Raw genomic sequence first — 67,105 nt, forward strand, 5'->3', positions numbered from 1 at the left:
CCATTTTACATATAAGGAAGCTGAGGCTTTGTGAGGAGAAATAGCTTAGCCCAGGTCATCCAGTGGGAAGCGTCTGGTGCAGAGGAATAGTGATCATGGTGGGACATTGCCTAGCCTAAGGTTCAGCATACAATAATATTCAGTCAGTATTCGAGGGCTGGGCTGTTTCTGGTAATCAAAGGGCTGCCTTGTTCTCCTGCCCCACAGCACAGGAAATTCCAAGGTGGTTTTCTTTACAGGCTCCTCCGCTTCTGTCGCCAGAGGGGACAGCGGAGGAGCCCAGGTACCTAAGCCGACTCAAGAGAAGATGGAATTGAATATCTCAACCACCTTGTCTAGGCCTCTGTGATTGTTGAGGAGGGGGCTGTCACTGGGAAAGTTGTGAGCTGCTTTGGACCTTATCTGGGAATTTCCTTGGGCTTACAGCCTTTACCCTATCCTTGAAATGGTTCTGGTTGTGTAGCAACTTCTAGGTGGTGTGGGCGAAGTTTGGGACTGGTTTAGGGCGGGGACAAGAACAAGAACACAAGTTTCCTTGTGCTACAGGAGAGAGGGAGGGGAGGAAATTGGAGACCCCAGCACCCCCTTGCTCACTCTCTTGCTCACAGTCCACGATGGCCTGGTCCCTGGTGTTCCTTGGTGTCATCATCTTGCTGTCTGCCTTCTCCGGACCTGGTGTCAGGGGTGGCCCCATGCCCAAGCTGGCTGACCGGAAGCTGTGTGCGGACCAGGAGTGCAGCCGTAAGAGTGGAGAGGGGAGAACTGGGGGCTTGGGCGTTAGCCTGTGTGGAGGGTGCTGCATTCCCTTCTATTCCTTCCCTAGACCCTATCTCCATGGCTGTGGCCCTTCAGGACTACGTGGCCCCCGACTGCCGATTCCTGACCATTCACCGGGGCCAAGTGGTGTATGTCTTCTCCAAGCTGAAGGGCCGTGGGCGACTCTTCTGGGGAGGCAGCGTGAGTCTTGGGAGAGTGAAAGAGGGAAGGGTACAGGGCTGGGGTAGACTCATTATCCCCATGAAGGGAAGATTTGAGGGGGGTGAACTGAAGTAGACATTGTGGGGGGATATTGTTACTTACTTTATTTTATTTGCTTATTATTTTTTAATTTTTTCCGAGACAGAGTCTTGCTCTGTCACCCAGGCTGGAGTGCAATGGCGCGATCTTGGCTCACTGTAACCTCCACCTCTTGGGTTCAAGCGATTCTCCTGCCTCAGCCTCCCAAGTAGCTGGGATTACAGGCATGCGCCACCACACCCGGCTAATTTTTGTATTTTTAGTAGAGACAGGGTTTCACCATATTGGCCAGGCTGGTCTTGAACTCCTGACCTCATGATCTGCCTGCCTTGGCCTCCCAGAGTGCTGGGATTACAGGTGTGAGCCACCGTCTCTCCGGCCTATTTTCACTTTATTTACCAATTTTAGGGCACCTGCTATGGTCCCACGTTCTGTTCTAGACACCAAGATACAACAACAAACGATCCTTTTTATTCTAATGGAGGGAAATGAACAAAAAGTAAGGCATAAACAATAGCAGCAGCCAGGCACGGTAGCTCACACTTGTAATCCCAAGTAAGGCCAAGTTGGGAGGATAGCTTGAGCCCAGGAGTTCGAGACCAGCCTGGGCCACATAGCAAGACCCCTATCTCTACAAAAAAAATTTAAAAATTAACTGGGCATCATGGCATGTGTCTGTGGTCCCGGCTACTCGGGAGGCTGAGGTGGGAGGATTGCTTGATCCCAGAAGTTGAGGCTGCAGTGAGCCGTGATCATGCTACTGCACCCCAACCTGGGCGACACAGTGAGACCCAGTCTCCAAAATAATAATAATAATAAGAGCAAATATGTGCTGCTGTGAGAATTAACAGAGACTGATTTGGGTGGTCAGGAAGGGCCTCTGAACAGGTGACATTTAAGCTGAGATTCGTATGGCAAGGATGGAGCCAGTTATGTGGAGATCAGGGAGAAGGGAAAATGCAAAGGCCTTCAGCAGGCACAAGCTTGCCATCTTCCCAGACCCTAGCTTTCAACTTCTCTTCCCCAGGTTCAGGGAGATTACTATGGAGATCTGGCCGCTCGCCTGGGCTATTTCCCCAGTAGCATTGTCCGAGAGGACCAAACCCTGAAACCTGGCAAAGTCGATGTGAAGACAGACGTGAGTGTCATGGGGGCTGGCAAGAAATCTGGGGGGAGGACCCTGAGGTTGTGGGGATGGGCAAAAATGCTCCCACACTTGGCTCCCTGGCAGCCTAGGTGTGTGCGCTGGGAGAAATTCTTTCCCTGCCTCAATTTTCTCACCAGTAAAATGGGTCCAGTTGGGAGGTGCAAAGATTAACGGGCTCTAGGCTAATTTGCATAGCACTTGTGTGGCCAGACCTGGGCCCTGCAGCTGCAGCCTTTGCTAAAACCACTAGATCCTTTGTGGTGTGACCGCTGGTTTTCTCTCCACTGTTTCTACTTTCTCTTTTTCAGAAATGGGATTTCTACTGCCAGTGAGCTCAGCCTACCGCTGGCCCTGCCGTTTCCTCTCCTTGGCTTTATGCAAATACAATCAGCCCAGTGCAAACGGCTTGTCTCTGTGGTCTTTGGGGTGGGGTGGGGTAGGGTGGGGACTGTACAAATAAAATGTTTCTTTAGGTTGCTGAATCTAACCAATTAACCCCCTGCATATGGTAACGTCAGTGGTTGCTAGGCAGAGTTTCACTGATGAAAGCCCTGTGCAGTAGGAGCGCTCCTAAGCTTAGGTTTCGGACACAAGCAAAGGAAAACCTAAGCAGCCCAACTAGGGGATTGTAGTGTCCTCTGTAGACCAGTGGGAGGGAGCCAATCGGACTACGCGGAGGATATAAATCGCACAGCAAAGGTTTTCTTGGAAGATTATCTGCAAAGGGAGGTGGGAAGTAACCTGCGCCTATCTTCCCAGTTTTCCTCCTTTTCGCCTTTGAGAACAGTAATCGCTCCCGCCAGCTCAAGATCAGTTCGTCTTCCAGCCTCTTTCTGTCAATCCTGCCCGTGCCCCCTTCTTTGCATTTGTATCCCTTCCCCCAAGTCCGCTCCGATCCAATCCGGACACTCGACTCTGCTCCGCGGACTCTAGACTAAATCCGTTCCTCGGCTCAGCGAAGCGGCTCTGCACGTCCCTTCCCACTTGCTCAGCCAATTGCTGGCCTCGGCCCCGCCCCTTTGGGCTTGGCCCTTCTCACGCCACCAATCCGCGCCTCTTGTCCCGCCCCCTGCCCGCGAGTCCGCCAATCCCACCCTTCGGAAAGCGTGGCCTGGTATCCAGCTGCCGGAGCGGGTCGCGCCGGAGGGGGGCGGAGGCGGAAGTGGCGGTGCCGGGCCCGGGGAGTAGGAAGGAGCCGGGGCTGTAGCCGGAGTGGAGCGGCTGCCAGCCGAGGAGCAGGCGCGGCCGCGGCGCCATATTGCGGCCCTCAGCGGCCGCGACCGAGTCATGGCTGAGACCTACGGTGAGGGTGGTGGGCGAAGCTGGGGTCCTGGGTCTGGGCCCAGGGAGGATGCGGCCTGTGGGAATGGGCGGGGCTTTGTAGATCAGGGGGCGGGGTCTGGTGTGATGGAGGCCGGGCCTAAGTGGATGCTGGGAGGGGTTTAGTGTGTCTGAGGCTGAGCTTAATCGATTTAGGTGGAGCCTGAGGGTCTGGTGCGTGGGTTAAATAGATCTGGGGCGGGATTTGAGGGAGCTGATCCTGAGGGGTTCAGGGAGGCCCTGAGGGAAGAGGTGGGCCTTAATGGATCTGGGCGGAGCCTGAGTGAAGGGGCGGGGCTGACTGCATGAATGGCAGGAGTTGGGCTTATGGGCTAGAGGGAACACTGAATGGAAGCTCGGGACCCTGGGGCTGATCTGGCTGGAGAGAGCTCTGGAATGGGTTTGGGGATAGGCTGTCCTTGAGTTAGGGGCAGGACTTAGTGGCAAAGGGTGGGACTTATGCATGAGAATGGAGCCGGGGTCTGGGCAGAGGGAGGGAAGGAGAGGTCGGGAAGTGGAAAATCAGTAGGGATGCACCATAGGAGGTGGTGATTGGAGGCGGGGGAAGTGCAGGTTTAGGAGTCAGAGGGAGCCGCATTCATTCAACAAATATAGAAGAGAAGGGAGAAGAGTGCAAAGACCCTGAGGTGAGAACCAGCTTGTCATTTTCAGGGAATAGACTGAAGGTCAGGAGCTATAGTGAAGTGAATGAGTCAGAGGGTGGTAGGAGGTGAAGAGGAACAAGGGCTAGATCGTAGTCCTTGTTTAAATAGCTTTCAAGAGACTTTAGCAACGAAATAGCTAAGATCTGGGACTCTGGAGCCCTTGGCCTAGGTTTGAATCTCACTTCTGCCCAGCTGTGTCACTTTGGGGAAGTCAGTTAACCTTTCTAGCCTGTTTCCTCATCTAGAAAATGGGAATAATTTTTAGTTTACCTCCCTCATAGAGTTTTCCTGAGGATGATGTGAGCTGTTGATGTGAGTAAAGACCTTTAGAACTGTTCCTGGCCCACAACAACACACAATTGACCCATGTAACCTGCACATATGGGCTGGGCGCGGTGGCTCATGCCTGTAATCCCAGCACTTTGGGAGGCCGAGGCGGGTAGATCACCTGAGGTCGGGAGTTTGAGACCAGCCTGACCAACATGGAGAAACCCTGTCTCTACTAAAAATACAAAATTAGCTGAGCGTGGTGACGCATGCCTGTAATCCCAGCTACTCGGGAGGCTGAGGCAGGAGAATTGCTTGAACCTGGGAGGTGGAGGTTGCGGTGAGCCGAGATCGCGCCATTGCACTCCAGCCTGGGCAACGAAGAGTGAAACTCTGTCTCAAAAAAACAAAAACAAGGACAAAAAAAAAAAAACTCTGCACATGTACCCCCTGAACCTAAAATAAAAGTTGAAAAAAAATATATAGAATGTGCCTGGCACATGGCAAGTACTACATAAGAGTTATCTGTTACTGCTACCTATTGGTTTGTTTCTGCCTATGTCTGTTTCTCTCCCTCTAACTGTGATGGTTACAGAGAGAGAGATTGGATTGGAATCCATCTTTTTTCCCTGTATCTTTCTCTCCCTGTGGGTATCCCTGATTTTGGCTCCATCTGGTCAGACTTCCTCTTCAAATTCCTGGTGATTGGCAGTGCAGGAACTGGCAAATCATGTCTACTTCATCAGTTCATTGAGAATAAGTGTGAGTTTCCCGCAGTGGTCCTGGGAACCCTGAGCTGTGGTTATGCCCATGGTGTGGGCTGGTGGGCAGCCGGTGGGGAGGGCAGGGCTGGCCACAGGTAGAGGTCCAGTGCTGGCTTTTTGGTCCTTGCTTTGTCGTATGTCCTTTACTAGGTTCTCCTTGACCTCAGTCACTCCAGCAATGAGAATGGGTTTGTAGAGACTGAGAGGGCCTTGGAGGATGGGGGATCCTCTGAGCTGTCTCCTCTCTCCCTGCACTGCCCCTTCTGTTCCTCCTACTCCCAGTCAAACAGGACTCCAACCACACAATCGGCGTGGAGTTTGGATCCCGGGTGGTCAACGTGGGTGGGAAGACTGTGAAGCTACAGATTTGGGACACGGCTGGCCAGGAGCGGTTTCGGTAGGTGGGCTGGGCTCCCAAGGGTGATGGGGAAAGAGAGTGAGAAGGAAAGAGAGGGAGATGTGTGTGTAGAGTCACTTGGAGACACTGAGAGGGCAGACAAGGCAGACAGAGAGAGACGAGACACCGTAGTTAGCAGGTATATATATCCAAGGAGAGAGGGAGTACTGGGGAGAGAAAGAGATGGCGGAAGAAAAAGAGGTAGGGGCCAGGCGCAGTGGCTCATGTCGGTAATCCCCGTGCTTTGGGAGGCCAAGGTGGGAAGATTGCCTGAGCCCGGGAGTTTGAGACCATCCTGGGCAACATAGTGAGACCCCATCTCAAAGAAAGAAAAAGAGATGGAGAAAAGTGGCTTGGGGGTGGGGCAAGGGATGGAGACTGAGAGACACTGAAACAGAAAGAGAAGGGGAAACTTGAGAGACGCACACTCAGAAAGGAAATGAGCAAGAGAGACAGAGACTAAGAGAGTTGAAGAGAATGATAAGGGAGGTAAGGAGGCCTGGCATGGTGGCTTACGCCTATAATCCCAGCACTGTGGGAGGCTGAGGCGGGTGGATCACTTGAGGTCAGGAGTTCAAGACCAGCCTGCCAACATGGTGAAACCGTGTCTCTACTAAAAATATAAAAAAAAACCAAAAAAAATTTAGCCAGGCTGTGGTGATGGATGCCAGCTACTCGGGAGGCTGAGGCAGGAGAATTGCTTGAACCTGGGAGGCAGAGGTTGTAGTGAGTCAAGATCGCACCACTGCACCCCAGCCGGGGTGACAGAGCGAGACTCTGTCTCTAAATAAATAAATAAATAAATAAATAAAAAAGGGAGGTGAGGAGACACAGAGAAACAGAGGTCAGAGGCAGAGAGAGAGACAGGGCAAGTCGGACAGGTGTAGTTGGACGTTGAATGAATGAATGCACGAATTTATGGGAAGGCAAGGGTGAGCATGAGAGCCACAGAGATGGAACAGAAAGAGAGACAGTGAGAAATAGGGGACTGAAGACACACAGGCCAAGGCAGGAGAACCACTTGAGTCCAGGAGTTTGAGACCAGCCCGGGCAACATTGTGAAATCCCATCTTTCCAAAAGAGAGATGGAGAAATGGACGTGTTGTGGGAGAGAGAGAGAGAAATGCGTAGGGCTCAGCACACGGTAGGTCTTCAGGAAATGTCTGCAGAAAAGTTGATAGACACATAGAAACCTTAGGAGAGGCCGGGCGTGGTGGCTCACACCTGTAATCCCAGCACTTTGGGAGGCCGAGGCGGGCGGATCATGAGGTCAGGAGATCGAGACCATCCTGGCTAACACGGTGAAACCCCATCTCTACTAAAAATACAAAAAATTAGCTGGGCGTGGTGGCAGATGCCGGTAGTCCCAGCTACTTGGGAGGCTGAGGCAGGAGAATGGCGTGAACCTGGGAGGTGGAGCTTGCAGTGAGCTGGGATCACGCTGCTGCACTCCAGCCTGGGCGACAGAGCAAGGCTCCGTTTCAAAAAAAAAAAAAAAAAAAAAAAACCTTAGGAGAGTCTGAGAAACAGAGACAGAGAGCAGGGAGAGAAATAGAGGGAATTCAGTCCATGGAAATGTGTGATCTATGGCAGCACTTAGTAGCTGCTGAGTTAACACTTGTGTATGGATTAACTGCCTGAGGTGCACAGAGCCCAGAGGCAGAGAGAGGGGCTGAAGGATAGACAGGTGTGTAGCATGGGCTAGGTTTACGGTGAGTGCTTAGTAAATGCTGTGGAATGATTGCATGAGTTCCAGAAGGACCCAGACTGGTGAGATAGAGAATGCAGAGTTGGCTACACTGGGAAGGAGCCTCCACCCGACACAGCAGGAGAAGGATAAGCAGATGTTGCATAGTGCTTGGGCAGGGCCAGGCAAAGGGGAGATTTGCTCAGAAAATGTTGAATGAATGAATGCACAAATGCATGGGAAGGCAAAGGTAAGCATGAGAGAGCCACAGAGATGAAACAAACAAAAAAAAGACAGTGAGAAATAGGGAATTAAATAGGGCCAGGCACGGTGGCCCACGCCTGTAATCCCAGCACTTTGGGAGGCCTAGGCAGGTGGATCACTTGAGGTCAGGAGTTCAATACCACACTGGCCAACATGGCGAAACCCCATCTCTACTAAAAATACAAAAACTAGCCTGGCGTGGCGGTGCCTGCCTGTAATCCCAGCTACTTGGGAGGCTGAGGCAGGAGAATCACTTGAATCCCGGGGGCAGAGGTTGCAGTGAGCCGAGATCACGCCACTGCACTTCAGCCTGGGCGACAGAGCAAAACTCCATCTCAATCAATCAATCAATCAATCAATCAATAAAAGACACGTAGGGCCAGGCACAGTGGCTCATGCCTGTAATCCCAACATTTTGGGAGGCCGAGGTGGGCAGATCACTTGAGGTCAGGGGTTCGAGATAAAACTGGCCAACATGGCAAAACCCCATCTCTACTAAAAATACAAAAATTAGCCGGATGTGGTGGTGTGCATCTGTAATCCTGGTTACTCGAGAGGCTGAGGTGGGAGAATCACTTGAACCTGGGAGGTGGAGGTTGCAGTGGTTGCAGTGAGCCGAGATCATGCCACTGCACCCCAGCCTGGGAGACAGAGTGAGACTCCTACTCAAAAAAAAAAAAAAAAAAAAAAAAGAAAAAGGAAAAAGACACATAGGTTAAGGCAGGAGAATCACTTGAGCCCAGGAGCTGGAGACCAGCCTCGGCAACCTAGCAAAGCCCCATCTTTACAAAAAATATTAAGAAATGAGCCAGGTGTGGTGGTGCACACTTGTAGTCCCAGATACTCCATAGGCTGAGGTGGGAGGATCTCTCCCTTGGGAGACTGAGCCCAGGAGGTCGAGGATGCAGTGAGCCAAGATCGTACCACTGCACTCCAGCCTGGGCTACAGAGCAAGACCGTCAAAAAAATAGAAATAAAAATAAGATACACATGAAAGAGACACAGAGAGAAAAACAGACCAATGGAAAGAGGGACACAGGGGGAGACAAAAACAGGGAGATTCATAAATAGAGACAGCCGGCCAGCTAAGTGAGATAGAAGCTGAGAGAGATGGCGAAGAGAGAGGGACTGCAAGGATGCAAGAAGAGAGAGGAATTGCATGGTGACCTGACCAAGGCCAGGTTTTGGGGGATGGGCCAGCAGTGAAGCGGGGCCTCCGAACCACCAGTCTCTCTCTGTAGAGGGGGGCATTCTCGGGGCAGACCCCAGCCTTGGGGGTGACTGGGTCCCCCTGGCCCCACAGGTCAGTGACGCGGAGTTATTACCGAGGGGCGGCTGGAGCCCTGCTGGTGTACGACATCACCAGGTGGGTGCCCGGGGTGGGTGGGGTAGGGCATGGGTGGTTCCTCTCCCGCACTGCCTCCCTCCCCTCTCCCTTCTCCACAGCCGGGAGACGTACAACTCACTGGCTGCCTGGCTGACGGATGCCCGCACCCTGGCCAGCCCCAACATCGTGGTCATCCTCTGTGGCAACAAGAAGGACCTGGACCCTGAGCGGGAGGTCACTTTCCTGGAGGCCTCCCGCTTTGCCCAGGAGAATGGTGAGGGCTATGTCGTGGACCAGGTGGTGGTGGGGGTGGACAGTCCACAGGGACCATGGGTTTACTGGCTCTGAGTGGCTGTACCCAGCAGGGGAACGTGGAGGTGCAGAGGTCTGGGTTCAAATTTGAGTGTTGGCTGGGTATAGTGGCTCACACCTGTAATCCCAGCAGTTTGGAAGGCCAAGGTGGGAGGACTGCTTGAGCCCAGGAGTTTGAGACCAGCCTGGACAACATAGTGAGATCCTATCTCTACAAAAAACTTAAAAAATTAGGTGGGTGTGGTGGCTCATGCCTGTAGTCCCAGCTACAGTGGAGGCTGAGGCAGGAGGATCACCTGAGCCTGAGAGTTTAAGACTGCAGTGAGCTGTGATCACACCATTGTACTCCAGTCTGGGAGACAGAGCAAGACCCTGTCTCCAAAAACAACAACAACAACAACAACAAAAAAACTAAGTGTTGCCACCAATGAGCTGTGTGATTACACTGGTTCTCAGTTTCTTCATCTGGAAAGTGGGATCACAGTGTTTCTGCCCCACAGTGTGCTGTGATGATTAAGGGAGATTGTCTGTGGAAAGTCCTTAGCCCCGCCACAGAGTGGGTGCTAGATTAATGTTGGCTGCTAAGGTTTCGCCTACCGTCAGGAGACAGCACAGGGTACTGGTTTTTTAAGTTAATTATTTTATTTATTTTTTCCTCCTACTGCACTTTCCTGGGTATTGGTTTAATGTAGAGATTGCAACCCCAGATGGCCCTAGGTGAAAGGCACTTTTTTTTTTTCTTTTTTGAGACGGAGTCTTGTTCTGTTGCCCAGGCTGGAGTACAGTGGCACAATCTCGGCTCACTGCAACTTCTGCCTCCTGGGTTCAAGTGATTTTTCTGCCTCAGCCTCCCGAGTAGCTGGGACTACAGGCGTGCGCCACCACGCCTGGCTAATTTTTGTATTTTTAGTAGAGACGGGGTTTCACCATATTGGCCAGGCTGATCTCGAACTCCTGACCTTGTGATCCGACCGCCTCGGCCTCCCAAAGTACTGGGATTACAGGCGTGAGCCACTGCGCCCGGCAAAAGGCAAATTTTTGAATACAGGAGATGGGATGGGGTAGATCCTTGAGTAACAGGCACTGGTGTTAAGGGGAGTGCAGCATACTGACAACCCACACCAGAAGGTTTGCAAGGGCCAACCACAATGGCTCACACCTGTAATCCCAGCAGTTTGGGAGGCCAAGGTAGGAGGATCACTTGAGGTCAGGAGTTTGAGACCAGCCTGTGTAACAGTGAGACCCTGCCTCTCCAAAAAAAAAAAAAAAAAAAAAAGGTTGGGTGTGGTGGTATGTGTGCCTGTGGTCCGGGCTACTCAGGAGGTTGAGGCAGGAGGATCACTTGAGCCCAGAAGTTCGAGGCTGCAGTGATCTGTGATCATACCACTGCACTCCAGCCTAGGGGACAGAGAGAGACTTTGTCTCAAAGAAAAAAACAAAGAAAAAAGGTTTTCAGGTATAAACTCATTTGAAAACATTGTGTTGGCCAAACAACCCACATCTGGTGGCTTGAGATCTGCCTGTGTTCCCCTGTTTTGTAACCTCCAGGTTTAAAGGAGGTTTTGCCATCAGAGAGGTGTAGGTGTGAATTCGGCTCTGATTTTCTGACTGTGGGGCCTTGTCATGCTGCTGATGGGTAGACTCTGGTTGGCCTGTTCCTGTCCTAGATGGTGCTAGGGACACAGTGTTGGAGACAGCCCTAGGCCCAACCTTCATGGAGCTCACAGTTCAGTGGGTGAGGGTGGAAGGACAGACCCACTTCCAGACAGTGACAGCTCAGAAAGGTCAGGGCTTGATGGCGAAGCACCGGGAGACAGGGGTCAGAGCCAGCAGGGCAGAGCCCCAGAGGGGTCAGGGCCAGGATTGGGGGAGCAGGCAGAGGGATCGGGGTGGGATAGAGAACACAGGCAGAGGGGTCAGGGCTGGGATAGGGCAGGCCCAGGCTGAAGCATCTGGGGTGGAACGGGGCAGGCCAAGGCAGAAGCATCTAGGGTGGAACGGGGCAGGTCCAGGCAGAAGGGTCAGGGGTGGAATGGGGACCCAGGCAGAGGGTTGGGGCCAGGATGAGGAGGCACAAGCAGAGGGGTCAGGGCCAGGATAGGGGGCCACAAGAAGCTGTGGGAGCCCTAAGTAGGCACCTGACCCAGCCTAGGAAGTCAGGGAGGACTTCTTGGAGGAGGAGCTGTGTGAGCTGAGCTCTGAAGGAAGAGCCGGGTGGGCATATCGGAAAGCGGATGTTAGTGGCAGGGAAATGGCATGTGAAGAGGCCTGAGGTGAGGGTAAGGGAGGATGGAACGTTGGAGGAACAGGATGAGAGTCAGCAGGTGAGAGCTCAGTGGAGGGTGGGGACTAACTGGGGCCCTGACTTCAGAGTGTGTGCCCCTGCAGAGCTGATGTTCCTGGAGACCAGCGCTCTCACAGGCGAGAACGTGGAGGAGGCGTTCCTCAAGTGTGCCCGCACTATCCTCAACAAGATTGACTCAGGTGAGGCCCCGACCGGCCCGAGTGGGAGCGAAGGGCAGGCCCGGGGGTCTCCAGGCAACCAATGCTGACCTCTCCCCTTCCCCACAGGCGAGCTAGACCCGGAGAGGATGGGCTCCGGCATTCAGTACGGGGATGCGTCCCTCCGCCAGCTTCGGCAGCCTCGGAGCGCCCAGGCCGTGGCCCCTCAGCCTTGTGGCTGCTGAGCCCTGTGGAGCCAGGTGGGACACTGGGGGCTCAGGGAGGCAGGGCGGTCTCTTGGGAATAGGAGAGATGGTGTGGAGATAGACACTGAACATGTGATGACAAGAGAAACAGAGTGAGAAAGAAAGATGCAAAAACACACAAGCTAAAGGAGGCATCTGGCTGGGTGCAGTGGCTCACGCCTGTAATCTCAGCACTTTGGGAGTCCGAGGCGGGCGGAGGCCGTTCGTTGGGTGGGGGTGGAGAGACAGACCCACTTCCAGACAGTGACAGCTCAGAAAGGTCAGGGCCAGGCCGGGCGCGGTGGCTCATGCCTGTAATCCCTGCACTTTGTAAGGCCGAGGTGGGCGGATCACCTGAGGTCAGGAGTTCGAGACCAGCCTGGCCAACATGGTGAAGCCCCCTCTCTACTAAAAATACAAAAATTAGCCGGGTGTGGTGGCAGGTGCCTGTAATCCCAGCTATCAGGAAGTTAAGGCAGGAGAATTGCTCGAACCTGGGAGGTAGAGGTTGCAGTGAGCCGAGATCACGCCATTGCACTCCAGCCTGGGTGACAAGAGCAAGACTTTGTCTCAAAAAAAAAAAAAAAAAAGAAAGAAAGGTCAGGACCAGATGGGGAAGCACTGGGGGAGAGGGGTCAGAGCCAGCAGGGGAGAGGCCCAGGGGGTTCAGGGCCAGGGTCCGGGCACAGGCAGAGGGATCGGGGTGGGATAGGGCAGGCAAAGGCAGAGGGGTCAGGGTGGGACGAGGGGACACAGGCAGAGGGGTTGCATGTGATGGGGGCTATACATAAGGTCAGTAGTTCTAGACCAGCCTGGCCAACATGGTGAAACCCCTTCTCTACTAAAAATACAAAAATTAGCCAGGCATGGTGGTACATGCCTATAGTCCCAGCTACTTGGGAGACTGAGGCAGGAGAATCACTTGAACCCGGGAGGCTGAGGGTGCAGTGAGCGAAGTTCAGCCACTGCATTCCAGCCTGGGTGACAGAGCAAGACTCTGTCTCAAAAAAAAAGGAGACATCTGCCGGGCCACAGGGAATCCACCAGTCCCCTGCAGCCCCAGGCCAGCTTCCTGCCCTAGACCTTGACCCTCCCATTCATAGTTCTCCAGCGATTTATTGAGCGCCTGCTGTGTGCCAGGCCCTGCTCAAGGCACTGGGGATATGGCAGGGAGTACAACAGACTCCTATCCTCATAGTGCTGACATTCCCTTTGGGGGAGACAGGTGATAAACAAGAGATGTAAGTCGGCTGGGCGCAGTGGCTCACACCTGTAATCCCAGCACTTTTGCAGGGTGAGATGGGAAGATCACTTTGAGACCAGGCTGGGCAACAAAGCGACCTTATCTCCACAAAAAGTTTTTTAAAATTAGCGAGGCGTGGTGGTGTGCACATGGAGTCCCAGCTACTTGGGAGGCTGAGGTGGGAGGATGGCTTGAGCCCAGGTGTTCAAGGCTGCAGTGAGCTGTGACCATGTGCCACTGCACTCCAGCCTGGGTGACAGAGCGAGACTCTGTCTAAAAAAAAAAAGACATAAGTAAAGTATGTAGTAGTGAGGGAGGTAAGAACTATGGAGAAAAATAAAACAGGCACAGATGGGTGGATAGGGTGGAGGAGTGTACTTTTTTTTTTCTTTGAGATGGAGTATTGCTCTGTCACCCAGGATGGAGTGCTGTGGCGTGATCCCGGCTCACTGAAACCTCTGCCTCCTGGGTTCAAGTGATTCTCCTGCCTCAGCCTCCCGAGTAGCTGAGATTACAGGCGACTACCACCACGCCTGGCTAATTTTTTGTATTTTTAATAGAGACAGGGTTTCTTTCTTTCTTTTTTTTGAGACAGAGTCTTGCTCTGTTGCCCAGGCTAGAGTGCAGTAGTGCGATCTTGGTTCACTGCAACTTCTGCCTCCTGGGTTCAAGTGATTCTCCTGCCTCAGCCTCCTGAGTAGCTGGGACTACAGGCGCCCACCTGGCTAATTTTTATATATTTAGTAGAGATGGGGTTTCACCATATTGGCCAGGCTGGTCTCGATCTCCTGACCTTGTGATCTGCCTGCCTCGGCCTCTGAAAGTGCTGGGATTACAGTGTGAGCCACCGCACCCGGCCGAGACAGGGTTTCATCATGTTGGCCAGGCTGGTCTCAAACTCCTGACCGCAAGTGATCCACCCACCCTCGGCCTACTAAAATGTTGAGATTACAGGCGTGAGCCACTGCGCCCGGCCAATAATGTACTTTTTTTTTTCTTTTGAGATGGAGTTTCACTCTTGTTGCCCAGGCTGGAGTGCAATGGCATGATCTCGGATCACCGCATCCTCTGCCTCCCGGGTTCAAGCAATTCTCCTGCCTCAGTCTCCTGAGTAGCTGGGATTACAGGCATGTGCCACCACACCCGGCTAATTTTGTATTTTTAGTAGAGACGGGGTTTCTCCATGTTGGTCAGGCTGGTCTGGAACTCCCGACCTCAGGTGATCTGCCCGCCTCGGCCTCCCAAAGTGCTGGGATTACAGGCGTGAGCCACTGTGCCCAGCATTTTTTTTTTTTTTTGAGACAGAGTCTCACTCTGTCGCCATGCTAGAGTGCAGTGGCACGATCTCGGCTCACTGCAACCTCTGCCTCCTGGGTTCAAGCAATTCTCCTGCCTCAGTCTCCCGAGTAGCTGGGACTATGGGTACGTGCCACCGTGCCCAGCTAATTTTTGTGTTTTTAGTAGAGACGGTTTCACCATGTTGGCCAGGTTGGTCTTGATCTCTTGACCTCGTGATCCACCCACCTCAGCCTCCCAAAGTGTTGGGATTACAGGCGTCAGCCACCGCACCTGGCCAAGAGTGTACATTTAAACAAGATGATGAGGGAAGCCTCACTGAGAAGATGACATTTGCGTAAAGGAAGGGAGATAGGGAGGCCTGTGGGGATCTGGGGCAAGAGCACTGCCGGAGAGCACAGCAAGTGCAACGCTCCTAGCGAGAGGCATGCCTGGCGTCAGTGAGGGTGACTGAAGTAGCCAGTGTGGGCCTCGTGGAGGACCTGTGTGTGTTTTGTGGGTACAGCATGAGATGGGGTCAGGGGTTGGAGGAAGCAGATCAGTTAGGGCCTGTGGGCCCTGGGGAGGCCTCTGGCTTATACCCTGTGTGGGACAGGATCAGATTCAGGGGTTCACAGAGTTCCTCTGGCTGCATAAAGGAAGAGGCTGTGAGGGACAGAGGAGGTCACCAGGACACCAGAGAGGAAGCTGCTGCCAAGTCCAGGGGAGATGGTGGAGGACAGGACAAGGGGGCGGGCAGAGGAGTGGCTGAGAAGGGAATAGGGTCCATGTCCCCCCTAGACTCTCTGTCTTCCAGTCTCGGCCTCTCTCTTTTTTTTTTTTGGTCCTGTCTTTTTATTTTGAAACAGAATCTTGCTCTGTCGCCCAGGCTGGAGTGCAGTGGCGTGATCTCAGCTCACTGCAAGCTCCGCCTCCTGGGTTCACGCCATTCTCCTGCCTCAGCCTCCCGAGTAGCTGGGACTACAGGCACCCGCCACCACGCCTGGCTAATTTTTTGTATTTTTTTTGGTAGAGACGGGGTTTCACGGTGTTAGTCAGGATGGTCTCGATCTCCTGACCTCGCGATCCTCCCGCCTCGGCCTCCCAAAGTGCTGGGAGTACAGGCGTGAGCCTTTTTTTTTTTTTTTTAGAGAGAATCTCACTCTGTCACCCAGGCTAGAGTGCAGTGGCGCCATCTTGGCTCACTGCGACCTCCGCCTCCCGGGTTTGAGTGATTCTCCTGCCTCAGCCCCCCAAGTAGCTGGGATTACAGGCATGTACCACCACGACAAGCTAATTTTTGTATTTTTTTTTTTTTTTGGAGATGGAGTCTCACTCTGTTGCCCAGGCTGGAGTGCAGTGTTGCAGTCTCGGCTCACTGCAACCTCTGCCTCCTGGGTTCAAGTGATTCTTCTGCCTCAGCCTCCCGAGTAGCTGGGACTACAGGCACATGCCACCACGTCCGGCTAATTTTTTGTATTTTTAGTAGAGACGGGGTTTCACCATGTTAGCCAGGATGGTCTTGATCTCCTGACCTCGTGATGCACCCGCCTCGGCCTCCCAAAGTGCTGGGATTACAGGCGTGAGACATTACACCCGGCCAGTTTTTGTATTTTTAATACAGACGGGGTTTTGCGATGTTCGTGAGGCTGGTCTCGAACTCCTGACCTCAGGTGATTCACCCGCCTTGGCCTCCCAAAGTGCTGGGATTACAAGCCTGAGCCACTGTGCCCGGCCAATCCTGTCTCCTTTTGATGCAGCCACTGGGTCTTTCAAACACACACATCTGCTCCTGTCGCTCCCTTTTTCAAAACCATCCATGCCTCTCAGGGCCCCAGGACACAGCTGAACTCCTCAGCCTGGTGTTTGACCCTCTGCAGGGACTGGCCCCTGCCAGCCCAGCCTCACCGGCCTCAGCCACTTATCCATCTCCCTACCTCTCAGGCCACTCCAGCCACACTGAAGTTCTTCCCATTCCTCTGGGCCCTTGCTCATGCTGGGCCTCTGCTTGGAACATTCTTACCCTCTTTTCCCTGACAACCTCCTTCCTTCCTCCAGGCAGCACTACTTGTTCCTCCAGGCTTGGTCCAAACTTTTTTTTTTTTGAGATAGAGTCTCACTCTGTCACTCAGGCTGGAGTGCAGTGGTGCAATTTCGGCTCACCGCAACCTCCGCTTCCAGGTTCAAGCAATTCTGGTGCCCCAGCCTCCTGAGTAACTGGGACTATGGGCACGGGCCACCAACGCCTGGCAAATTTTTTGTATTTTTAGTAGAGACAGGGTTTCACCATGTTGGCCAGCTGCTCACAAACTCCTGGCCTCAAGTGATCCACCCACCTCAGCATCCAAACTGCTGGGATTATAGGCATGAGCCACCGCACCCGGCCCCAAACTTCTTGACAGGCTTTCAAAACCCTGCAGGATTTGGTCCCATCCCTCCTTCTCTGGGGGATGTGTATGTCTTGCCAATTCTTCCTTCTATACTTCATGCTCAATCCCCTCCCAGCCCTTGGCAGCTCCAGGGTGGAACAGGTGGGGAACAGGTGGTTAGACCTTGCATCTACTTAGAAGGCAGAGCCAACATGATTTCCTGATGGAATGGATGTGTAATCTGAAAGAGAGAGGAATCAAGGATGATGTCTTCGGACAGTGCTCTCTTGTCTTTCCAGGACTTTCCACCTGCTGTGCCTGAGCCTAAGTTTGCTTATCTGTAAAATGAGGCTAATAATAGCACCTGCTTCTATAGGTGTTGAGAAGAAGAAATAAATTAATTCACGAAAGTGCTCAGAATGGGGCCTGATGGTCAAGACTTGATCGATGAGGGCTGTTTTTAAAGTTTTCTTCTTATCCATGTTTGGGCTAAGCTCAAATGAATGGGTGTGTCTTCTTCACCTCAGGGCTTAGCAGAGACTCTGTCCTAGAGTTTGCCCTGAGTGGGTCAAATGTAACAAGGCAAGGCTTTTTCACACTTTGCTGACTGCAGTCTACAGGAGGAAATATATTTTATGTGTTAATCAAGGACTGACTGTAGCAGATCCCACCCACATATAAAACTCAAACACACATTTTCCTACCACCAGTAGTCTTTCATTTCTTGGCACTAAAATGAAAGTCACATAACATACATTTACGTGACTTTTCAAAGTGTACAATTCAATGTCATTCAGTACATTCACAGGGTTGTGCAATCACCACTTCTGTGTCGTTCCAGAATGTTTTCTTTTTTTTCTTTTCTTTTTTTTTTGAGACAGAGTCTCGCTCTGTTACCCAGGCTGGAGTGCAGTGGTGCGATCTTGGCTCATTGCAAGCTCCACTTCCAGGGTTCAAGCAATTCTCCTGCCTCAACCTCTGGAGTAGCTGGAATTACAGGCATGCACCACCACACCCGGCTAATTCTCGTTTTTAGTGGAAACGGCGTTTGACCATGTTGGCCAGGCTGGCTTGAACTCCTGACCTCAGGCGATCCTCCCGCCTCGGTCTCCCAAAGTGGTGGGATTACAGGCGTGAGCCACCGCGCCCGGCCTCAGAACGTTTTCATTACCCTAAAAGGTACCATACTTACACTGCTTTGTACCGATACTTATTAAGCAGTCACTCTCCATTTCCCCCAACCCCTAGCAACCACCAATTTGTTTTCTGTCTCTTTTGGCCAATATAATATTCTTTTCCTTTTCCTTTTTTTTTTGAGAAGGGTCTCACTTTGTCACCCAGGCTGGAGTGCAGTGGCACCATCTCAGCTCACTGCAGCCTTGACCTCCTGGGCTCAAGTGTTTCTCCCACCTCAGCCCCCCCAAGTAATTGGGACTACTGGTGTGCACCACCACGCCCAGCTAATTTTTATATTTTTATTTTTTGAAGAGATGGGGTTTCACCATGTTGCTCAGGCTGGTCTCGAACTCCTGAGCTCAAGTGATCCACCCACCTCAGCCTCCCAAAGTGCTGGAATTACAGGTGGGAGCCACCATGCCTGGCCTCTTTTCCTTTTTTCTTTTCTTTTCTTTTTTCTGTTTTTTTTTTTTTTTGAGATATGGTCTCACTATGTTAGCCAGGTTGGTCTTAAACTCCTGGCTTTGCCGGGCACGGTGGCTCATGCCTGTAATCCCAGCACTTTGGGAGGCTGAGGCGGGCAGATCACAAGGTCAGGAGTTCAAGATCAGGGTGACCAACATGGTAAAAACCCACCTCTACTAAAAATACAAAAATCAGCCAGGCGTGGTGGTGTGCGCCTGTAATCCCAGCTACTCAAGGGGCTGAGGCAGAGGACTAGCTTGATCCCTGGAAGCGGAGGTTGTAGTGAGCTGAGATCGTACCACCGCACTCCAGCCTGGGCGACAGAGCTAGACTCCATCTCACAAAACAAAACAAAACAAAACAAAACTCCTGGCCTCAAGCAATCCTCCACCTCAGCCTCCCAAAGTGCTAGGATTACAGGCATGAGCCACCGAGCCCAGCCAACCAATATAATATATCTTTTAAATTATTATTATTATTTTTTGAGATGGAATTTCGCTCATGTTGCCCAAGCTGGAGTGCAATGGCGTGATCTTTGCTCACTGAAACCTCTGCCTCTCAAGTTCAAGCGATTCTCTTGCCTCAGCCTCCCTAGTAGCTGGGATTACAGGCGCCCGCCACCATGGCCAGCTAATTTCTTTGTATTTTTAGTAGAGATAGGGTTTCACCATGTTGGCCAGGCTGGTCTCAAACTCCTGACCTCAGGTGATCCGCCTGCATCAGCCTCCCAAAGTGTTGGGATTATAGGCATGAGCCACTGCGCCCGGCCTATTTACAAATTTTTTTTTTTTTAAATAATGTTTTAATTTTGTAGAGACGGTGTCTGTGTTGCCCAGGCTAGTCTTGAACTCCTGGGCCCAAGTGATCCTCTCTTGCCTTTGCCTCCCAAAGTGCTAGGATTACAGGCATGAGCCACTGCGCCCGCCCAACCAATAGAATATTCTTGTTATATATGATGCACTCTGGTATTTGCTGTTCTGTGCTATTCTGTTTGAATTAAAAATTGGTCAAGGCCCACCAAACTGATTTCCCCACCAAGGCAGTGACACACATTAGAATGACCTGGAGAATTTTAAAAGATAGTGATGCCCAGGACTCACCCCAGAGATTCTGAAGTGGTTTCAGGACTTTTTCTTAATTAAAAGATAAATAGAGATGAGGTCCCACTATGTTGCCCAGGCTGTTCTCAAACTCCTGGCCTCAAATGATTTCTCCCGCCTTGGCCTCCCAAAGTGCTGGGATTAAAGACGTGTGACAGGCCGGGTGTGGTGGCTCACGCCCGTAATCCCAGCACTTTGGGAGGCTGAGGCGGGTGGATCACAAGGTCAGGAGATCAAGACCATCCTGGCTAACACAGTGAAACCCTGCCTCTACTAAAAATACAAAAAAAAAAAAAAAAAAAAAAAATTAGCCAGGCGTGGTGGCAAGTGCCTGTAGTCCCAGCTACTCAGGAGGCTGAGGCAGGAGAATGGCGTGAACCTGGGAGGCGGAGCTTGCAATGAGCCGAGATTGCGCCACTGCACTCCAGCCTGGGTGACAGAGCGAGACTCCGTCTCCAAAAAAAAAAAAAAAAAAGACGTGAGCCAGCCAGTTTCAGGATTTCTGGAAGCTCCCAGGTAATGCTATATACAACCAAAGTGAGAACCACTAACCTAACGTTGTCTCCCCAGCTTGGGGAACAGTGAAATGAGACTTAGAGCCAGGGTGATCCAGGAACATAGAGGGACACAGAAAGATACAAAGGCAGGTTCATTTTATTTATTTATTTATTAATTTTTTTGAGATGGAGTGTCCCTCTGTCGCCTGGGCTGGAATGCAGTGGTGTGATCTTGGCTCACTGCAACCTCCGCCTCCTGGGTTCAAGTGATTCTCCTGCCTCAGCCTCCCAAGTAGCTGGGACTACAGGCACCTGCCACCACGCCTGGCTAATTTTTGTATTTTTAGTAGAGACGGGGTTTCACCATTGGCCAGGGTGGTCTTGAACTCCTGACCTTGTGATCTGCCTGTCTCAGCCTCCCAAAGTGCTGGGATTACAGGCATGAGCCACCACGCCCGGCCTATTTATTTTTTTGAGACAGTCTCACTCTGTTGCCTAGGCTGGAGTGCAGTGGCACAATCTTGGCTCACTGCAACCTCCACCTCTCAGGCTCAAGTGATCTTCCCACCTCAGCCCCCCAGGTAGCTGGGACTACTGGTGCATGCCACTACGCCTGGCTAATGTTTGTATGTTTTTGTAGAGACGGGGTTTCGTGGTGTTGCCTAAGCTGGTCTCAAACTCCTGGGCTCAAGCATTCCTCCTGCCTTGGCTTCCCACAGTGCTGGGATTACAGGCGTGAGCCACTGCGTCCATCCAGATTCATGATATTTAGATGTTGAAATGTGGCTTTGCAGACTCAGACAGCTCTCTGAGGCAAACAAAGAGGGAGATGCAGGTACCCTCAGCACAAGCCCCAAATTACCTGCAGGGGAGAGGCGGAAAATCAGACAATGTAGAAACCGGGAGAAGAAAGGTATGGACAGACGGATGCAGATAGGAGGGGAGGGAAATACCTGGAAATGAGATAGAGACCAGCTGGACAGACCCCAGGGACCCTGCAGGTCACCACACCCTTCTCTTTCAGCTCACCCGTTCTCCAGGACCAGCCCTGCCCTTCCAGCTGGGGCCCAGGCCCAGGCTCCGAGAGGCCGTGTCCTAACCTGCCCTGGCCCCGGAGAAGCTGCGTTGCCACCTGTCCCCCTTCCCTGGCCTGGTGGGGCCTGGCTTTGGGGCAAGACTGAGCCACGGGGGAAGGGGGATCCCGTACCTGCTGCTGCTTCCTGTCTTGGCTAACGTCTGTCCCCCTGAACCCCTAACCATACCCCAAGAGCTCCCAAAGCCTGAGACCAGGGTCATTTGTCCCCAACTCCCCACCTGGTCCTGCTGTTGCTAGTACCTGTTATTTATTACCTGGAGGCCTGTCCAGCACCCACCCTACCCCCATAAAGCATTGTTTACACCTGTGTCTTGGCCTCCATTATTCTGAGATGGCAGGGAGATGGAAGAGGTCCTTGATGGAAGAATCATTTGTCATGGTGTTTGGGGGCCTTGTTTCTGGTTTTTTTTTCTGTTGAGATGGAGTTTCCTTCTTGTTGCCCAGGCTGGAGTGCAATGGCACGATCTTGGCTCACCACAACCTCCACCTCCCAGGTTCAAGCGATTCTCCTGCCTCAGCCTCCTGAGTAGCTGGGATTACAGGCATGCGCCACCACACTTGGCTAATTTTGTATTTTTAGTAGAGATGGGGTTTCTCCATGTTGGTCAGGTTGGTCTCGAACTCCCGACCTCAGGTGAGTCGCCCACCTCGGCCTCCCAAAGTGCTGGAATTACAGGTGTGAGCCACTGGGCCTGGCCTTGGGGGCCTTGTTTCCTGATTGGACATGGTGTGGGGTATACCAAGCATGATGACTCAGGTGTCTGTTGCGGAGGGAGGGAATTTGTTATTGTGTGGACAGTTTGTGATAATCTGTGTTCTGAGCTCACGTGTGTAAACACGCTGATGTCCCTGAGTTTGTGACATGTGTACATGTTTCCAGTACCTGCATATGGGATGATGTCTATAGGAATGTGTGCTGGTTGTGTGTGATGCTGACAGCCGTAACTGCTCTGTGGCCTTGGTCATTGTATTGGTGAGGCTGGTATTGTTTGGGATATCAAGGCCAGGGGATGGGAATTTGGACCTATAGGCGGGCCTCCAGTGTGTGCATGTCTGATGCCTGAGAGTCAGAGGCAGTGACTCACTACTGCGTGTGTGCCTGTGCATGTGTACCCCGAGGTCTGTGTGTGTTTTGGTGTGAATTTGGCTCCTTTTAAACACCCATGTGTGGCCAGGCGTAGTGGCTCATGCCTGTAATCCCAGCACTTTGGGAGGCCAAGGCAGATGGATCACTTGAGCCCAGGAGTTGGAGACTAGCCTGGGCAACACAGAGACACCCAATCTACAAAAATAAAAAACAGAAAAAGTTAGCCAGGTGTCGTGGTACACACCCGAAGTCCCAGCTATTCCGGAGGCTGAGGTGTGAGGATCACTTTAGTTGGGAGGTTGGGCCTGCAGTGAACTATGATCATGCCACAGCACTTCAGCCTGGGCAAAAGGGTAAGACCCCATGTCAAAAACAAAACTAAACAAGAAACACCCTTGTGTGGCCATGAACCCTGTGTGTGCCCTGAGGACTGGGGGCTTTTGTGCAATCCTCACGCATGTGTGGATACCAGTATGCATGTCCTTGTGCTCACGCGAACCGCCCTATGCCCTCAGGTGGCCTGCAGGGGACTGGTGCAGTCCTCTGAGGACACTCCCAGTTGCTCGTCGCCCTCCCATCTCCACGTCGGCCTTCACCGACCCGGCGGGAACCTTGAGTCCCAGCTCTCCAGAGCAATGGTGGAGGGGGCGGGGCATTCAAAATGACCTTATCTCCTTAGTCCCTTAAAATGTTCCCAGCTGGCCATGCAAATGTCTTCTCTGTGTAGCGTTCCGTGGATTTTTTTTGTTTCATTTTTTAATTTTGTGTAAAGATAAGGTCTCACTCTGTTGCCCAGACTTTCCCTGGTTCTTTATTCTGATTCCCACAGTTGTCCCGAGGGGGCAGGGCGGAGCGGGTCTTGAAAATACACATTTGCACATCCCTTCTAGTCCGCATTCCCTTTTCTCAAGGGCGTCCCGCACTTTTTTGCCTCCATTATAAAAGATACTTATGTAAATTACTTACTGACGTGCGAATTTACATACATTTCCCAACTAACTGCGCAGCCATTTCTCTGTCTCTCACCCCCGTTCCTGGGCAGCGAGAAGGAGGAGCTGACCATGTAAATGAAGTCACGCGCACCGCGCTGCCGAACCCGGTGCCCCGCGCTGGGCGGGAGAGGCGGGTGGGCCTGTCCATGTAAATCACATTATTTGCGTGCCCCGCCCCGCCCCGCCCCGCCAATGCCACTTGATTCCAACATGCAAGTAACGCCCCCTCCCAGACCCGGCCCCTCACACTGCGTTCCCCGTCCCGCGCAAAGTGGGCGGGGCGGAGGATGCAAATAGACCTCGTGTCGGCCACGGACCCCTGTTTCCTCTCTCCTTGTTTGGGGGGTTGTCCCGAACTTCCTCGCCCCGCTCCGCCCCGCCCTGCGCGGCTCGGGCCTGCGCAGGCGCCGTCCCCTCCGCGGGGCGCGGTCACGTGCCCACCGGGCGAGGCGGGGCGGGGCATCGCGCGCGGTGGGGGCGGGGTATGGCGCGCTGTGCGGCGCAGGGCGGCTGGCACAAACGGCGGCGCCGGGGCCGGAGGAAAAAGCTCGGTGAGGAGGTCGCGGGGCGAGAAGGGAGCGGGAGGAGACTAAGCCGGAGCCGGGGCGCCGGCGCGAACCGGGCGGGTGTGGGGGCGCGCTCCGGGGCCTGCCGGGGCGACCCCGGGAAGGGGGATGTGGGTGCGGCGCGGGGGAGGGGACGCTCGCCGGTTACGTTGGGTGCCGGCCGTTGAGGGGGTTGGGGTGGGGGCGGGGAGCGCGCGCCGGGCGGAGGCCGAGGGGAGGGGAGGGGGAGGGGAGGGGAGGGGAGGGGAGGGGGTGCGAGCGGCCCCTAGGCCCTGCCCCTGTCGCCTACTGCGCTCAGAAGGGGCCTCAGGGCCTGCCCCGGGTTGGGGGCGTTGGGGTGCTCTGGATGGGGGCACCTTTATCTGTCGTCCTGTCTCTGGGTGCGTGCACCCTCCTCCGTCCTTCCCTCTGTCGCCGCAGACCCTCTCCCCGAGGGCCCCTCCCGTCGGTCAGTCTCGGGACCTCCCTTCCGTCTGGGCGTGTGTCCGCCCCCGGCCGGCTTCCTCCCGTCGGGCTCGGGTCGACCCCACCGCCCCGCTCCGTCCCGGGCCCTCCCTCCCAGCTTCCCTCCGGTCTATTTTTCTGTCTCTGGGCCCCTCGTTCTCTTTGTCTTTGGACTCCCCAGTTTCCTCTGTCTTTTGACCCCCCCCGCCCCCACCTTGACTCTCTCTGGATCCCCCACATTTCTCTGTGTCTTTCTGGAACGCCGAGGCAGATCCCTCCTGTTTTCCAAACCTCTTCCTTTCCCACCCCTCGACACCACCCTTTTCTACTCCAGCTGTCCTTCCTCTGTCTTTGGTTACCGCGTCCCACAACCTGCACCACAGTCCTCTGTCTTAGGGTCATCTACCCAGTCTCTGGCCTCCAGCCTCTCCCTATCACTGCCTCTTGTCTGTCAGCGGACTCCCGCACCTCCAGATTGTCAGGGTCCTCTCCCCGACTTGGCCTCAGGTTTTGGGGGGCCTCTATAGTCAAGTCTGTCCTGGTCGTCTTCCCCACTCCTGCCCATACCATCCCCGCTTTCCCCTGCCTGCCTGCCTCTAGTTTCTCTCACATCCCTTTTTTTTTCCTTTCTCTAGCCACCCTGAAGGGTCCCTTCCCAAGCCCTTAGGGACGGCAGAGGACTTGGGTACCAGCAAGCAACCCCCAGGGCACGAGAAGAGCTCTTGCTGTCTGCCCTGCCTCACCCTGCCCCACGCCAGGCCCGGTGGCCCCCAGCTGCATCAAGTGGAGGCGGAGGAGGAGGCGGAGGAGGGTGGCACCATGGGCCCGGGCGGTGCCCTCCATGCCCGGGGGATGAAGACACTGCTGCCATGGACAGCCCGTGCCAGCCGCAGCCCCTAAGTCAGGCTCTCCCTCAGTTACCAGGGTCTTCGTCAGAGCCCTTGGAGCCTGAGCCTGGCCGGGCCAGGATGGGAGTGGAGAGTTACCTGCCTTGTCCCCTGCTCCCCTCCTACCACTGTCCAGGAGTGCCTAGTGAGGCCTCGGCGGGGAGTGGGACCCCCAGAGCCACAGCCACCTCTACCACTGCCAGCCCCCTTCGGGACGGTTTTGGTGGGCAGGATGGTGGTGAGCTGCGGCCGCTGCAGAGTGAAGGCGCTGCAGCGCTGGTCACCAAGGGGTGCCAGCGATTGGCAGCCCAGGGCGCCCGGCCTGAGGCCCCCAAACGGAAATGGGCCGAGGATGGTGGGGATGCCCCTTCGCCCAACAAGCGGCCCTGGGCCAGGCAAGAGAACCAGGAGGCAGAGCGGGAGGGTGGCATGAGCTGCGGCTGCAGCAGTGGCAGTGGTGAGGCTAGTGCTGGGCTGATGGAGGAGGCGCTGCCTTCTGCGCCTGAGCGCCTGGCCCTGGACTATATCGTGCCCTGCATGCGGTACTATGGCATCTGCGTCAAGGACAGCTTCCTGGGGGCAGCACTGGGCGGCCGCGTGCTGGCCGAGGTGGAGGCCCTCAAACGGGGTGGGCGCCTGCGAGACGGGCAGCTAGTGAGCCAGCGGGCGATCCCGCCGCGCAGCATCCGTGGGGACCAGATTGCCTGGGTGGAAGGCCATGAACCAGGCTGCCGAAGCATTGGTGCCCTCATGGCCCACGTGGACGCCGTCATCCGCCACTGCGCAGGGCGGCTGGGCAGCTACGTCATCAACGGGCGCACCAAGGTAAGGCTAGGTGGGGCCTCTTTGGGGGGGCTTTGCAGCACCCCGGTTTGCAGCATTGAGTGCTCTGAGCACAATGGGTTTGGAGACAGGCTTCTGGGAGGTCACAGAAGGTTTAGGCAGTTCAGTGGAGTGGGTATACTCACTTGTGGGGACTTGGGGGGTCTTTGTCCTCCCTACGGGCCTTAATGTGTGCACCTGATAAGCTAGGAGTTTGTCCTGGAGCCACAGTGGTTCTTGACTTTGCCAGGAACTCTCTTGAAGAAACTCATGAGAGCTGCTAACATTCACAGCATGGGCCTTGGTGGGGTTCATGGCCTCCTGGTGTCAGTTTGTGGCCCCAGACCAAGCACGGGGATGTAGATAGACACACAGTTCACCTGGCCGTCCTCTGTTGCTGTCTGTCCCTGTCCACATCCTTCCCTGTGCTCTTGTCATCCATCCCTGTTTGCTGGCCTGTGTTTCTAGTCCATCCATCCTGTCTCCCAGGCAGGAGAAGCAGAAAGGGGAGGGTGGCTGTGATGAGTGAGCCCTGGGCTGAGGGAAGGAAAGGGGTGCTGCCCGCTGGGCCGAGTGCCAGGCCCTGGACTGCATTGTGCCCTGGGTCCCTACTGTGGCATCTGCATCGAGGACAGTCTCCTGGGGGTGGTACTGGGTGGCTGCCTGCTGGCCCAGGTGGAGCTCATCCCCATGTCTCCCACCCTTCCCTGTCCCAGTCCCTGCCCTCCATTCCCCCTGTCCTGTGTGTCACTTCCTCCCTACCCACGTCTGTCTCTTCCCTCTGCCTTTATGTGTTTGTTCTTAGTCCTTTTTTCTTTTTGCTTTAGAACAATAGTTCTTAATTGTATTTTGGAGCCTGGTTCTTTTTGAGAATCTGTCAGAGGCCAGAGATCCTCTCTTAAGACAAATGCTCATTTGCTTGGAGTTTCCGGGCAGTTGTCAAGGCCTCATGGCCTCCAGCTGCCTGTTCAGGAACCTGGGGTCAGGAGCCCAGCACAGGACAGTGGTCCACAGGGCCTTTCTGGCCTGCTGACAGGATGATTGTCTTCATGGGTGGTGTGGGGGCCTGGCCTTGAGTCCAAGGCTTGGTGTCCTTTGGACAAGGCCCTGTGGGGACTGCCCACTGCTCAACACAGCGATGCCTGGCTGGCTGATGGCGATGCCCTGCAGGCGTGAGGCTGAGCTCCTGATGTCCCCTGCCTCCTCCTGCAGATCCCATCTTGGGTTCTGCCTCTGTGTGGCTTTCCTCTCAGGCCAGAGCTGGCTCAGGGACCAGGGCTCCCCCGGGGCCAAGGCCTGTTTCCTCCCCACCCCAGCTGGAACTTGTTCTACTTCCCTCTCCCTCCCGTTACTTGATAGCTGAGCCAGAGCCGGCCCCTCCCTGGGCCTGGCTCCTGTGCGGGCGGGATCAGTGGCCTCCCTGGCTCAGCATCTTCACCCCAGGTTGGCTGTCGTCCTGGTCAGGGGTAGACCAGAAGGGCTGAGTGGCCCAGATGGGACACTGCTCTGAGCCTCAGTTTGCTGATCCATGGAATACGAAAACCAGGTTACATCCCCAGCGAGTCTGGCAGTTTGGGGAGGGGAGAGTAGAAGGAGAAGATCTCTTGTCTTTTGGTGCCTCTGGTGCCCACCTTCTGCGTGGTTGGGGACAGGGCCTCAGTGAGGATTGGGGAAGGGGAGTGTTTGGACTTTTTTAGCCCTAGGTGACCTTGATTGTCCTAGGGAAGTAAGGACAGGCCAGGCTGGACTGAGAACATAGGGGAGGAGCCCTCCCCTCGCCAGTGAGACAGCAGCTTCAGGCTTTCCCGCTTTTAGAAGGCCCCATCTGGACTCTCTCCTATACTCCAGAGTAAGGCTGTGGGGTGCTCAGGTGGGCTGCAGCAGTTGCCGTGGGGACATGGATCACCAGTGTGGCTAGAGCCAGTGGGAACCTGCTTCTTAGTCATTCTGAGTGGAGCTCCTGTGTCCTCCTACCTTTCCCCAGCTCCCTGGTTGGGGACAGGTGCCCGGTTGACCTGTAGGTGGGAGAGAGTTGACTCCCACTGGCAGCAAGGGCTACCAGAGGGGACCCCAGGGAGGGTCCAGCTTGCTTGGTTTGCTCCTTGAAGAGCAGCTTGGAGGTGGGACAGTCACAGGCTTCTGACTGGGGTGTGTGTGTAGTGGGGGTGGGGCTCTTGGCAGGCACATTGTCACCAATAGCCTTTAAGTCTTTGGTCTCCTGGCCCTGGTCCCACCTGCCCCTCCCCTAGGTGGGAGGGGTGGAGAGCAAGTTTCCTGAGGCCCTCCCCTGTGAGGGCAGGAAGTAGATACTTTCCTTGGGGCCAGAGGATGCTTTCACCCCCAAGGTGTGTATATGTGGGGGAAGGGTGGGGCCCTAAAGAGCAGGTTCCTGTTTCTGTGTGAGTCCTGTGTGCTTGGTGGGAGGTGCTGTGTGAGAACGTACAGGGCAGGAGGGAACATAGCAGGGCTGGGGTGCAGAGGAGGCCCAGAGCAGTGCACTCAGTCTGCAGGTACTGCACTGGGCACTGGGGAGACCAACCTGGCCCCAGGGGCTTCCCTGTGGCTGCCTTCCAGGTCAGTATTAGGTAAACAGGTGCCTGTGCGGATGCCATGTTGCTAGGAGTGGAATGGACAATCAGCCAGAGTACTCAAGGTGACCCTTGGCCTCTGAATCCTGAATAACAAAGAGGGTCAGAAGGAAGAGTGTCCCAGGCCAGTGCAGAGGCCTTGTGGTGGCGATGAAGCTCAGCCTGTTGAGGCATGGAGCAGAGTGATGGGAGTGGCACATGAGGTTGGGGGCCTTTGAGGCTGTGGTTGGGAATTTGTATTTTCTTGGGATGGAGTGAAGACCTGGAGAGGAGGGGCTCTGGCTGCTGTGTGGGGATGAATTGTGGGAAGAGGGTGCAGCACTGGACCCCTTCCCTGCCACCCATCCACGTGCATCATCAGTGTAATCTCTGATTGGATTCGTAATTGGGGAGGCCTTGCCCATCTCTAGTCAGTAACATTGTTTCCAAGCCTCCTGGGCCATGGCCAAATTCTTCTCCCCGTGAGGTGGTTGCTCATAGTGCTGACCCATCTATAGGGAGTGAGCAGTGCAAAGAAGGTGCCCCTCCTGAACCTTGAAGTGTAGCAGTTAGGGTTTTCCCTGGGGGCCTTCTCACTAATTGTATTCTGGTGCTGCCAGAGAGAAGGTTGTCAGCTTCCCACTACTAGGTGGCCGTAGATGGTGGCAGCCCTCTCTTTCCAGGGCAAGGTCTGGTGGATGAGGTGCACATGGTTAATGCAGAGCAGCTTAACATCCACCACAGAGGGTGAGCCCTGGGGTAATGTGTTGGGAGGCGTCCTGGGGAGGGTGAGGATTGAAGCAGCCCAGCCTGCCGTGGCGTGCGTGCTTGGCAAGCATCCTGTTGTGGCAGCAGCCATTGATGTTTGATCATGAATGTTTATCTTGGGACTGTCTTGCTGGGCCGGGCCCATAGGTGTAGCTGAGCAGTCGTGGGGAGTGGACGCCAGCAGAGTTGTACCAGGGCAGAGAGGTCAAGACAGATGGTCCGGGCTGGGGAGAAGTTGAAGGGTCCTTGTGCCAGTCCTCCCCTTTTTGTCTGCTACCTCATCTTGCCACTGCAGTGACTTTGGGCAGAGGGTGGGACAGGGACCTTTTAAAATTTTTAAATGGCATTTCAGTCTGTGCTCCAGTTCTCCATGTGGCAGGCACTGTGCTGGCTGTCTTCCCAGACACTTGTTATCTTGTTCACTTGTTCCACCACAACCTGTGAAATAGCTGTGAGCTCCACTGGATCCATGGATGAGGAACCTGAGACCAGGAAGTCACCTGCCTGATGCCACAGCTCATGTGGCAGCACTGAGACTTGAACCAGGGAATTGGGTCTGCAGAGATGGCTGGGCCATTTCCTTTACCTCTCAGCCACCTTTCAGCCAGCTCCGTGATGACAAACATCCCGGGGCCCTGGCCACAGCATGGTAGGGCTGGGTCAGGGGAGTGGCAACTGTCAGGCAGAGGAAAGAACCCTGTAGACAGAGAAACCAAGCCCTGGAATGAGTCCTGTTAGATCTCCAGGGGATGGGGGTCCAGAACCTCCCAAGTTATGTTCTCAGAGGGATTAATTGCTACTGCTATAAACAGCGGTGTTTATTATCCCTGCTGTACACATCAGGGAGTTGAGGCCCATTCAGGTGTTGGAACTGGCTAGGGTTACCCAGCAAATTATCCTTGGAGTTGGAATTAGGTCTTTCTATTTAGACTGTAGGTTTTGGCTCCTGTTGGGATGTGTGTAGGACAGATAATTTAGTGGGGATTCTTCGTAGTCCAGGGCAGCAGTTCTTAACATTGTTGCATGGTAGCATTACCTGGGAACCTTTACCAATTTCAGGCCCTTCCTTAGGCCAGGTACATCAGAACCTCAGAGCTCCCCAGGGGGTTCCACTCCACAGCCAACGGTAAGAATTCCTGGTCTAGGGCTGTGAGGCCACCTCCTTGCACACCTGAAAATGTTTAAATTGGTATTATTCTACTGAAATGGCTGAGGTGGGGTTTGAGGTATCTTGAAACAAATCAAACCCTCTGTTACTAATTGAGCCCTAGCTGGGTGCCAGGCCCCAGGTATGTGTGTTGGGAGGGAGTGGGCTCTTGAGGCCCAGGAGCTGAGGTTTCCGATGGACTTGGGGATGGGATTTTGGCTGAAAAAGAAAGTCTTTTGGGGCAGGAGCTTGGAACCCTTGACCCAAGGAGTCAAGGGGAAGATGGGGCAAGGAGGGGTGGGAAAATAGGTAATTCATGGCTGCTGCTTTAAGATGTGCCTGCCTAGCCCCAGTAAACCTACCTCCCTCCATCCCTGCCAGGCCATGGTGGCGTGTTACCCAGGCAACGGGCTCGGGTACGTAAGGCACGTTGACAATCCCCACGGCGATGGGCGCTGCATCACCTGTATCTATTACCTGAATCAGAACTGGGACGTTAAGGTAGGGGTGAGGGTGAGGGCGAGGGTGGTGCTGGGGCTAGGGTTGGGGCCGCGGCGGGGGTGGCGTGCATCCACTCCATTTTCCACTCTCAGCCCAGATTCTGGCATTCTCCTGTTCCTTTTCTCAACACACAGCGGGCGGTGCGATCTGCCGGCTCTTCCTGGGAAATGGCACCTCCTCCTCTCTAGCTGACTGTGTGGTGGGAACTCCCCTCTTTCCGGGAATGGTGCTGTCTGCCCAGCCCCACCCGGCCTTGTAATGAACACTTTCCCCCTTTTCCTGTCTTTAGTAGCTTCCTGCCCATCTCCATGGTGATGCAGACTCTGGGTTGTCATTCATTTTGAGAGCCAGAGGGGTGGGAGGGAGTGATGTGGGAAGACGCTGCGCCCCCTAGTGGGCTCCCGGGGGGCCGTGGGAGGCAGCGGCTCCTGGCTGGACCAGCTAGCCTCATCCTCTGGCCTGCCCGCAGGTGCATGGCGGCCTGCTGCAGATCTTCCCTGAGGGCCGGCCTGTGGTAGCCAACATCGAGCCACTCTTTGACCGGTTGCTTATTTTCTGGTCTGACCGGCGGAACCCCCACGAGGTGAAGCCAGCCTATGCCACCAGGTATGACCTGTACTTCTGGAGACGCACCCAGGTGCTCCCCCGTGACAATGTCCTGTCAGAGCCTCAGAGTGACTAGGGAGCGACGAAGTACTGAGAGGGGGCCTAGGGGGGAGCAGAACCGGGTGGCTCAAAAGGATGGCCGCCTAGCGTGTGTGGATATATGGTAGCTGGAATTGCAGAAAACTGATGTCCAACCACCCTGGTCCCCAGGTACGCCATCACTGTCTGGTATTTTGATGCCAAGGAGCGGGCAGCAGCCAAAGACAAGTATCAGCTAGGTACCTGCTTCCCTCCCTCCAGTCCTTCCTATTCCTTGGGCCCTGTTGGGCCTGATGCCACCCCATCCCCCTCATCAGCCTCTTGTTAAATCCCACCACTCATTTTTCTTCATCTCTGCCCACCTTCCTTAGACAGCCCACTCTCCTGGCACCCCAACAGGAGCCCCATTTCTTCCTGGTCCTCTCCCCATCTCCCCAGGTTTCCCTTGGCTTCTTTGTCCTTCTTCTGATGACTCACTGTCTCCTGTCCCCTCTTACCCCCAGCATCAGGACAGAAAGGTGTCCAAGTACCTGTATCACAGCCGCCTACACCCACCTAGTGGCCAGTCCCAGAGCCGCATGGCAGACAGCTTGCCCTGACTTCAGGAGAGCCCTGGGCCTGTGCTGGCTGCTCCTTCCCTGCCACCGCTGCTGCTTCTGACTTTGCCTCTGTCCTGCCTGGCGTGGAGGGCTCTGTCTGTTGCTGAGGACCAAGGAGGAGAAGAGACCTTTGCTGCCCCATGATGGGGGCTGGGATTGTGACCTGGACAGGGGGCAGCCTTGGAGGCCACCGTTACCAACTGAAGCTGGGGGCCTAGGTCCTACCCTGTCTAGTCATGACCCCATTAGGTGTGGAGAGCTGGGAGGAGGCATTGTCACTTCCCACCAGGATGCAGGACTTGGGGTTGAGGTGAGTCATGGCCTCTTGCTGGCAATGGGGTGGGAGGAGTACCCCCAAGTCCTCTCACTCCTCCAGCCTGGAATGTGAAGTGACTCCCCAACCCCTTTGGCCATGGCAGGCACCTTTTGGACTGGGCTGCCACTGCTTGGGCAGAATAAAAGGTGCCAGGAGGAGCATGGGTATGGAAGTCCTGTCAGCCAAGAAATAAAAGTTTACCTCAGAGCTGCACACATCTGACTCCATCTGCAATTTAGGGCCTTTATTGACCAAGGAGGGTATGGAGGTTTGAGGGCCAGTGAGCCCACCATAGTGGAGCCTGACCTCAGCAGGCCACTGGCTGGAGCTGGAAGGCTGGGGGGACACTGCCCAGGCCAGTGCACTGCAGGTGAGGTTGCTGGTGCCAGGGTTTACCACAGGGAGCAGGCAGAACCTCTGTAGGGTGGCCGTAAGGAATAGGAAGATATCCGAGTGGGCCAGGCCTGCGCCCAGGCACATCTGCTTTGCCGGGGTACACAGGTGCATAGTGAGCACCATGCACCCCAGAGCCAGTCCAGGCTGGTCCCCTTCCTCCTCTGCCCGCACCTGAGGCAAAGGGCATGAAAGCGTCATTGCCCTGGAACTTGCCCTTGTCCAGGAAGTTGGTAGGGTTGAAGCAGTCTGGGTCCTTGAATTGAGTGGGGTTCCGGTGCACAGTCACAAGCAGGGGAATCACAAAAGTGCCCTGGGGGTACATGCAACTCGGGTTACCTGCGGGCTTGGTGAGCACGTGCACCTCCTCCATCCAAGACGCTTTTTAAAAGCCCAAGGGAGTAGGCTGGGCGAGTAGCTCATGCCTGTAATCCCAGCACTCTGGGAGGCCGAGGACGGATCACTTGAGGTCAGAAGTTCGAGACCAGCCTGGCCAACATGGCGAAACCTGTCTTTACCAAAAATACAAAAATTAGCCAGGCGTGGTGGTGGGTGCCTGTAATACCAGGTACTCAGGAGGTTGAGGCAGGAGAATCGCTTGAACCCAAGAGGCAGAGGTTGCAGTGAGCCGAGATCATGCCACTGCACTCCAGCCTGAGCAACAGAGCCAGACTCCGTCTCAAAAAACAACAGCAACAACAACAAAAGCCTAAGGGAAGGCGGAGCTGCCTTCCTGCTCCAGGGGTAACTGATTGTGTTTAGGTCTGCACAGCGCACACCTGCTGATTCTGGCTGATCTCTGAATACGCTCATGCACCCAGGCCCCACACAGGATCCCCAGACTCAGTAGGCACCTTTGGGCAGACAGTGGCCGTGCAGGTGGATGTTGAGGGTGAGGGTGCGCGGCAGCCCCAGGGGCACCACGTTGATGAAGCACTGGATCTCGAGCAGCACAGCGTTGATGTAGGGCAGGCACACGCGATTGTCCAGGCTTGGGGCGGGCCTCCACCCTACCATAGGGTCCAGCTCCTCCTGCACCTTGGCTCCGGCCAGGGGAGGCTGTGAGCTGCGCACTTCCAGGACCCTCCAGCCATGCCCAAACCGCAGCCTCCCATTCTGGGTCTCTCCAGCTTGCAGACCTGCCACCTCTGGGTACTTAAGCAGAATGAGGAGCCCATAGCACAGGATGGTGCTCGTGGTTTCAGTGACGCCAAAAAATAAAAAAGGTGCATCATTACCAACGTCTCCTCCTGGAAATGGCTCTCTGGGTCCTGCTGTTATTGTGGGCAGAGGAGATGCGCTGCCGCGTGCCAGGCACCTGTTGGTGGGCGGCATGGATAGAGTTTAGAGAGCTGGGACCCACGCCTTACCCATCTGGTCAAGCAATTGATGAAATCGCGGGGCTCCGCCGGCTGCCGCGTCTGCCAGTGTCGTTGGATTTGCTCAGAGATGAAGACCCGCAGCTCCGAAAAGTTTCGGAAGATTCGGTAGTGCGGGCTCCGGAGCCAGTCCATGAGAGACGGGCAAATGTACATCTGGAGAGACAGGGTCTGTTTCAACATGGGCCCTGCACAAAGCCACTAGGCTTTAGTTTCCCTACAGGGAGATTGGACTAGGACTTTGATATTGGAAGTTCTAGGACTTTGATGTTGGAGGTTCTAGAACTCTTCCAGGAATCTAACTGTCCCATTCTAATGATCCATTGTAGGTAGGTTTGTGTACCCGGGATTTGGCATAAGGCTGGACGCACAAGGGAGAGATTGTGGCCGGCCCTCACCTCGCCCCATCTGGAACTCATGATGCGGAAGTTGTCACTGAAGAGGTTCAGGACCTCAGGAACTCCGGGTCCCCGTAGCCATAGCGGTTCCCGAAGACAAGAACAGATAACATTGGATACAGCATTATCCAGTAGCCGCACGGGGTCAAACGGGGCTCCTGGGGGTAGGAACAGGACGGTGGTCATAAGGCGTGGTCCTGCCCCCAGCCAGCCCCATGGGCTTACTGGCTTTCTTCCACCCAAATACCTTCCCATGGCCCCATCTTGGCAGTCCAAGGGCCACTCCCACACCAGGCCCTTCGCCCTCCCGGCCAGGGCGAAGCAATGGTGGCTTGAAATTCGTCTAGCAGACAAGCCGCCTCCTCCAGGACGCGCGCCTTGATGGTCCGCGTACCCAACCTGAACTTCTTAAGCGCTCCAAGTGCAAAATTGCGCAGTGTCCACCAGCGCGGCCCGTTAGAAAACAAGATTCCTGTGGTGGGGACGGGAAAGGAGGCGGGCCCGGGAGCCGGCCACGCCCTATCCAGGAAGCGCCGGGTCACTGGCTACATCCCTTTCGGGGCCTCCGACTCCTGCGGCAGGCTTCGTTCGCTTTGCTGCTTTACCAGACCTCCAAGTGCCCTATCCACACATTGGCCCCGCCTTTGCTGGGCTCGATCCCTGACCTAGGCTGGCTCTCGGACTTTGACTCTTAGGCTCTTCTCTCCTGTTGGCTGCAGGATGAACCTCCATTCAAACCTTACGCTTTAGCACCGCCCCGCCCTCTCTCGGCCGTTTGCCCCTCATTAGCTGGAGTCTCTATTAGGCCCCGCCCCCATTTGCCCGCCTCTACCATTTAAGGGCCCAGCCTAGAGCGTCCGGGCCGGCACGTCCAGCGCCGGGGCCTCAGTGTTTCCGCGTGTGAAGCGTTCGAAGACAGCCATGGACCCGCGGCCGGAGACCGCATCCGCCTGTAGCACTAACGCGTCCCGCAGCGCTGCGTAGCCGCACAGCAACACTGCAGGGCACGGGCCCAGCTGCACAGTGAACACCCGGCCCCAGCGGCCGGAGAGCTACGGGGAGCCGGTGCTCAGCGGGTGCCCATCGCGTTCCTCATCGGAGCCATTGCCCCCAGGTCTGTCTTCCTTCAGACCCAGGAGTCCTCGTCTCAGACCCTCATTCCTCAGGGCCAGGAATTCAGATCCCCAGCTCCTTCCTCCCTGAGATCCAGGAGTCCAGGCCCCCACTTCCTTCTTCCCTTGGGACCTAGAAGTCCAGCTTCCCAGCCTACTGCACCCTCAGAGTCGTCTCCTGGGCCCTCAGTACTCAGCCTCCCCGTCTTGAACCAGGAGAACAGACCCTCTGCTCCCCTCTTCCCACAACCTGATTTCCTGCTCTGGGATCCTTCGTTACGACCCAGTGTCCCGGCCCCAGGCTCTCCACTCCCTATTCTCCTTTCCTAGTACTCAGCAGTCGGGAGCACTCATCCTTCCTGTCCTTCCTCAAGATCATAGAGTACAAGCCCTCAGCTGTCTTCATTCAGGAGGAGTTCTAGTCCCCAGCCCCACCTCCACGAATCCAGAATTCCGTTCCCCTATTCCTGTCGGGAATGGAGCGCGCGGTCCAGGCCTCCGGACTGCAGCTGCAAGTTCCCCAGCAATGGGAGCGGCCTGGGCCGGGGAGGTAGGGACCCTCGCATCTAAGCGCGGCACCCAACCTACCCCCACCACGCCAGCACCAGCACCAGAAGCCACAACAGCAGCGCTGTGATACCCGCGAGCATCATGCCTGCAATTCTCCACGCCTGCACCCCTTCACCTCTATTTGATTTCCAAGGGGTCTTAGGGGTGGAGCGGGGCGGAGACCCGATGTGGGAGGAGTGGGTGTCTCCGGGCTGCTCATTCCGTGGATTCCTCAACCCGACGTCTCCACCCCGCCCCCAGCCCTAGTGGAACTGTGCCCTGGCTCCCCCTGGCTTTTTTTGTGTGCCTGTCTCAGCCTGTCCTACTTAGCAACTTTCGTGCACCAGCATTTTCATGTCAACACACCTGGCCAACAGGTGCACCCTCCTGAGCCCCCAGCATCTTTGAGTCCAATTTACTTGGCCTGTAGGTGTGTATTCCTCAATCTCCGGGCCACCTTTGGGCCTCCTGAGTGCTGTACCCTGTACTCCTGATTCCTAAATACACACCGACTCTCAAATACACCACTTCTTCGGTTTTTCTTTTTTTTTCTTAGAGTTTCGCTCTTGTTGCCCAGGCTGGAGTGCAGCAGTGGGATCTCGGCTCACTGCAACCTCCACCTCCCAGGTTCAAGATTCTCTTGTTTCAGCCTCCCGAGTAGCTCGGATTACAGGCATGCACCACCAGGCCTGGCTAATTTTTGTATTTTTAGTAGAGACGGAGTTTAACCATGTTGGCCAGGTAGATCTCAAACTCCTGACCTCAGGTGATCCGCCTGCCTCGGCCTCCCGAGGTGTCGGGACTACAGGCCACTGGGCCTGACTCAAATGCACTTCTAAAGACACCCCTGGCACTCCTGTGTTCTGTGCCTGTGATTCCTAGGAACTCACACCTGAGCCCTTGTCACTTCCATTGCTCTTGGGACCCTGTGTACTATGCTTGTTCCCCAGATCTGCCTTCAATTTCCCTGGCTTCTGGGTGTCCATCAGTCTGGCACTTCTGTGCCTCTCCTTAGTTCTTCAGGGTGCCTTTCTGCATGTTGATCCCCTTGTACCTCCATATTATGTCCTGCCCTGAATCTACCATCTCTATCCCCAAGGCACTGGCTCCCAGATGCCCCCAAATGTTCTGTGCCCATGCTGCTGAACCCCCTGGTATCCAGTCCCCCAAGTCCCTGTCTGAGGCCAGGCCATGACGACAGACAAACTTATCCCTCATTCTCTCATCTATCACCCCCACCCCCCATCCTAGGTCATGGGCTAGAGGGAGCAGACTCAGGCATGGGTGGGCCAGGGCTGGGGTGGTGGGAGCAGTGAGGTTGGGGCTGTTATTTGGAACAGACTGTTCAGGAATGTGGTCCACCCTCCTGCCTGTCCCTGCTTGGTCATATCCAGCCTTCCTCCAAGTGCCTGGCACAGGGCCCAGACCTGGGGAGACGGTGGGGGGGGGGGTACTGTGCAGAGCCAAGGACTGACATTGTCTCTGGCAGGGTCTCTGTGTATCTTTGTTTCATCTCTTAGTCTTGCTTGCTCTCTCCCTTCCTTCCTTCCCTCCCTGCCTCCCTCCTTCCTTCCTTCCTTCCTTTTTTCTTTTTTTTTTTTTTTGAGACAGAGTCTGGCTTCTGTCCCCCAGACTGGAGTGCAGTGGTACGATCATGGCTCACTGCAGCCTCAACCTCCTGGGATCAAACAAGCCTCCCACCTCGGCCTCCCAAGTAGCTGGGACCATAGGTGCACACCACCATGTCCGGCTAATTTTTGTATTTTTTAAGGAGACAGGATCTCATGTGTTGCCCAGGCTGGTCTCCAATTCCTGGGCTCAAGCATCTTTCTGCCTTGATCTCCCAAAGTGCTGGGAGTATAGGTGTGAACCAGCCCGCCCAGCCTTCCTCACTCTCAGTCTCTGTGTTTCTGTGTTCGTCTCTCTCTCTCCTCTTTCTGTCTCTTCCCATCTCTCTCTCTTTTCTCTCAGTCTCTGCCTCTGTTTGTGTCTGTTTTCTGTCTCTCTTTTCAGTATGTCTGTGTCTTCCTCTCCCTGTATCTCCCCCAGTCTGTGCTTCCCTTTATCTTAGCCTGGCACTTCTGTGCCTCTCCTTATTTCTTCAGGGTGCCTTTCCGCATGTTGACCCCCTTGTACCTCCATATTCTGTCCTCCCTATCCTGGGTCTTCCTACTTGTCAGCCTTTCTGGAACCTGGTGACTGACAGGGGTTGTGGGGCAGGGCCCCTGCTCAGAGCTGCTGACTCCACTGACAGCGGGAGTGTGGCGGGGCGCAGTAAGCTGCATCCTCCCCCAGCCCTACCCCACCCTCTGTGACAGGCTTTAATGGATCCTCTTTATTATGGCCTCTGGTTTCTCCCCAGCTCCTGACTCTTCCTCCGTTTTGCTCGGGTGGGCTGTCCTCCGGAATGTCAGCTCTTCCAGAGCAGGGATTTTGTCTTGTTCACTTCTGTATCCCAGCACTTAAAGTAGTGCTCAGCACAGCAGTAGGCACTTAGTAAATATTTGTTGAATGAATGCCCAATTTTTCTTCCTCCCTACTTCTCTTTATTTTTTTTTTATAGAGACGGGGTCTTGTTATGTTGGCCAGGTTGGTCTTCAACTCTTGGTCTCAAGCAATCCTCCTGCCTCAGCCTCCTGAAGTGCTAGGATCACAGGCATGAGACACCATGCCCAGCCTCTGTCTTCCCTCCCCTCCCCTCTTTTCCCTTTTTTCTTTTCTTCCCTTCCCTTACATCTGTCTTGTTCTGTTGCCCAGGCTGGAGTGCAGTGGCACCATCACAGCTCACTGCAGCCTTGACCGCCTGGGTTCAAGTGATTCTCCCACCTGAGCCTCCCAAGTAGCTGGGACTAGAGGTGCGTGCCACCATGCCTAGCTAATTTTTAAAATATTTGTAGATACCAGGTCTCATTATGTTGCCCAGGCTGGTCTCAAACTCCTGGGCTCCAGCGATCCTCCCACCTTGGTGTTTCTATCTCTTTCTAATTAGACTGGATTTCTGTTTCTCTCTGTTTTTCTTTTCTTCCCTTTTTCTTTTTCTCTCAGGTCTCTCTATCTCTCTTCATTTCTGTTCTCTTTATTTATCTTTGTTTTAGGGTCTCTGTCTTTCCTCTCTCTGGACATCACTGTCTTTCCCTTTTCTCAGTGGCTGTCTTTCTCCTCCCGGTCTCTGTTTTCCAGGATCTCTCTGCCATCCCTGCGTATCTGTCTCTTCCTCTTCCTCTCCATCTCTTCTCAGTGTCTCCACGTGTTTTTCTCCATCATCTCTCTCTGCCTTTCTTTCTCAAGACCTCTGAGTCTCTCTGTCTCTCCCTCTCTCCCCCGACCTCTGTGTCCCTGGCTGGGTCCTGGGGCAGACTCTGGTTAGCCTGTGATGGGAACAGCGTGGGGATTAAAGAGCTGACATCTTAATCCCCATGTGGGGACCACCTATAAGCCTCACTCCAGTCAGCCACATGCTCAGCAGAGCATGTCCCAGTTTCTGCATCGCCTTGGGGAGACACCGTTCAGGGTACAGCCTCTCAGGCCACCTCCACTGATGGCTGAGGGGCCAGTTCCACTCTGCTTGAATCTGGCTCGATGAGCTTTGGGACGCCTGCCCAGCAAGAACAGCCACTGTCAGCAGGATGTTAGGGTATTAGGTTGGGTCCTAGGTTGGGAGGGTACATGCCTGGGGTTGCTATCCTCATCCCAAAGGGAAGAATTTCAGAGAATTTCAGTGAGAGGGTGGGAGGGCCAAGTGCAGTGGTTCACACCTATAATCCCAGCACTTTGGGAGGCTGAGGTGGGCAGATCACTTGAGGCCAGTAGTTCGAGACAAGCCTGGCCAACATGGTGAAACCCCATCTATACTAAAAATAAAAAAATTAGCTGGGCATGGTGGTGCATGCCTGTAATCCCAGCTACTCTAGGGAGGCTGAGGCACGAGAATCACTTGAGCACTGAAGGTGGAGGTTGCAGTGAGCTGAGATCATGCCACTGCACTCCAGCTTGGGCAACAGCGTGAGACTTTGTCCCTGCCTCCCCCCAAAAAAAAGAAAAAAAAAGGAAAAAAAAAGAAAAGAGGGGCTGGGGATTGAGGGAGAGAGCCTCAGTCCTCAGAACTCCCACTGTCATTGCTCCTCTTTCTCTGATCATTTCTCTGTTTCTTTCCATTCTCTCTCTTGATTCCCCCTGCCTCCCATTTCTTAGTGTCTCTGTTTCTCTGCTTTTCTCTGTATTTAAGGGTGTCTGCCTCTTTGTTGGTCTCTGACTTGTGAATTAAAAGGTAGTAGTTAGAAGTGCAGTGTCTGAGTAGGGCATGGTGGTGTGCACAGGTTGTCCAGAACTTTGGGAGGCTGAGGCTGGAGGATCACTTGAGGTCAGGAGTTCGAGACCATCTTGGGCAACACAGTGAGACTGCCTCTACAAAAAATAAAAATAAAAAAAATTAGCAGCTGAGTGCAGTGGCTTACGCCTGTAATCCCAGCACTTTGGGAAGCTGAGGTGGGCAGATCACCTGAGGCCAAGAGTTTGAGACCAGCCTGGCCAACATGGTGAAATCGTGTCTCTACTGAAAAAAAAAAAAAAAAAAAAAATTAGCTGGGTGTGGTAGCGGGCACCTGTAATCCCAGCTGCTCGGGAGGCTGAGGCATGAAAATTGCTTGAACCCAGGAGGTGGAGGTTGCAGTGAGCTGAGATCGAGCCACTGCACTCCAGCCTGGGTGACAGAGCAAGATTCTGTCAAGACCAGCCTAGGCAACACTGCAAGACCCTGTCTCTACTAAAGATTAAAAAAAAAAAAGTTAGCTAGGCACGGTGAGTGTAGTCCCAGCTACTTGGTGGGCTGAAGCAAAAGCAGGAGGATCAGTTGAACCCAGAAGTTCAAGGTTGCAGTGAGCCTTGAACTGTGCCATTGCACTCTAGCCTGGGCAACAAGAGGGAGACCTTGGCTATAAAAGAAACAAACAGGGCAGGTGTGGTGGCCGGTGGCTCACGCCTCTAATTCTAGCACTTTGGGAGGCTGAAGTAGGCGGATCACGAGGTCAGGAGATTGAGACCATCCTGGCTAACATGGTGAAACTCTGTCGCTACTAAAAATACAAAAAATTAGCCGGGCGTGGTGGCGCACACCTGTAGTCCCAGCTACTCAGGACGCTGAGGCAGGAGAATCACTTGAACCAGGGAGGTGGAGGTTGCAGTGAGCCAAGATCGCGCCACTGCACTCCAGCCTGGGTGACACAGCGAGACTCTGTCTCAAAAAAAAAAAAAAAAGAAAGAAAGAAAAAAAGAAACAAAAGCCCCCAAAACAAATCAGGGCAAAATAGGGAAACTTAAATGAGGCATTCAGAACAGTGTGCAAATAGGGAGTGTCATTTAGTGTCAGTGCTTGTTCTGTTTTAGCCTCACTTTCCCCTGCTTCCATCTCTCTGTAGTGCCCTGCATCTCTTGCATATTCTTTCTGATATCTCTCTGCTGTCATCTTCTTCTTGATGTCTCTCTGCTATCTTCTTCTTTTTTTTTCTTACTTTTTTTTTTTTTTGAGACAGGGTCTCACTCCTGTCACCCAGGCGGGAATGCAGTGGCACAATGATAGCCCATTGCACCCTCGACCTCCCAGGCTCAAGCAATCCTCCTGCCCCACTTTTTGACTTTTTGTAGAGTCAGGTCTCACTCTGTTGCCCAGGCTGGTCTCAAACTCCTGGGTTCAAGCGATCCTCCCACCTCAGCCTCCCAAAGTGCTGGGATTACAGGTGTGAGCCATCTTGCCTGTTCCTGCTGTCTTTTTCTCTGCCTCTTTGGCTTCAGGTCCTCACAGCCTTTACCTTCAAGCCTGTCTCCAGGATACAATTTCTCCCACCCTAGCCACCCTAAAGGTGAGGGCAGAACTAGCCAGTGTCTCCATCTCTGCAGCCAGCTCCCTTCTCCCCATCCTAAATGACTGTCATCCTCACTTTAATTCAGCCAAGACTGGTTTGAATCTATTACAAATGTACTAAGAAATGATACAAAAAGCCCAGAAAAGGGCGTGCCATAGAACAAGCTCTGTGGGTACAAAAAGACATGCCACATCTGCCTCTGCCCTGCAGACGGGGTACAGATTGGAGGGATGGGGGAAGGGCACGCGGCAGGCACAGCGTGCAGGGAAGAAAGCGTGACTGCGAGAGGGATGGGGGCAGACTGTGGACCAAGAAGGGGACGTAGCAGCCCACATGGATGGGCCTCATCGCTCACAGGTGAATCTGGAAGGGCCGGGGCTTTAGCGCGGGCTCAGGTACAGCTGGAAAGGCCGCGGCAAATTGCCAAGACCTGAGCTGAGCGGGGTCAGGTTGATGTCCTCGGGCGCACCCAGCGGCTGCAGTGAGAAGCTCTGCAGGATGGCGGTGAGGTACGGAAAGTGCTCCATGCGCACCAGTGACTCGCCCAGGCACAGACAGCGCCCTGCTGGGGTGGCAGGATGGGGAGCGGTGGTGAGATAAGATGAAGTTAGAGGCTGCAACCCCACATTCCCAGAGGAAAACATAAGAGGAAAGGAAGACAGCAGTTGGGGACGTCACAGATTCACCCACATAAAGATCTGGGAAAGATGCTTTAAACTGTGGAGTGGAATGACCTGGGCTGCTTGGGTTCGAATCCCGGCCCTGTCACTACTAGTTTTGTGATCCTGGACAAACCACACATTCTGGGTACCTAAAATGGGGATATGAAGACTGCGCGCGCTGGCTTAGGCCTGTAATCCCAGCACTTTTGGAGGCCGAGGCAAGAAGATCTCTTGAGCCCAGGAGTTCGAAAGCAGCCTGGGGAACACAGCAAGATCCCATCTCTACAAAAACTTTTTAAAAAAAATGTGCAAGGTGGCACATGCATGCAGTCCCAGCTGCTTGGGAGGCTGAGGCGAGAGGATCACTTGAGCCCAGGAGATCAAGGCTGCAGTGAGCCATGATCGTGCCACTGCCCTCTAGCCTGGATGACAGCAAGACCCTATCTCAGAAAGAAAAATAAAAGGAGGGATAGTAATAGTGTCTCATGAGGCTGCTGTGAATGGTAAACACAGGGAAAGCAGTGAGGCTGTAAGTAGCTTACCATGGGCCATGCACTACTCTAAGCATTACATCACAATTAATTCTAACAACTCCAAGAGGCAGGCCTTAGTATTATCTCCATTTTATAGATGTGGACATTGAGGTACAGAGAAGTGAAGTAACATACCTAAGGCAACACAGCTAGGGGGTGACAGATGGGATGCAAACCCTGCTGGAATCTGGGCTGCACATTCCCATCGGAAAACATAAGCTCTTAGCTGGGCTCTTGTAGAGGCAGCACTTGACTCACAGTAGGCAATATGGTAAGTTATCTATTATTATGCCAGTTTTTTTTTCTTTTCCTGCTACTGAGTAAAGAGGGAAGTATTTTTCAGCAGGGTAAAGAGGAAAGCCAAAAAACAAAACAAAACAAAGAAAACCACCCCTAGAACCACCGCAACTGCGCCACCCAGTGGAGAGGTAGACAATGACCACTCCCAAGTTCAATTCTTTTCTTTTCTTTTAAAAATTTTATATATTTCTTATTTTTGGCTAGTCAGTATTTTTTATTTTAGAGAAAGGATCTCACTCTGTTTCCCAGACTGGAGTGCAGTGGCATGATCATACTCACTGTAACCTCAAACTCCTGAGCTCAAGTGATCATCCCACCTCAGCCTCCCAAGTAGCTGGGACCACAGATGCACACCACACCACATCCAGGTAATTTTAAAATTTTCAGTAGAGAAAGGGTCTTGCCGTGTTGTCCAGGCTGGTCTTGAACTCCTGGCCTCAAGCGATCCTCCCACCTCAGCCTCCCAAAGTGCTGGGATTACAGGCATGAGCCAATGCACCTGGCCCAAGTTAAATAATAATAATTATAATTATTATTTATTTATTTTTTTGAGATGGAGTTTTGCTCTTGTTGCCCAGGCTGGAGTGCAATGGCGCGATCTCGGCCCACTGCAAGCTCCACCTCCTGGATTCAAGTGATTCTCCTGCCTCAGCCTCTAGAGTAGCTGGGATTACAGGCATGTGCCACCATTTCCTGGCTAATTTTTTTCTTTTTTTTTTTGAGACGGAGTCTTGCTCTGTCACCCAGGCTGGAGTGCAGTGGTGCAGTCTCTGCTCACTGCAAGGTCCACCTCCCGGGTTCAAGTGATTCTCCTGCCTCAGCCTCCCGAGTAGCTGGGACTACAGGAGCCCGCCACCACGCCCGGCTAATTTTTTTGTATTTTTAGTAGAGACAGTGTTTCACCATGTTGGCCAGGATGGTCTCGATCTCCTGACCTTCTGATCTGCTCACCTCGGCCTCCCAAAGTGCTGGGATTACAGGCGTGCATTCCTGGCTAATTCTGTATTTTTAGTAGAGACAGGGTTTCATCATGTTGGTCAGGCTAATCTTGAACTCCTGACCTCAGATGACCTGCCCACCTAGATCTCCCAAAGTGCTGGGATTACAGGCGTGAGTAACCGCCCCTGGCTGTTAAATTATTATTATTTTTTTTGAGACAGAGTCTCGCTTTGTCACTGAGGCTGGAGTACAATGGTGAAATCTCGGCTCACTGCAACCTCTGGCTCCCAGGTTCAAGCGATTTTCCTGTCTTTCCTCTGGAGTAGTTGGGACTACGGGCGCCTGCCACCACAACTGGCTAATTTTTGTATTTTAAGTAGAGACGGGGTTTCACCTTATTGGTCAGGCTGGTCTTGAACTCCTCACCTCAGGTGATCCACCCCCCTCAGCCTCCCAAAGTGCTGGGATTACAGGTGTGAGTCACCATGCCCAGCCCCAAGTTAAATTATTAATCAACCTCCCCACCTCACTTCACGAGGATTTTAGTCACTACTTGCCTATAGGAGCAGAGTTGAGAGGAGGAATGAATGTCTCTGTACATCCAAAGCTGAGAATGGGTGGAAGGAAGGAGGGAGAGGATTTGGCAAGTGGAATTAGGATGAGGAATGTAGGTAGAAATCGGGCCAGAAAGACTCTGATTCTTGCCCTCACCAGCTGAGAAGGGGATGAAGGCTGGGCTCTTCTTGAAGGACTGATTGGCATCCAAAAAATGCTCGGGTTTGAACTCCTGGGGCGTCAGGAACTGGCTGGGGTCGTAGTGGATGGTGTTAAGGAGGGTGATGATATCGGTGCCCTGTGTGGGTGAGGAGGTGGAGTTAGCAGTGTAGGAGGGCTGGGAGGCTCCCAAACTCATTCCCATTTTATTGGGCTGGGTTTCCTGGGGACTTGATAAGGGGTGGGTATAGGTGGGTATAGGACTCAATTGGGGGCCAAGGAAATATGTGTGGGTGTCTAGGGTTCCAAGTGATGGGTGCTATATGCTGTATTATTGGGGACTTTGGCAGGGATGTGGGAAACCCCCACCCTTTGTGGGAGCAGATGTGGGGTTTCTGGGAAAAAGGAGGGGTCCTTGAGAATAGCATTTAGGCCCAGGGGATCCTCCAGATGAAGTTCCAGACCCCAGGGCTTCCAGGGAGGGGTTCTAGGAAGGGGATTTGTCACGGTGAAGGGGTCTAGTCCACTATGATATGAGATGGGGTCCTGGGAAAGGCCTGAGCTTCTGGATTTAAGGGTCTGAGATGTCTGCAGCTAGGGCTTGGGATGCCAGTTGCTAAGGCCTGGGATGTGGATGGCTAGTGCCTGGGATACTCCTTGTGAGTTGCAAGAGCCTGCGATGCCTCCTCTTAGGTTGCCTGATGTCGTTTGCCAGGCCTAGTGCACCTTGGGTATCAGGAAGCCGCGAAAGGCCGTGTCCCTAGTGACATGGTGTGGCAAGTTCATGGGGATGATGTCTGCAAAGCGCTGCACCTCGTGGATCACCATGTCTGTGTAAGGCATGGCTGCGCGGTCCTTCAGCGCTGGCAGCTGCATGTGTCCCACAATGAGGTTGATCTCCTCCTGCACACGGGCTGGAGGGGAAGGGGGAAGTGGGGTCCAGGTTATCAAACTAGGCTGGGAAAAGGTGTGTGCATATGTGGGTAGGGGTCTAGTCAAAGCCTCCCAGCAATGGGCGCCACTGCTGGGGCATATGTGAGAATTAGCTAGAGCTGGCCGGGCACGGTGGCTCATGCCTGTAATCCCAGCACTTGGGAGGCTGAGGTGGACGGATCACTTGAGCCCAGGAGTTTGAGACTGTAGGGAAAAGAAAGAGAGATCAGGCTGTTACTGTGTCTATGTAGAAAAGGAAGACATAAGAAACTCCATTTTGATCTGTACTAAGGAAATTGTTTTGCCTTGAGATGCTGTTAATCTGTAACTTTAGCCCCAACCCTGTGCTCAGAAACATGTGCTGTATGGAATCAATATTTAAGGGATCTAGGGCTGTGCAGGATGTGCCTTGTTAACAATATGTTTACAGGCAGTATGCTTAGTAAAAGTCATTGCCATTCTCCATTCTCTGGCACAATGCACTGCAGAAAGCTGCAGGGACCTCTGCCCAAGAAAGCCTGGGTGTTGTCCAAAGTTTCCTCCAACTGAGATGGCCTGAGATATGGCCTCATGGGAAGGGAAAGACCTGACCATCCACCAGCCTGACACCCATAAACGGCCTGTGCTGAGGAGGATTAGTAAAAGAGGAAGGCCTCTTGCAGTTGAGATAAGAGGAAGGCCTCCATCCCTTGCATGTCCCTGGTAATGGAATGTCTCGGTGTAAAACCGGATCATACATTCATTCTATTCTGAGATAGGAGAAAACCATCCTGTGGCTGGAGGTGAGATATGCTGGCAGCAATGCTGCTCTGTTACTCTTTGCTACACTGAGATATTTGGGTGGAGAGAAGCATAAATCTGGCCTACTTACGCATCCGGGCACAGTCTTCCCTTGGACTTATTTGTAACCCAGATTCCTTTGCTCACATGTTTTCCTGCTGACCTTCTCCCCACTATCACCCTGTTCTCCTGCTGCATTCCCCTAGCCGAGATAGTGAAAATCGTAATCAATAAATACTGAGGGAACTCAGAGACTGGGGCTGGTGCAGTTCCTCCATATGCTGAGCACCGGTCCCTTGGGCCCACTGTTCTTTCTCTATACTTTGTCTCTGTGCCTTATTTTTCTCAGTCTCTTGTCCTACCTGATGAGAAATACCCACAGGTGTGAAGGGGCTGGCCCCCTTCATCTGATGCCCAACATGGGTGGCTTTCTCTAAGGTGAAGGTACGCTAAGAACATGAGCATTGAGGACAAGTTGACAAGAGATTCCTGAGTACATCCATGGTCAGCCTTGCATTAAGCTGGTGTGCTTGGAGGAACCCAGGGTAACAATGGGACAAACTGAAAGTAAATCTGCATCTTATCTCAGCTTTATTAAAATTCTTTTAAGAAGAGGGGGAGTTAGAGCTTCTACAGAAAATGTAATTACACTATTTCAAACAGGAGAAGATAACGTTTCAATTTCTGATGACCCTGAAAGCTGTGTAATAGATAGTGAAGAAGAGGCAGGAACAAAATCCCGGAAAGTTCACATTGTAAATATGTAGCAGAGTCTGTAATGGCTCGGTCAACACAAAGTGTTGACTACAATCAATTACAGGAGGTAATATATCCTGAAGCATTAAAATTGAGAGGAAAAGGTCCAGAACCATCAGGGCCGTCAGGGCTAAAACCACAATGGCCACCTCCTCCTCAATGGAGTGAGTGCTGGTGGAGGGAGCCTGAAACTCAGCTCACTGTGACTTGGCTCACCTTGCCCATTATTGTTCAACCTGCAGTTCACTAAGGTAAAGGAGCAATTCAGACTCACCCTGCAGTGTCCTGCCTGGTCGAACAGTGGCCGCTCCCTAAGGAAAAGTTGGGGGTGCTACATAAAATAATTAAAATAACTATTTAAAAAAGGACATGTTTCACCCACTTTCTCTCCTTAAAATTCTCCAGTGTTTATAATTAAAAAAAAACTCCAGCACATGGCGCATGCTGGCCGACTTAAAAGCTATTAATGCCGTAGTTCAACCCATGGGGGATCTCCAACCCAGGTTGCCCTCTCCAGCCATGATTCCCAAAGACTGGCCTTTAATTATAATTGATCTGAGGCTGGGTGCAGTGGCTCACGTCTGTAATCCCAGCACTTTGGGAGGCCGAGGCCGGTGGATCACAGGGTCAGGAGATCGAGACCATCCTGGCTAACACGGTGAAGCCCCGTCTCTACTAAAAATACAAAAAATTAGCCAGGCACGGTGGTGGGTGCCTGTAGTCCCAGCTACTCGGGAGGCTGAGGCAGGAGAATGGCATGAACTCAGGAGGTGGAGCTTGCAGTGAGCCAAGATCGCACCACTGTGGTCCAGCCTGGGTGACAGAGCAAGACTCCGTTTCAGAAAAAAAAAAAATTGATCTGAAGGATTGCTTTCTTACCATTCCTCTGGCAAAAGAGGATTTTGAAAAATTTGCTTTTACTATACCAGCCATAAATAATAAAGAACCAGCCACCAGGTTTCAGTGGAAAGTGTTGCCTCAGGGAATGCTTAATAGTCCAACTATTTGTCAGACTTTTGTAGCTCAAACTCTTCAACCAGTTAGAGACAAGTTTTCAGACTGTTACATCATTCATTATGTTGATGATATTTTGTGTGCTGTAGAAACGAGAGACAAATTAATTGACCATTACACATTTCTGCAGACAGAGGTTGCCAACGCATGACTGACAATAGCATCTGATAAGATTCAAATCTCTACTCCTTTTCATTACTTGGGAATGCAGGTAGAGGAAAGGAAAATTAAACCACCCCACCAAAAATAGAAATAACAAAAGACACATTAAAAACATTAAATGACTTTCAAAATTGCTAGAAGATATTAATTGGATTCAGCCAACTCTAGACTCTAGACATCCCTACTTATGCCATGTCAAATTTGTTCTCTATCTTAAGAGGGGATCTGGAATTAAATAGTAAAAGAATATTAATTCCAGAGGCAACTAAAGAAATTAAATTAGTTAAAGAAAAAATTCAGTCAGCACAAGTAAATAGAATAGATCCCTTGGCCCCACTCCAACTTTTGATTTTCACTTGCACATTCTCCAACAGGCATCATTGTTCAAAATTCAGATCTTGTGGAGTGGTCATTCCTTCCTCACAGTGCAATTAAGACTTTTACATAGTACTTGGATCAAATGGCTACATTAATTGGTCAGGCAAGATTACAAATAATAAAACTGTGTGGAAGTGACCCAGACAAAATCATTGTTCCTTAATAAGGAACAGGTTAGACAAGCCTTTATCAATTCTGGTGCCTGGCAGATTGGTCTTACTGATTTTGTGGGAATTATTGACAATCATTACCCAAAAACAAAAATATTCCAGTTTTTAAAATTGACTACTTGGATTTTACCTAAAATTACCAAATGTAAATCTTTAGAAAATGCTCTGATGGTATTTACTGATGGTTCTGGCGGTGGAAAAGTGGCTTACACCAGGCCAAAAGAACGAGTCATTGAAACTCAATATCACTCAGCTCAAAGAGCAGAGTTGGTTGCTGTCATCACAGTGTTACAAGATTTTAATCAGCCTATTAACATTGTATCAGATTCTGCATATGTAGTACAGGCTACAAAGGATATTGAGACAGGCCTAATCAAATATAGTATGGATGATCAGTTAAACCAGCTATTTAATTTGTTACAACAAAGTGTAAGAAAAAGAAATTTCCCATTTTTAAAATATTCTCCAATTTAAAACTTTTAATTAAAAAGTAAACTTTAATGTGGAAAATGCAAACTTGGGGAAGACAGAAAACATCACACACAAGGCTGTCACTTCACACTTGGAAGGTTGCACAGGGGCCGGGCAGAGGTGCTCATCACTTCCCAGATAGGGTGGCCGGGCAGAGGCACTCCTCACTTCCCAGATAGGGTGGCCGTGCAGAGGTGCTCCTCATTTCCCAGACAGTGGGCAGCTGTGGGCAGAGGTGCTCCTCACTTCCCAGACGGTGGGGCAGCCAGGCAGAGGCGCTCCTCACTTCCCAGATGGGGTGGCCGGGCAGAGGCGCTCCTCACTTCCTAGATGGGGTGGCCGGGCAGAGGCACTCCTCACTTCCCAGACAGTGGGCAGCTGGGCAGAGGTGCTCCTCACTTCCCAGATGGTGCAGTGGCCAGGCAGAGGGCTCCTCACTTCCCAGATGGGGTGGCCAGGCAGAGGTGCTCCTCGCTTCCCAGATGGTGGGGTGGCCAGGCAGAGGTGCTCCTCACTTCCCAGATGGGGCAGCGGCCAGGCAGAGGCGCTCCTCACTTCCCAGACGGGGTGGCCAGGCAGAGGCATTGCTCGCTTCTCAGATGGGGAGGAAGTTGGGCAGAGGTGCTCCTCACTTCCCAGATGGGGCAGCTGGGCAGAGGCGCTCCTCACTTCCCAGACAGTGTGGAAGCCAGGCAGAGGCACTCCTCACTTCCCAGACAGTGGGAAGCTGGGCAGAGGCACTCCTCACATCCCAGATGGGGCGGCAACTGGGCAGAGGCGCTCTTCACTTCCCATATGGGGTGGCAGCATAAATTTCCCATTTTATGTTACTCATATTTGAGCACACGCTAATTTACCAGGGACTTTAACTAAAGCAAATGAACAAGCTGACTTGCTAGTATCATCTGCATTCATAGAAGCACAAGAACTTCATGCTTTGACTCGTGTAACTGCAACAGGATTAAAAAATAAATTTGATATCACATGAAAACAGGCAAAATATATTGTACAACATTGCACCCAGTGTCAGATTCTACACCTGCCCACTCAGGAGGCAGGAGTTAATCCCAGAGGTCTATGTCCTAATGTGTTATGGCAAATGGATATCACGCATATACATTCATTTGGAAAATTGTCATTTGTCCATGTGACAATTGATACTTACTCACATTTCATATGGACAACCTCCCAGACAGGAGAAAGTACTTCCTACGTTAAAAGACATTTATTATCTTGTTTTGCTGTCAGGAGAGTTCCAAAAAAATTTAAAATGAATGATGGGCCAGGATATTGTAGTAAATCATTTCAAAAATTCTTAAATCATTGGAAAATTACACATACAACAGGAATTCCCTATAATTTCCAAAGACAGGCCATAATTAAGAGAACTAATAGAACACTCAAAGCTCAATTGGTTAAACAAAAGAAAAGGAAAAGATAGTAAGGAGTATAACACTCCCCAGATGCAACTTAATCTAGCACTCTATACTTTAAAATTTTTAAACATTTATAGAAATCAGACCACTACCTCTGCAGAGCAACATCTTACTGGTAAAAGGAACAGCCTACGTGAAAGAAAACTGATTTGGTAAAAAGATAATAAAAATAAAACATGGGAAATAGGGAAGGTGATAACATGGGGGAGAGGTTTTTCTTGTATTTCTCCAGGAAAAAACCAGCTTCCAGTTTTGTTACCTACAACTTATAGATAAAGTTGTCATCCACCAAGAAAGTGGAGCCACTGACTTGGGCACAATTAAAGAAAATGACACAGCTGAAAAGAGCCTGGAAAACACAAAGGTGACACGAGCTCCACAGAGTACGCTGCTTGCAGCTTGGATGATTGTATCAACGGTGGTAAGTCTCCCCATGTCGGCAGGAGCAGCTGCAGCTAATTATACCTACTGGGCCTATGTGCCTTTCCCACCCTTAATTCAGGCAGTTACCTGGATGGATAATCCTATTGAAGTATATACCAATAATAGTGCATGGGTACCTGGCCCCACAGATGACCGTTGCTCTGCCCATCCTGAAGAAGAAGAAATGATGATAAATATTTCCATTGGGTATCATTATCCTCCTATTTGCCTAGGGAAGGCACCAGGATGCTTAATGCCTATAACCCAAAATTGGTTGGTAGAAGTATCTACTGTCAGTGCCACCAGTAGATTTACTTATCACATGGTAAGTGGAATGTCACTCGGGCCACAGATAAATAATTTACAGGACCCTTCATATCAAAGATCATTAAAATCTAGGCCTAAGGGGAAGCCCTGCCCCAAGGAAACTCCTGAAGAATCAAAAAGCCCAGAAGTCTTAGCTTGGGAAGAATGTGTGGCTGATACTGTGGTGGTACTACAAAACAACGAATTTGGAATTATTATAGACTGGGCCCCTCGAGGCCAATTATATCATAATTGTACAGGCCAGACTCACTCATGTTCACAAGCCCCATCCATCTTGCCCATTAATCCCACCTATGTTAGTGATTTAACTGAAAGACTGGAGCAGATTTATAGAAGGTTAGAATCACCCTATCCATGGAAATGAGGTGAAAAGGGAATTTCATCACCTCAACCAAAGTTAATCCTGTTACTGGTCCTGAACATCCAGAATTATGGAAGTTTACTGTGGCCTTGCACTGCATTAGAATTTGGTCTGGAAATCAAGCTATAGGAACAAGAGATCATAAGCCATATTATACTATCAACCTAAATTCCAGTCTGACAATTCCTTTGAAAAGTTGTGTAAAACCCCCTTATATGCTAGTTGTAGGAAACACAGTTATTAAACCAGATTCCTAAATTATAACCTGTGAAAATTGTAGATTGTTTACTTGCATTGATTCAACTTTTAATTGGCAGTGCCATATTCTACTAGTGAGAGCAAGAGAGGGTGCGTGGATCCTTGTGTCCATGGACCAACTGTGGGAGGCTTTGCCATCTGTCCATATTTTAATGGAAGTATTAAAAGGAATTCTAAATAGATCCGAAAGATTCATTTTTACTTTGAGTGCAGTGATTATGGGCCTTATTGCAGTCACAGCTACTGCTGCAGCTGCTGGAATTGCTTTACATTCCTCTGTTCAAACTGCAAAATATGTAAATGATTGGCAAAAGAATTCCTCAAAATTGTGAAATTCTCAGACCCAAATAGATAAAAAAATGGCAAACCAAATTAATGATCTCAGACAAACTGACATTTGGATGGGAGAGAGCCTCATGAGCTTGGAACATCATTTTCAGTTACAGTGTGACTGGAATACATCAGATTTTCGTATTACACCCCAAGCCTATAATGAGTCTGAGCATTACTGGGACATGGTTAGATGCCATCTACAAGGAAGAGAAGATAATCTTCCTTTAGACGTTTCAAAATTAAAAGAAGGAATTTTTGAGGCATCAAAAGTTCATTTAAATTTGGTGCCAGGAACTGAGGCAATCATGAAAGCTCCTGCTGGCCCCGCAAGTCTTAACCTGGTCACTTGGGTTAAAATCATCAGAAGTTCCACTATTGTAAATTTCATATTAATCCTTGTACGCTTGTTCTGTCTGTTGTGAGTCTACAGGTGTATCCAGCAGCTCCGAAGAGACAGTGACCAGTGAGAACAGGCCATAATGATGATGGCAGTTTTGTCAAAAACAAAAGAGGGACACGTAGGGAAAAGAAAGGGAGATCAGACTGTTACTGTGTCTATGTAGAAAAGGAAGACATAAGAAATTCCATTTTGATCTGTACTAAGAAAATTGTTTTGCCTTGAGATGCTGTTAATCTGTAACTTTAGCCCCAACCCTGTGCTCACAGAAACATGTGCTGTACGGAATCAAGGTTTAAGGGATCTAGGGCTGTGCAGGATGTGCCTTGTTAACAGTATGTTTACAGGCAGTATGCCTGGTAAAAGTCATCACCATTCTCCATTCTCAATTAACCAGGGCACAATGCACTGTGGAAAGCCACAGGGACCTCTGCCCAAGAAAGCCTGGGTGTTGTCCAAGGTTTCTCCCCACTGAGACAGCCTGAGATATGGCCTCGTGGGAAGGGAAAGACCTTACAGTCCCCCAGCCCGACACCCGTAAAGGGTCTGTGCTGAGGAGGATTAGTAAAAGAGGAAGGCCTCTTGCAGTTGAGATAAGAGGAAGGCCTCAGTCTCCTGCATGTCCCTGGTAACAGAATGTCTTGGTGTAAAACCTGATCATACATTCATTCTATTCTGAGATAGGAGAAAACTGCCCTGTGGCTGGAGGTGAGATATGCTGGTGGCAATGCTGCTCTGTTACTCTTTGCTACACTGAGATGTTTGGGTGGAGAGAAGCATAAATCTGGCCTATGTACACATCCGGGCACAGTACCTTCCCTTGAACTTATTTGTAACCCAGATTCCTTTGCTCACATGTTTTCCTGCTGACCTTCTCCCCACTATCACCCCGTCCTCCTGCCGCATTCCTCTCGCTGAGATAGTGAAAATCGTAATCAATAAATACTGAGGGAACTCAGAGACTGAGGCCGGTGCAGGTCCTCCGTATGCTAAGCGCCGGTCCCCTGGGCCCACTATTCTTTCTCTATACTTTGTCTCTGTGTCTTATTTCTTTTCTTGGTCTCTCGTCCTGCCTGACAAGAAATACCCAGAGGTGTGGAAGGGCTGGCCCCCTTCAGAGACCAGCCTGGGCAACATGGTGAAACCCCGTCTCTAAAACAAAATAAAAAAATTTGCCAGGCATGGTGGTGCACACCTATGGTCCCAGCTACTCAGAAGGCTGAGGTAGGAGAATTGCTTGAACCCAGGAGGTGGAGGTTGCAGTGAGCGGGACTGGGCCACTGCACTCCAGCCTGGGAGACAGAGTGAGACTCCATCTCAAAAAAAAAAGGGGGGAGAAAAAAAGAATTAGGTAGGGCCTGGGAGGAAGTGCGTCAGTGAGGGTGAAAGGTTGGCTTGTGCAAGGGCCTGGGCGTTGGGTTGTGTGGGCAGGGCTTCAGGGAGCCTTGAAATCCAGGACCTGATGGGATTAGTTTCGGGACTCTACGCACTGGATGGTGGATCAAGTGGGTGGGCTGTGTGGGAGGGCTGGAGATCAGGGGCAGAGCAGGGGATATACCCAGAGGTGGTGCTTGGGGAGGTGGAGTAGCAGACAGAACTGTGTGTGTGGGCCAGGCTGTGTGAGAGAGGTAGGGTTCCCTGGCAGGTGCGTGACTGGGGCTCTGGGGCAGGGTTCTAGGAGGACTGTTAGCTGGGCTCTGAAGCCGGAGGTGCACACATGTGGTGGTGGACACGGTTGGCACAAAGCAAGACTAAGTGGGTGGAGGTGGGGAGCAGTGGCTCCCAAACCCCAGCACTTTGGGAGGCCGAGGTGAGAGGATTGCTTGATCCCAGGAGTAGGAGACCAGCCAGGGCAACACAGCAAGGCTCTGTCTGTACAAAAAATAAAAAATTAGCTGAGTGTATTGAGTGTGGTGGTGCACATCTGTACTCTCAGCTATTGATAAGGCTGAGGTGGGAAGATTGCTTGAGCCCCAGGTTGGGGCTGCAGTGAGCTGTGATTGTGCCTCTGTACTCCAGCCTGGGCGACAGAGTGACTCTGTCTCAAAAACAAACAAAAAACTAAGCAGAGCTGGGTGCAGTGGCTCACACCTGTAATCCCAGCACTTTGGGAGGCCGAGGCAGGTAGATCACTTGAGGCCAGGAGTTCGAGACCAGCCTGGCCAACTTGGTGAAACCCTGTCTCTACTAAAAATACAAAAATTAGCTGGATGTGGTGGTGTGCACCTGTAATTCCAGCTACTTGGGAGGCTGAGGCAGGAGAATGCCTTGGACTCAGGGGGCAGAAGTTGCAGTGAGCCAACCGAGATCACGCCACTGCACTCCAGCCTGGGTGACAGAGCGAGACTCCATTTCCAAAAAACAAACCAAAAACAAAAAAATCAATAATTAAGTGGGTGGGATCTGGGTCAGGATTCGGGCAGGCTGCGTGGACCTCGTGGGCCATGTGGTGGCATTGGCCTCCATGTGGGCTTGTGGGTTTGGCTGTGGAATCCTGGTGCCAGCAGGAGGCTATATCAGACCTGGGAGGTGGGGCTGGAGGCAGGGCTGTGGCTTCCTGCTCTGGGATGAGGCTGGAACACATGGGCACCTCCGCACTGCTGTGTGGGTGGGCCTCACCTTGAACTTTCGGGTACTTCATGAGTGCCAGGAAGGTGTGGTGCAGCGTGCTGACCACCGTCTCGGTGCCGCCAAAGAGCAGGTTATGTGTGGTCATCAGCAGGGTATCCATGTGGAAGTGGCTCAGCAGGTCCTCCTTCTCCTGCCGTGGTAGAGAGGTGGGGACATGAGCCAGGGATGGAGACCCCTTCATTCTGGATCAGTACAACTGCTGCTGGGGGCCCATTCAGTCCCAGCTGTGTTTAACTTTCTTTCCCTGGGAGAGCTGGGGAATGCAGAAGGGCAGGGCAGGGAAAATCTCAGCTGCAGGGCCTACAATTAACTTCTTGGATAGAGCTTGAATGACTTCTTGTATTTTATCTTTTTTATTTTATTTTATTTTATTTATTTATTTTTTTGAGATGGAGTCTTGCTCTGTCGCCCAGGCTGGAGTGCAGTGGCGCGATCTCGGCTCACTGCAAGCTTCGCCTCCTGGGTTCATGCCATTCTCCTGCCTCAGCCTTCCGAGTAGCTGGGGCTACAGGCGCCCGCCACAAAGCCCGGCTAATTTTTTTGTATTTTTAGTAGAGACGGGGTTTCACCGTGTTAGCCAGGATGGTTTCGATCTCCTGACCTCGTGATCCGCCCGCCTCAGCCTCCTAAAGTGCTGGGATTACAGGCGTGAGCCACCGCGCCTGGCCGATTTCTTGTTTTTTTAAAAAATACATTTTATGTATGTGTGTATGTGTGTATGTATGTGTGTATGTATGTGTGTATGTATGTATGTGTGTATGTATGTATGTGTGTGTATGTATGTGTGTGTATGTATGTATGTGTGTATGTGTGTGTATGTGCGTGTATGTATGTATGTGTTGCAGAGACTGGGTCTTACTATATTGCCCAGGCTGGTCTCGAACTCCTGGACTCAAGAGATCCTCCTGCCTCGGCCTCCCAAAGTGCTGGGATTACAAGCCTGAGCAACTGCCCCCTCCGCCCTGCCCCACCTCCTTTGATGACTTCTTAATGAGCTGTAAGTTGGCGGTGGCTGCGAGTGGCTCCTGGCTCCAGCCCAGCTTGGCCAGATGCTTCAGCTTCTCCAGGGAGAAGGTCCCCCAACCCTTCCCCATCTGGGTTCCCTGCGGGTTTGAGGCAGGGGCAGCAGGAGAATTTCAGGTCAGACTAGAGGTGGGATTTCCAGGTAGGGATTACCTCTGCTATCTTGGTGAGGAAGCAGTCGATGAAGTCCCGGGGAGATCTGGGGTCTAGCGAGGCCTGGTGGTCTTGGACGCTGTGGGCGATGAGGTCTCTCAGGCACTTGAAGTTCTGGAAGATGCGTTGGTGTGGCCCAGGCACCTAGTCCAGGAGGCTTGGGAAGATGTTGTACAACTGGGGACCAGACAGAGTGGGAGGGTTTTGGAGGACGAAGGGTGTTCAGGGGCGAATGGGGTCAGTGTGGATTAGGTAGGCAGGGACAGGGTCTCCAAGGGCAGCCAGGTTCTGGAGAGGCCGGGGTGGGGGTTGGGGCTGAGGGGGACTGGGAAGGAGGCAATGGCGGCCATAAATGCTCAGTGGAGGGGAGTGGGCGTGGCCGTGTAACTCTGGGTGGGGTCAGATGGGAGGGGGCGGGCTCTGGGCGGGCCATTCGCAGCCCTTTCCCCGCCCACTGTTTCCTCTGCATTCCTAGATCCTGCGGACCCTACACCCCGTCCCTGCTGGACTCAGTTGGCTGACCTCGCCCCAGGGTCTGCTCATGATTTGAAAGTTATTATTGATAAGGCGGATAATGGTGAGCAGACGCTCATCATCGTAGTCGAAGTGGCTGCCGAAGAGTACGAAACAGATAATGTTGGACCCTGAGCGACTCAGTACAAACGTAGGGTCAAAGGGCTCGCCTGAGGGTGAAGAATGGAATGGATCGGGAAGACGCTATGTATGGCACACCAGACCTCATGCAGCAACACCATTAATTTGCACAACATCCGACTCAACCATGGCAACGTGTCTTTCAGCGCAAACACAGGGACATGGTCACAACATGCTGCTTAACAACACCCCAAAAGCATCTGTCAATGCCACAGACAGCACAGAACCCACAACTTCCTGCAGCACATCCACAGCAACAATACCCAACCACAGAACGGGCTATTCTTGGCAACACAACACACAGCACGCAACATAGCACAAGGTAATCATCAGGCATCACGGAACGCAACAACACAGGGCAACAGAACACCCAGCAAATACGATCACAGTACATGCTAACACACAACACGCAGTGACCTAACAGCCAGCCCGGAAACATCCCAAGACACGGTAACCACACACCAACACATAATGCCAGCATACAGCTACATAATCCTGCCACACAACACACCCTAGTACACAGCAACCCAGCAGACAGCACAGAACACATGATGTGACATCACAACACATACAGTCAAGGCAGAAGAACAAAGGACACACTATGCAGCAACGCAACAACGTTGGCAGCCAGCAGATGACACAACGCAAAACCACGTGCAGTCCCTGACAACTCTACGATCTCACCCAGAAATATCTCAACACAACACGTAGCATCTGGCCATCCAACAGCTGAACAGACCATAGTAAATACCGAACAACATATTTCTTTCTTTCCTTTTTTCGAGATGAAATCTCGCTCCGTCGCCCATGCTGAAGTGCAGTGGCACGATCTCGGTTCACTGCAATGTCTGCCTCCCAGGTTCAAGAGATTCTCCTGCCTCAGCCTCCCAATGAGCTGAGATCACACCCGGCTAATTTTTTTGTATTTTTAGTAGAGATGGGGTTTCACCATGTTGTCCAGACTGGTCTCGAACTCCTGACCTCAAGTGATCTGCCCACCTTGGCTTCCCAAAGTGCTAAGATTACAGGCACGAGCCACCATGCCCGGCCCAGTTTTTGTATTTTTTGTAGAGACAGAGTTTCACCATGTCGCCCAGGCCGGTTTTGAATTCCTGAGCTCAAGTGATCCACCACCTTGGCCTCCCAAAGTGCTGGGATTACAGGCATGAGCCACCATGCCTGGCCAAAACAACATATTTCAACACAGCACCCAGGACACAATAGCACAGCCCAGAAAACCAGATCTGGAGTTAGATGGACGCGGTTTGAATCCTCATTGGTCTCTTAGTCTTGGTGTGACTTGGGCAAACTGACTTCCTTTCTCCGAGCCTCAGTCTTCTCATCTGTAAAATGGGCCTGATGGCACTCCTCTCATCATGGGGCTACTATAAGGAGTCAGTGAGTGTGTGACTGGGAGTCAGTGAAGGGCCTGACCCATCGCAAGTCTGTTACAGATCATGGTGTTGTGGCAGGTTGTAATGGCCCCCCAAAGATGTCCAGGTCCTTATCCTTACAACCTGTGAATTTGTTACCTTACATGGTAAAAAGGACTTTGCAGATGGGATTAAGTTGAGGATTTTGAGATGAGAAGTTTACTCTAGACTATCTGGCTGGGCCTAATGTAATCACAGGGATCCTTTTTAGAGGGAGGCAGGAGGGACTGAGTAAGAAAAGATAATGTAGGCTGGGTGTGGTGGGTCACACCTGTAATCCCAGAATACATTGGGAGGCTGAGGGAGGAGGATTGCTTGAGCACAGGGGTTTTAGACTAGCCTGGGCAACATAGCAAGACTCCCTCTCTATAAAAAGTTAAAAGAATGAGTTGAATGTGGTGGCACATGACTGTAATCCCGGTTACTTGAGAAGCTAAGGTGGGAGAATCAGTTGAGCTCAGGAGGTCAAGGCTGCAGTGAGCCAAGACCATACCACTGCACTCCAGCCTGGGCAACAAGAGTGAAGCTTCATTTCAAACAAACAAACAAATAAACAAACAGACCCCAAACTATTATTTTACTTCTGGGGGCCAGAATTCCAAAATCAGCTTCACTGGGATAAAGTCAAGGTGTCAGCAGGGCTGGTACCTCCTGGAGCCTTGATAAGAGGATCCATTTCCTTGCCTTTTCAGCTTCTGGTCACCCCTTTATTCCTTTGTGCGAAGCCCCTTCATCCATCTTCAAAGCACATCACTCCAGTCTCTGCTTCCATCCTCACATTGTCTCTCTGACTCTTCCTGCACTCCTTTTTTTTAAAATTAATCTTGCCACATTATTTTAAATTATGTACAAAGACCTAACATGTCACCCAGGGACCATTTCACCCACTGCTCTATTTAGCCACCAGTCTCTTCAGCAATGGTGAGGGTTTGGTATACACAATATTTCATCACCCTGGTAATAAGCGTAGCACCCGACAGGTAGTTTTTCAGTCCTCACCCTCCTCCCATCTTACCCACAAGTAGGCCTTGCTGTTTGTTGTTCCCTTTTTTGTGTCAATGTGTAGTCAATGTTCAGCTCCCACCTATAAGTGAGAACCTGTGGTGTCTGGTTTTCTGTCCCTGCATTAGTTCACTTAGGATAGTGGCCTCCAGCTCCCTCTATGTTGCTGAAAAGACATTATCTTGTTCCTTTTTATGGCTGTGTAGTATTCCATGGTGTATATATACCACATTTTCTTTCTTTCTCTTTCTTTCTCTCTCTCTTTCTTTCTTTCTTTCTTTCTTTCTTTCTTTCTTTCTTTCTTTCTTTCTTTCTTTCTTTCTTTATTTCTTTCAACTTTCTTTCTTCTTTCTTTTTTTGAGACAGGGTCTTGCTCTGTTGCCCAGGCTGGAATTCAGTGGTGTGATCTTGGCTCACCACAACTTCTGCCTCCTGGGTTCAAGCGACTCTCCTGTCTGAGCCTTCCAAGTAGCTGGGAATACAGGTGCCCACTACCATGCCTGGCTAATTTTTTTGTATTTTTAGTAGAGACGGGGTTTCACCATGTTGGACAGGCTTGGTCTCAAACTACTGACCTCAGGTAATCCACCCACCTTGGCCTCCCAAAGTGCTGGGATTACAGGCGTGAGTCACCACACCCAGCCCACCTTTTCTTTATCCAGTCTACCACTGATGGGCATTTAGGTTGATTCCACTTCTTTGCTATTGTGAACAGTGCTGCTGTGAACAAAGGTGTGCATGTGTCTTCATGGTAGAATGATTGAAATTCCTTTGTGTATATACTCAATAATGAGATTGCTGAGTCAGATGGTAGTTCTATTTTAAGTTTTTTTAGAAATCACCAAACTACTTTTCACAGTGGCTCTTGGCTTAAATTTGGAAGCAGAGGTACACTCCCTTTACACCGATTTCTTAATATTTTTCCTCCTTCAGCAGGTAATGTGGTAACACTATCCAAAATTCAAAAGATACAAAATGATGGAAAGTGAAATTTCTTCAACTTAGTTTCCCTTCCCAAGTTGATATCAATGTTACCAGTTTCCAGTGTATTCCATACACAAATACACAAATAATAACTTACTATATCCACTGTATCTGTCAGGTTGGGTTGGAATTTTTTTTCTTTTTCTTTTAAGACCGTCTCACTCTGTCTTTCAGGCTGGAGTGCAGTAGGGAGTCTTGGCTCACTGCGACCTCTGCCTCCCAGGCTCAAGTGATTCTCATGCCTCAGCCTCCTGAGTAGCTGAGATTACAGGTGTGTGCCACCAAGCCTGGCTACTTTTTAGTAGAGACAGGGTCTTGCCATGTTGGCCAAGCTAGTCTTGAATTCCTGGTCTCATGATCTGCCCACCTCAGCCTCCCAAAGTATTGGGATTACAGGCGTGAGCTTCTGACCATTGTGCTGGGTATTCTATTTGCCCTACCATCTCCACTCTCCACCATGACCTGTCTTTTAGAAGAGTGGCCTCTATAAACTGTACCACCCATGCTCCCTTCACCTCTACATTAAAAAAATTTTTGGGTTGGGCCAATGGAAGTTTGAGAGAAGAGCAATGTCAGATTATTTTGCTTGGCCGTGTGATAGCAGTGGTTGTATTCCTCTGCCAGAAACCATGCCCTCCTGCTGGGGGCTCTCTTTTACCCCTATACAATCAGTCTTGGTTTCAGAAACTACTCCCTCTCACTTCACCTTTCCACCTAGGGATGATGATGGCATCTTCTTATTGTAAGCCATAGAGTGCTTCAACATCTTGTAGGTTTCTTTCACACTGCCCTCCACTTTGTAAAAAGTCCCTCCATTGGCCAGGCATGGTGGCTCACACCTGTAATCCCAGCACTTTTGGAGGCTGAGGCAGGTGGATGACGAGGTCAGGAGATCGAGACCATCCTGGCTAACATGGTGAAACCCCATCTCTGCTAAAAACACAAAAAATTAGCCGGGCTTGGTGATGGGTGCCTGTAGTTCCAGCTACTCGGGAGGCTGAGGCAGGAGAATGGCATGAACCTGGGAGGCGAAGCTTGCAGTGAGCTGAGATCATGCTATCGCACTCCAGCCTGGGTGACACAGTGAAACTCCAACTCAAAAAAAAAAAAAAAGAGTCCCTCAATTAAGCGCTCATATTTTTCTGCTGGGTTCTGATGGGCCAAGTCTATCAAATGAATGCATCATAATTTGTTTAACCAATATCTTGGTGCACACTTTGGTTTCCTGTTTTTCATTACATAAACAGTTCTTTGATGAATCTAGATGATTTTGCACACTGTCATGTACATCGTAGGAGACATTACTAGAAGTGGAGTTAACTGAATCCAAGAGTATGTTCTTTTGTAATTTAGACAAAAGCATTCACATTACTCTCCTCTGAAGCTGTACCAATTTACAGTTCCACGACCCATAACTGAGAGTAAGGATTGCTCTGGGAGGCTGAGGCGGGAGTGGATACCAGCCTGGGCCACATAGCGAGACACCATCTCTACAAAAATATTTAAAAATATTTCTACTACTTAGGGTGTAGTACCCTAGTACTGCCTGTGGTCCCAGCTGCTTAGGAGGCTAAGGTGGGAGGATTGCCTGAGCCAGGGGGTCAAGGCTACAGTGAATTATGATTGCACCACTACATTCCAGCCTGGGTGACAGAGCAAGACACTGTCTCAAAAATACAAAAAACCCACCCCAAACAACCAACAAAACAAGAGGCCATGATTTCACACCCAGTGATCCTAATAGTTCAAGTTTTCATTTAGAGACTGTGGTTTTAACATCTGCTAAATTCCTTATGTTGAAGAATCACTGAGTCAAAGTTCAGCCCCTTTCCAAGGGGGAGAGCACATGGACAATTACCATCTCATGCAGGCATTTGGTTTTATGGACTCACATGCTTGTTACAAAACCAGACACAGCTTTAGGGCTTCTTATTACCTTCCCCCAACCCGTCCTTGGTGGAAGAGTCAACAAATGACATCTAAGCTACCAACACATATTGGAAAATGTTTGAAACTTGAAATCTGTGGTTTATTATGAAACACACAGTGCCCTGGAGTTTGAATTTCTTCCCAGTTGGTCTTAGTACCCTGTCTACAGATTGAGGGGAAAGGGCAGGAAGGGGAGAAGTGTAGTTAAGACCATAGCCTCTGCTGGGTGCGGTCGCACACGCCTGTAATTCCAGCACATTGGGAGGCTGAGGTGGGTGGATCGCTTGAGGTCATGAGTTCAAGACCAGCCTGGTCAACATGGTGAAACCCCCATCTCTACTAAAAATATAAAAGTTAGCCAGGTGTGATGGTAGGTGCCTATAATCCTAGCTACTCAGGAGGCTGAGGCAGGAGAGTCACTTGAACTCAGGAGGCAGAGGTTGCAGTGAGCCAAGAGTGTGCCACTGCACTCCAGCCTGGGTGACAGAGTGAGACTGTCTCAAAAAAAAAAAAAAGAAAAAAGAAAAAAGAAAAAAGCATAGCCTCTAGAGTCAAACAGATCTGACTACTACATCTGTGCTAGGTCCTTTCAGTGTTTGAACCTTAATGGTTCTGACTCTCAGTTTGCTCACATGTAAAATGTACATGATCATAGAACCTTTATCACAGATTTGTGAGGACTGCATAGCATATTCCATGAAAAGTTCTCCTTAGCACAGCATGAGGCACAGGGAAGCTCAACACCTTGAAGCTGCTGTTTTTATTTCTAAGTCCCTATGATCTTCCTTGTCCTCCTTACACCTCCCCCCTTGATCCTCCATATTTGTTCCTTCCTTGAAAGTCAAGGGTCCAGGAAGAAGATGATATCCTGGAGGTCAAGCTCACACAATTAGGATGTGTGGTGGACATTCACCTGCTCTTAGATCCACTGCTGCTCTTCCTCTGCTTGTCTATCACAAGAGGCTGACACCTGCACACTAACTCTGTCTTGAGGGAGACTGTGTAGGGGAACATGGCCATTTGGGTCCATTAGGAAAGGGTTTTGAGGTCAGGACATGGGTATTTGGTGTACATGGGAGTTTGGCGGCCTCTATTGTAAGAGGCTTTGGAAATGTGTATTGTTGGGAGGTCCTGAGGGAGGAAGTTTGGGATGAACATGGAGATTCTAGGCTGTGGAGGAAGATGTATCATGGCTATTGGAGCATTCTGGGACCTTACCTTGGTACCTTGGTAATGAGAAAATCTTCAGCTTTATTTTTATTTATTTACTTTCTTTTGAGATGGAGTCTCACTCTGTCACCCAGGCTTGAGTGCAGTGGTGCGATCTCAAAATACCAAAAATTAGCTGGCTGTGGTGGGGGGCACCTGTAGTCCCAGCTACTTGGGAAGCTGAGGCAGGAGAATTGCTTGAATCCAGGAGGCAGAGGTTGCAGTGAGCTGAGATCATGTGGCCGCACTCCAGCCTGGGTGACAGAGTGAGACTCCGTCTCAAAAAAAAAAAAAAGAGTGTTCATCCCTCAGCTGCTCAGCCAGTAGTCGTTCTTTTCTCAGTAGCTGTTTTCTCCTCAGCTTTGTGGAGTCTTTCCCTTAGCCTCTGCAGCTCTGTATTCAGCCAATGATTTGAGGCCACTGTAAGCAGCTCTTTCCCTTTGGAGCTCTTTTTGTAAGCAAAAACTCAGTTTCTTATGTAAGAAAACCCAATTCCCCTTGAGGAAGAGAAAGAGCTGGAGCCCTTTAAAATTAACTGCCTGTTTTTCTGTGGCTAGGGAGCCTTATCTCTCCCTTTGCCAGGCATTGTGAAGACTGTTTCTCTAGCTGTGCAGCTGCAAGGTCACTAGACAGATAATGTCAAGTCGTAAAACATGCCATTCCTTGAAAAGTAAGAAATGATGTAATGCATGTCGCAATTGAATAAGTGTCTTTGTTTCTCACTTCTGTTGTATGCCTCTCCCTGCACAGATCTCCTCCAGCCCCACAAAATGCTTAAAAGGTAACTGGACTCTTTGTTTGGGGCTCAGTCTTGTTGGATGTTAATCTGACTGGGCTGGTGCACCTAAATAATAATAAGAAATCCTCCTCAACCCCTCAGTCTCTCTGATTCCTAAATTATCTCACTGCAAAGGCAGGAGAATTGCTTGAGCCCAGGAGTCTGAGACCAACCTGGGCAACAGTGAGACCCTGTCTCTACAAAAGGTTAAAAAATTAGCCAGGCATTGTGGCACATGCCTGTGGTCCCAGCTACTTGGGAGGCTGAGGTGGAAGGATTGCCTGAGCTCAAGAGTTCATGGCTATAGTGAGCTATGATCACACCACTGTCTTCTAGCCTGGGTGACAGAGCAAGACCCTGTCTCAAAAAAAGAAAAAAAGTTGGGCTGGGCATGATGGCTCACACCTGTAATCCCAGCACTTCAGGAGGCTGAGGTTGGTGGATGACTTAAGATCAGGAGTTCAAGACCAGCCTGTCAAATGTGGTGAAACCCTGTCTCTACTAAAAAATATAAAAATTAGCCAGGTGTGGTGGTGTGCACCTGTAGTCCCAGCTACTCGGGAGGCTGAGACAGGGGCCTAGGATTAAATAAGGAGTTTTGGCAAAACTAGGCTGGAACTCCAAAACCTGCTACATAAGTACTCATGAGGGTTGCTAGTTATTAGTATTATTACTTTGTTGTTATTTTTAGGAGTGGAGCAGGTTGTATTTGTATCTTACATCACAGGCTCTGGTTAGATTTCAATTAATGTCACAGATAGGATTTAAACATTTCTTTTATCATTTTTAAGATTTTAGGCTAGGTGCAGTGGCTCCCAGCACTTTGGGAGGCCAAGTGGGGTGGATCACCAGAGGTCAGGGGTTGGAAACCAGCCTGGCCAACACAATGAAACCCCTTTTTTACTAAAAATACAAAAAAAATTAGCTGGGCTTTGTGGTGCATGCCTGTAACCCCAGCTATTCGGGAGGCTGAGGCCAGGAGTTTGAGACTAGCCTTGGCAAATAGTGAGACCTTGTCTCTATCAAAACAAAACAAAACAACCAATAACATTAGGCCAGGAGTGGTGGCTCACACCTGTAATCCCAGTACTTTGGGGGGCCGAGGTGGGCGGTGGATTGTCTGAGGTCAGGAGTTTGAGACCAGCCTGGGCAACATAGTGAAACCCTGTCTCTACTAAAAATACAAAAATTAGCTGGGCATGGTGGTGGGGCACCAGTAATCTCAGCTACTTGGGAGGCTGAGGCAGAAGAATCACTTGAACCTGGGAGGCAGAGGTTGCAGTGAGCTGTGATCTGGCCATTGCACTCAAGTCTGGGTGACAAAAGTGAAATTCCATCTCAAAAAAAAAAAAGTTAGCTGGATGCTGGATGTGGTGTCATGTGCCTATAGTCAGCCACTCAGAAGGCTGAGGTGGGAGGATCACTTGAGCCTAGGAGTTCAAGGCTGCAGGGAGCCATGATCATACCACTGCACTCCAGCCTGGGTGACACAGCAGACTCTGTCTCAATTAAAAAAAAAAAAAAGGCGCAGAAGAATATTGGTTTATGGAGAGTATTATTTCCAGTTTTAGAAATTTTCTATGCAAAACAAACAATTGAAAATAAGAAATGCATTACTGTATAAAAAAATATATCCTTTTCTCTCCCATATATATATATGAGTGGATAAAAACAGTCATAACTTCCTACACATTTAATCCTCTATACTAGCTCTCATACCCACTTACCACTCCCTCAATGACAAACATACCAAAAAGATGCTAAATAAATGAAAACAATACTTTGTATTCTTAACTATGTAAAGTATTGTACTTAACAGGTATTTTCTTGGCTGACTGGTTCTCCATACCCAACACA

The 67,105-nt window shown here is 51.6% G+C and overlaps 5 protein-coding genes and 1 pseudogene across 12 annotated transcripts; 4 read left to right on the forward strand and 2 right to left on the reverse strand.

Annotated features, from left to right (window-relative positions):
• The first annotated feature begins 230 nt into the window (after positions 1-230).
• Positions 231-2,584, forward strand: MIA (MIA SH3 domain containing). Its single transcript, XM_063719502.1, has 5 exons — positions 231-283; positions 609-741; positions 824-957; positions 2,045-2,155; positions 2,473-2,584. Exons 2-5 carry the CDS (start codon positions 615-617, stop codon positions 2,494-2,496), a joined length of 396 nt encoding a protein of 131 aa, XP_063575572.1. The 5' UTR covers positions 231-283; positions 609-614; the 3' UTR covers positions 2,497-2,584.
• A 702-nt stretch (positions 2,585-3,286) lies between these two features.
• RAB4B (RAB4B, member RAS oncogene family) lies at positions 3,287-21,384 on the forward strand. 2 transcript variants are annotated; one of them, XM_002829247.6, is made up of 8 exons: positions 3,288-3,467; positions 5,098-5,178; positions 5,463-5,577; positions 8,832-8,894; positions 8,975-9,129; positions 11,556-11,651; positions 11,739-11,869; positions 21,004-21,384. In XM_002829247.6, exons 1-7 carry the CDS (start codon positions 3,452-3,454, stop codon positions 11,852-11,854), a joined length of 642 nt encoding a protein of 213 aa, XP_002829293.3. In that variant the 5' UTR covers positions 3,288-3,451; the 3' UTR covers positions 11,855-11,869; positions 21,004-21,384. The 2 variants fall into 2 exon arrangements, with proteins under 2 accessions (XP_024092697.1, XP_002829293.3); XM_024236929.3 differs by lacking the exon at positions 8,832-8,894 and having other exon boundaries at positions 3,287-3,467.
• A 2,216-nt stretch (positions 21,385-23,600) lies between these two features.
• On the forward strand, positions 23,601-36,774 carry EGLN2 (egl-9 family hypoxia inducible factor 2). Of its 7 annotated transcripts, none has more exons than XR_008516135.2 (7): positions 23,624-23,705; positions 24,800-25,876; positions 30,737-30,856; positions 31,326-31,462; positions 31,673-31,740; positions 32,005-32,410; positions 34,518-36,774. XR_008516135.2 is itself a non-coding variant. In XM_024236308.3 (6 exons), exons 2-6 carry the CDS (start codon positions 25,034-25,036, stop codon positions 32,058-32,060), a joined length of 1,224 nt encoding a protein of 407 aa, XP_024092076.3. In that variant the 5' UTR covers positions 23,601-23,705; positions 24,800-25,033; the 3' UTR covers positions 32,061-32,631.
• On the reverse strand, positions 32,646-34,522 carry LOC129051980 (cytochrome P450 2C20-like). The gene has a single exon (XM_054540459.2). The coding sequence runs from the start codon at positions 34,142-34,144 to the stop codon at positions 33,653-33,655; it is 492 nt and encodes a 163-aa protein (XP_054396434.2). The 5' UTR covers positions 34,145-34,522; the 3' UTR covers positions 32,646-33,652.
• Positions 36,775-42,485: 5,711 nt separating the features above from the next.
• Positions 42,486-62,098, reverse strand: LOC100456680 (cytochrome P450 2F1). The gene is given in 8 exon segments (XM_054539250.2): positions 42,486-42,667; positions 45,251-45,392; positions 45,980-46,167; positions 56,072-56,213; positions 57,055-57,186; positions 57,260-57,436; positions 57,782-57,976; positions 62,039-62,098. Coding segments are annotated over 8 exon segments (1,218 nt in total).
• LOC134760647 (endogenous retrovirus group K member 5 Env polyprotein-like) lies at positions 51,757-53,564 on the forward strand (annotated as a pseudogene).
• Positions 62,099-67,105: the final 5,007 nt, after the last annotated feature.

This window comes from Pongo abelii, chromosome 20, assembly GCF_028885655.2.
Source record: "Pongo abelii isolate AG06213 chromosome 20, NHGRI_mPonAbe1-v2.0_pri, whole genome shotgun sequence".
In the NCBI taxonomy this organism is placed as follows: Eukaryota; Metazoa; Chordata; class Mammalia; order Primates; family Hominidae; genus Pongo; species Pongo abelii.

Coding starts and splice junctions, on each gene's coding strand:
- RAB4B (XM_002829247.6), top strand. Junction 5,578..8,831: donor GCTGGCCAGGAGCGGTTTCG/GTAGGTGGGCTG, acceptor CTGGCCCCACAG/GTCAGTGACGCGGAGTTATT. Junction 9,130..11,555: donor CCGCTTTGCCCAGGAGAATG/GTGAGGGCTATG, acceptor GTGCCCCTGCAG/AGCTGATGTTCCTGGAGACC.
- EGLN2 (XM_024236308.3), top strand. CDS start 25,034: ATGGACAGCCCGTGCCAGCCGCAGCCCCTAAGTCAGGCTCTCCCTCAG. Junction 30,857..31,325: donor ATCAGAACTGGGACGTTAAG/GTAGGGGTGAGG, acceptor GCCTGCCCGCAG/GTGCATGGCGGCCTGCTGCA. Junction 31,741..32,004: donor CAAAGACAAGTATCAGCTAG/GTACCTGCTTCC, acceptor TCTTACCCCCAG/CATCAGGACAGAAAGGTGTC.
- MIA (XM_063719502.1), top strand. CDS start 615: ATGGCCTGGTCCCTGGTGTTCCTTGGTGTCATCATCTTGCTGTCTGCC. Junction 742..823: donor TGCGGACCAGGAGTGCAGCC/GTAAGAGTGGAG, acceptor TTCCTTCCCTAG/ACCCTATCTCCATGGCTGTG. Junction 2,156..2,472: donor AAGTCGATGTGAAGACAGAC/GTGAGTGTCATG, acceptor TCTCTTTTTCAG/AAATGGGATTTCTACTGCCA.
- LOC129051980 (XM_054540459.2), bottom strand. CDS start 34,144: ATGCCGCCCACCAACAGGTGCCTGGCACGCGGCAGCGCATCTCCTCTG.